General features: G+C 41.1%; 8 non-coding genes across 8 annotated transcripts; all 8 read left to right on the forward strand.

Annotated features, from left to right (window-relative positions):
- Nucleotides 1-11,443: 11,443 nt before the first annotated feature.
- Nucleotides 11,444-11,516, forward strand: TRNAV-CAC (transfer RNA valine (anticodon CAC)). Its single transcript has one exon. It is a non-coding gene; the product is annotated as a tRNA-Val (tRNA).
- Nucleotides 11,517-30,666: 19,150 nt separating this feature from the next.
- On the forward strand, nucleotides 30,667-30,739 carry TRNAV-AAC (transfer RNA valine (anticodon AAC)). The gene has a single exon. It is a non-coding gene; the product is annotated as a tRNA-Val (tRNA).
- A 1,655-nt stretch (nucleotides 30,740-32,394) lies between these two features.
- On the forward strand, nucleotides 32,395-32,467 carry TRNAV-AAC (transfer RNA valine (anticodon AAC)). Its single transcript has one exon. It is a non-coding gene; the product is annotated as a tRNA-Val (tRNA).
- Nucleotides 32,468-36,990: 4,523 nt separating this feature from the next.
- On the forward strand, nucleotides 36,991-37,063 carry TRNAV-UAC (transfer RNA valine (anticodon UAC)). Its single transcript has one exon. It is a non-coding gene; the product is annotated as a tRNA-Val (tRNA).
- A 2,395-nt stretch (nucleotides 37,064-39,458) lies between these two features.
- TRNAV-UAC (transfer RNA valine (anticodon UAC)) lies at nucleotides 39,459-39,531 on the forward strand. Its single transcript has one exon. It is a non-coding gene; the product is annotated as a tRNA-Val (tRNA).
- Nucleotides 39,532-41,922: 2,391 nt separating this feature from the next.
- On the forward strand, nucleotides 41,923-41,995 carry TRNAV-UAC (transfer RNA valine (anticodon UAC)). The gene has a single exon. It is a non-coding gene; the product is annotated as a tRNA-Val (tRNA).
- Nucleotides 41,996-65,726: 23,731 nt separating this feature from the next.
- Nucleotides 65,727-65,799, forward strand: TRNAA-AGC (transfer RNA alanine (anticodon AGC)). Its single transcript has one exon. It is a non-coding gene; the product is annotated as a tRNA-Ala (tRNA).
- A 1,168-nt stretch (nucleotides 65,800-66,967) lies between these two features.
- Nucleotides 66,968-67,040, forward strand: TRNAV-CAC (transfer RNA valine (anticodon CAC)). Its single transcript has one exon. It is a non-coding gene; the product is annotated as a tRNA-Val (tRNA).
- The last annotated feature ends 5,049 nt before the right edge of the window (nucleotides 67,041-72,089 follow it).

Here is a 72,089-nt window from a genome sequence, read left to right on the forward strand (position 1 = left end):
CAGTTCGAGTACGGTTCGTCGAACGTTCGACGAACCGAACTCGAACGGGACCTCCGTTCGGCGAACCGAACTCGAGCCGAACCGGGACCGGTTCGCTCATCTCTAGTGGTGACCCGGCTGTACCGGACCGGTATACAAAGAGAAGACAGCACCATTGGCAGGGGCCTTTCGGATCCCGGCAAGGCTTGGTGTCGCCGTGAATTTGCCAAATCCGTTAGTGAAGGGGACCTCAGGGTTTCCAAACAGCCAAGTCATGATAGAAGGCAACCGTCCAACCGTGAAGGGGAGACACCGCCACCGCCAAGGGCAACCGTCTCCCAGGGCCAGCGCCTGTGGGCAAAAGGGACTCCTCCGGCCCATATCCAGGTCGGGGAACGGGTTACCGGTGGGAAACCATCACTACCAACACTGAACTTAGGGAGAGACAGTCATCACTAACCTGCAGGGAGGAACAACCGCAGCCGTCAGAGGGACCCGTCCATCCAGCCACTTGTTTTACCGTGAACTGTGTCATCATCATTGGGCTGAGTGAGTACCTCCGTGCCGTGCGGCACAGCGCTGCCCCTGCGACCCTGCACCTCATCAGGCCCCGCTACCCGCCTGTCATCCATCTCTACCCCATCACCGGGCCCCGGGACAACCAACCCCCCTACCCACGAAGGGGAGAAATAACAACAAAGCTGCTCCCTGTCACAGGCTCCCGGGATCCCTGTCCAGAGCAGCGGTGGTGTCCACACAATCACCACAACCGTGGGTGGCGTCACGGACAATATCCCCAAAACCCAAACCACCCCTTTTCACTCACAGGCGAGGAGCGCCGCTCGAGCCTCCAGGATCCGGCCATCGCTCGAGCCACCGAGCAGCAGCAGCCGTAGAGCAGCGGCAGCCGGACCCGAGCAGTGGGAGAGCGCAGCGTCCCCTCCTCCGCCCGCGACAATTCCAGCTTGGGACTGGTGTGGAGGGTAAAGTGGATGAGGATGCGCAGGAGGAGGAGGAGGCTGAGGAGCATGACATTCCGGAGCTGTAGAGTGTGGGTGAAACCCTGACTGAGGTAGGGCCTGCAAAACTTGGTGTGTGAAGGACGTGTTCCGTCCCTCGCTCAGACTGGGTCCCAGCTTCCACAATATTAACCCAGTGTGACGTCAACGAGATGTAGCGGCCTTGCCCATATGCACTTGTCCACGTGCCTGTGGTTAGGTGGACTTTGGGTGAAACAGCGTTGTTCAGGGCACGTGTGATGTTTTGTGACACGTGGTTATGCAATGCGGGGACGGCACACCGGGAGAAATAGTGGCGGCTGGGGACCGAGTAACGTGGGACAGCTGCCACCATCAGGTCGCGGAATGCTTCTGTCTCAACCAGCCTAAAAGGCAACATTTCCAGCGCAAGCAGTCGCGAAATGTTAGCATTTAGAAGTGTGGCATGTGGGGCGTTGGCAGTGTATTTGCGCCTGCGTTCAAAGGTTTGCTGAATGGATAACTGAACGCTGCGCTGGGACAAGGACGTGCTTGATGATGGTGTTATTTCTGCGTGGGCAACTGCAGGTGCAGGGCCGGAGGAGGCTTGTTCGCAGGCAGCATGGACAGGGGATTGGCTCGCATGCACAACAAGCGAAGATGTAGCAGTGACATCAGCAAGCACTGCTCCTCGACTCTGTTGTACATCCCACAAAGTCGAGTGCTTGGCTGACATGTGCCTGATCATTCTGGTGGTGGTCAGGCTGCTAGTTTTGGTACCCCTGCTGATGCTGGCACGGCAGGTGTTGCAAATGGCCTTTTTAGAATCATCTGGAGCCAACTTAAAAAACTGCCAGACTCGGGAAGACCTAACATTTGTACAGGCACCTTGTGTCGTGTTGTTCCGGGGAACAGTTGCCTGATGTCTGCCTGGGGCCACCACCCTGCTTCTTACTGCCTGTTGGGATGCTACGCCTCCCTCCCCCTGTGCACTGCTGTCCTCGCTCTGCATATCCTCCTGCCAGGTTGGGTCAGTTACTGGATCATCCACCACGTCGTCTTCCTCTTCCGCACCCTGCTCCTCCTGATTTCCTGACAATTGTGTCTCATCATCGTCCACCCCTCGTTGAGACACGTTGCCAACTTCGTGAGAACGTGGCTGCTCAAATATTTGGGCATCTGTACATACAATCTCGTCATGGCCCACTTCAACAGGAGCTGGCGAGAGGCCAGAATGTGTGAATGGAAACGTGAACGAACAGCTCTTCCGAGTGTCCAAGTGTGGGATCAGTAATGTCCGTGGACGTGTACTCGGCCTGGTGGTAGGAAGGAGGATCAGGTTCTAAAATGTGCGGTGCAGTATCACGGCTACTGACACTTGACCGTGTGGAAGACAGAGTGTTTGTGGTGGTGCCAATCTGACTGGAAGCATTATCCGCTATCCAACTAACAACCTGTTGACACTGGTCTTAGTTCAAGAGCGGTGTACTGCTGCGGTCCCCAAGAATTTGGGACAGGACGTGCGAGCGAGTAGATGTGGCCCTTTGTTGTGGCGAAATTAGAGCTTGCACGCGACCTCGGTCTCTGCCTGCACCACCATCACGTCCACTTCCTTGTTCGTTGCCAACGCCCTTGCGAATTTTGCAATGCTGTGCTGATGTGTATTCACTAGACTTGTGCGTTATATCCAAGTTTTTGCAAAACGCACACAAGTGCAGCGGAAAGCTGCCACCAACAGGCACACACGTGCGGTTTTTAAATGCAAGCACGGAGGCACTAAGAACCTAACAGGTCTCTATCCAGGGACAACGTGGAGCCTCCCAATTTTTGGCTGCCCTGCCAAAGGGCTATACTACAATAGACCCACTTCCTTACAATGGGCACTTCATGTTTACAGGCCCTCATGCACGTCTCTATCCAGGGACAACGTGGAGCCTCCCAATTTTTGGCTGCCCTGCCAAAGGGCTATACTACAATAGACCCACTTCCTTACAATGGGCACTTCAGGTTTACAGGCCCTCATGCACGTCTCTATGCAGGGGCATTGGTGAACCTCACAATTTTGGACTGCCCTGGCAAAGGAAAATACTACAAAGACTCACTTCCTCAAAATGGGCACATTAGACTCAAGAGGCCTTCATGTACGTCTCTTCTCAGGGACATCGGAGTGCCACACAATGTTTTACGTAAAATCTTTCATGTATTAATCTCAAAAAGTAACATACACCAGCTCTATCTCACTATTGGGTATGTGCCCCTAACATTTCTGCCATGAAAAATCATTTTGGGGTCATTTTGGAAGGTTTTCTGATGAGTCTGTAAAAATGGCGTAAAACGCGGACAAAATTGTTCATAGCTGTGACTTTTGAGTGATAAATGCTTCAAGGGGTCTTCCCCATGCTGTTGCCATGTCATTTGAGCACTCTTCTGAGACTTTTGTGACATTTTTAGGGTTTCTCCATGCTGCCGGGGGTCATTTCACAAAAATACTCGGGTCTCCCATAGGATAACATTGGGCTCGGTGCTCGGGCCGAGTACAAGAGTATCTTGGGATGCTCGGCCCGAGCCTCGAGCACCCGAGCTTTTTAGTACTCGCTCATCACTAGTAAACTTCCATTTAATATATAACCAAAACTACCATATATTGATAGGAGTAATTGTAGCACAAACCAAAGAGAAAAAACTCCTAAAAACAATTTTTTATTCTAATCAATATTAAAATTATAGATATAAAATCACTGCTCATTTAAAATAACTACAGTGATATATTATAGTGAGTGTAATAGGGTGATAGACTCGATTGGTGGGGACAGTGTAAATAGTTTCCTGTTCTCAGGGTAGGGGCAACCGTAATAGTTGCGCTAGTTTATTCAGATACAGCAATACGTGGTTCAGGGGATGACCTATCTCTCCCTCCCTTTCTCCTACCTACCAACGGAGGTGTACCATGAATTATTGGGTACCCCCCGCTCCACGTCGTCTCTCCCTAGTATCTCCCTTCAAGCTAGTTGCTCAGATCCGGGAGACCCACCACCAAAGAGAATATGTGCAAATAGTTACAGTACTTAGAGATAATTTAGATATTTTTTATAAACAACTTTTTCTAGATATTAGATGGATCTCAGATCAAAAAAGAGTTCTTATATATACATGGATATCAAGTCCCAGCAGGGAATGGCTTATCTGCTGAGACCATCCAGTATTTAGTCCCAAACTAAGTTTATATATACATATGGATATAGAGTCCCAGCAGGGAATGACTTATCTGCCGAGACCATCCAGTATTCTATCCCGACGCGTTTCCCCCCTATATTTTTTCTAGGGGTTCATCAGGGGACTGATCCGGATTAGATCTCTTATATCTTAATGACTGATGGTCGCACCGACAGTGTGGCATCAACCGCCCATCGTAGGGGCATTCACTCCGTAGTGAGACACTGCTCTCAATATTCTGCAGGTCCCATCACATCAACTTATATCTAAGAGAGTATCAGTCACAGACACAGCGTGGCATCCCTCGCCCATAATAGGGCACTCAGTCTATAGGGAAAAGACGCCGCTTCTACTGTCCCGCAGGTCCATTGGTATCCTGGTATTGATACCAATGGACCTGCGGGACAGTAGAAGCGGCGTCTTTTCCCTATAGACTGAGTGCCCTATTATGGGCGAGGGATGCCACGCTGTGTCTGTGACTGATACTCTCTTAGATATAAGTTGATGTGATGGGACCTGCAGAATATTGAGAGCAGTGTCTCGCTACGGAGTGAATGCCCCTACGATGGGCGGTTGATGCCACACTGTCGGTGCGACCATCAGTCATTAAGATATAAGAGATCTAATCCGGATCAGTCCCCTGATGAACCCCTAGAAAAAATATAGGGGGGAAACGCGTCGGGATAGAATACTGGATGGTCTCGGCAGATAAGTCATTCCCTGCTGGGACTCTATATCCATATGTATATATAAACTTAGTTTGGGACTAAATACTGGATGGTCTCGGCAGATAAGCCATTCCCTGCTGGGACTTGATATCCATGTATATATAAGAACTCTTTTTTGATCTGAGATCCATCTAATATCTAGAAAAAGTTGTTTATAAAAAATATCTAAATTATCTCTAAGTACTGTAACTATTTGCACATATTCTCTTTGGTGGTGGGTCTCCCGGATCTGAGCAACTAGCTTGAAGGGAGATACTAGGGAGAGACGACGTGGAGCGGGGGGTACCCAATAATTCATGGTACACCTCCATTGGTAGGTAGGAGAAAGGGAGGGAGAGATAGGTCATCCCCTGAACCACGTATTGCTGTATCTGAATAAACTAGCGCAACTATTACGGTTGCCCCTACCCTGAGAACAGGAAACTATTTACACTGTCCCCACCAATCGAGTCTATCACCCTATTACACTCACTATAATATATCACTGTAGTTATTTTAAATGAGCAGTGATTTTATATCTATAATTTTAATATTGATTAGAATAAAAAATTGTTTTTAGGAGTTTTTTCTCTTTGGTTTAAACTTCCATTTAAGCAAAATCCCTTAGTAGGAATAAAACTGGTAAAATATGTAATAACAATTGTAAATGTTTCATTAACCAAAAATACTTTCCTTCAGCAATAAAATGGCCCCGTCAGTCACAATTCTGCTCTGCTAGCCAATACACAGTAACTTTCCATCAGGTTTCATAGAGTAGTGGTCATCATGTCTGCTTAACATGCAGAAGGTCCTGCATTCAATCCCCAGTAAAACCAATCTGTTCTTGGTGTTGAAATAATACCCAATTAAACTACAATATATGAAGTTCTTGGCTTTGTTGCCGAATGATGGGATGTTTTGGCTTCCATCACCAACAGAGCTATGAATTTCTTTTTTTTTCCCTGGCGGTCAAAACTCGTCTCTAATTGCCATTACTTTGCAGGCTTTCAAAGGTTTCATAGTGTAGTGGAAATCACATCTGCTTTACGTGCAGAAGGCCTAGGTTCAATCCCCAGTGAAACCCATGTGTTCTTGGTGTTGAAATAATGTCCTATCAACCTGCAATCTATAAAGTTCTTGGCTTTGTTGACGAATAACAGGATGTTTTTGCTTTAATCAACAACAGAGCTACAAATTTGTTTTGTTTCCCATGGCGGTCAAAACTCGTCTCTAATTGCAATTACTTTGCAGGATTTCAAAGGTTTCATAGTGTAGTGGTCATCGCGTCTGCTTCACACGCAGAAAGTCCTGGGTTCAATCCCCAGTGAAACCAATCTGCTTTTGGTGCTGAAGTAATTTCCTATCGACTTGTAATATGTGAAATTCTTGGTTTCGCTGCCAAATGACAATACATTTTGGCTTCCATCACAAAGAGAACTACGATTTTGGGTTTCTTTTTTATTGACCATTTTAGCAGAAAACATAATCCCATATTATAAAAATCCTATTTGTTTTAAAATATATAGTTCCCATAAATACAAAAGCAAACGACTAAACTATGTAGAAAAAAGTAACACATTCAATGTAAACTTCAATTTAAGCAAAATCCCTTTGTAGGAATAAAACTGGTAAAATATATAATAAAAATTATAAATGTTTCATTAACCAAAAATACTTTCCTTCAGCAATAAAAAGGGCCCATCAGTCACAATTCTGCTCTGCTAGCCAATACACAGTAACTTTTCATCAGGTTTCATAGTGTAGTGCTATCAACCTGCCATATATGAAGTTCTTGGCTTTGTTGCCGAATGACGGGATGTTTTGGCTTCCATCACCAACAGAGCTACGAATTTGTTTTTTTTCCCCTGGCGGTGAAAACTCGTCTCTAATTGACATTACTTTGCAGGATTTTAAAGGTTTCATAGTGTAGAGGTCATCACGTCTGCTTCATACGCAGAAGGTCCTGGGTTCAACCCCAGTGAAACCAATCTATTTTTGGTGTTGAAGTATTTTCCTATCGACTTGTAATATATGAAATTCTTGGTTTCGTTGCCAAATGACAATACATTTTGGCTTCCATCACCAAGAGAACTACGATTTTGGGTTTCTTTTTTATTGACCATTTTAGCAGAAAACATAATCCCATATTATAAAAATCCTATTAAACATACATTCCCCTTCTCAGATTTGCTATACCGGATCTTGCAGGGGGCTTTGGATGAAGGAATTATAACAAAGAAGGTTTTTGATGGCCTCTTCGTTGCATCTCCCAAAATCCCCACCTTTTATCTCCTGCCCAAGATCCACAAGAATCCCGGACACCCTCCGGGGCGCCCTATCGTATCCGGCATAGATGGCTTATGCGACCCTGTCTGTCGCTTTATCGACTATTATTTAAAACCTCTTGTGGAAACATTGCCATCTTATGTTAAGGATATGACGGACGTCCTGAATAGGGTCGACGGGATTTTTGTGGATTCTGATACCCTTCTTGTCACGTCGGACATAGAGTCACTTTATACCAATATTAACCATGATGATGGTCTGGAGGCAGTCCGCTTCTTTCTGAGCAATACCAACCGTGATGGCCATTTATGTGAGCTGATCCTGGAGCTGCTCCACTTTATCCTGACACACAATTTCTTCATTTTCAAAGACCGGTTGTAATTTACTGACCAGAGGCACTGCGATGGGCGCGGCCTGTGCGCCTTCGTACGCTAATATGTTCCTCGGCCATTGGGAGAGGGGCATTTTTGGCGACAAGGGCGTGCCGGCCGCTACCCATGCGCAGTGCTGGTTAAGATATATTGATGATGTTTTTGTTTTGTGGCAGGGTACCGTGGAGCAGCTCTCGGACTTTATGGGTGTTTTAAACCATAATTCATTGAACCTTAAGCTCACTTTTAGATATGATTTACAGTCTATTGATTTTTTGGATATTATGATTGGAGTTGACCGTGGTCGGCAACTACAGACGGATGTCTTTAGGAAGCCTACCTCGGTCAACTCCCATTTACATGCCTCATCTTCTCATCCTGATAGTACCATCCAAGCCATCCCGGTTGGGCAATTTCTCAGAATGAGGCGGATATGCTCTACATCTGATAATTTTCAGTCCCAGGCCAATGATCTAACATCGAGATTGGTTAATAGGGGATATAGCCATCGTGTCATAAAGAAGGGGTACAATAGGGCAAAGAATACCAATCAACAGGAGCTCCTGCAGCCATCTAGTCAGGCGAATACGGGGGCAGGAGAGGCTCGATTCATATCTGCGTGCAACCATGAATGGCATAACATGCGTGCCATATTAAACAAACACTGGCCGATACTAAAATCTGATCTTACCCTAAGGGATTTGGTCCCTGATTATCCTCTAATGACGGCACGCCGTTCCAAAAATCTACGAGATTTTCTCGTACATAGTCATTACGTTCCTGTGATTTCCCATCCTTTTGGTTCTACTAATCCTATTCGCGAGTGTTTTCCCTGCGGTCGCTGTCTTGCGTGCACCAATGTCTCTCGCAAGTAAGACCTTTTCCACCGCAGATGGTAGTCGGACATTTGATATTAGGTGTTACATCTCATGCGCAACTTCCTATGTTATCTATTATGCTAAATGTAGTTGCCCTAAGATATACATAGGTTTAACTTCTAGGGAATTGCGGGTGAGAGTGCGTGAACATGTGAGAGACATTGGTGCTGCCAAGACGGTGACCGATATTTCTACTCTTAAGACCCTTCCTAGGCATTTTTGGAACCATCACGGATGTAATGCGAGATCATTGCGTGTCATAGGGATAGATGTCGTACATGGCGGCAATAGGGGCGGGAACCTTAAAAAGATCCTCGCCCAAAAAGAAACCAAATGGATCACCCTACTGGGTACTATGGCTCCGTCTGGTCTGAATGAGTCCCTTAGCTTTGCCCCCTTCCTTTAGACCCCTGTCCTCCTTCCCCCCCCACTTTTTTTGTTAGATGTGTTTTTTTACCACCTATGCAATTTTTTACCTCTGTTTTTATATTCTAATTTTATTGCTGCAAGTGTTTTATGCCATTTTGTGCCCTTTTCTTTGCAGCTTCCATCTTCTGCTCCCTATGGATCACTGCCTCTGTTAATATGACTACCTGAATACATCGTGCATCTGGACTATGATTACAAGGTGGCTTCCCCCATGACAGCCGGGATTAGATACTGCTTGGTCGAGGGCTAACTACTGTTATTCTTGTGATTCCTGCCATTTCATTATTTCTTTGCCCTCTTTCCTTGGCGTTCCTATACTGCTGTTTGTGTGGGAGCCCGTATATCTGTATCTTTGAATGTTCCAGTATGTGTGGTGTGCACATGCCTGGTCTTTCTTCTCTCCCTGGCATGCTTAGCGATGTCTCAAGGGCGGAGTTTTGCTCGTGGGGGGCGTTGCCTTCGCCCTCTCCCCTGCACTCCTCGGCTTGACGTCACTCGCATCTGCTAGTGGGATTAGCAATGACCGCGCATGTGCCAGCTTAAACCTGCACTGACTGGCCGGTCCGATCCATGTGATAAACCATATGGTCTATTAAAGCTTCTGGGAACAGATGAGTCACCACCCCTCCCTGGTCTGATGAAGGGTTATACTAACAAGACCTGAAACGTGTGTTATCTTGCTTCTGAGGGGGATCTTTTGTTTTCTGGCTCCTGCACTTATCTGGCACTTTATATCATTGCTGGTGAGCGGTGTTTACATTCTTTTAGCCACTGGTATATATCATTGTTTGCATATACTGACAAACCCAGTGTGCTGTATAACTTTATCTTATCTTGCACACCAGCTATTGTTCTCTGGTATCACCTGGCATGCTGGTGAGCAGTGTTGCATATATTGAGCTACTGATATGTATCATTGCTTGCATATACTGACAAACCCAGTGTGCTGTATAACTTTATCTTATCTTGCACACCAGCTATTGTTCTCTGGTATCACCTGGCATGCTGGTGAGCAGTGTTTGCATATATTTAGCCACTGATATGTATCATTGCTTGCATATACTGACAAACCCAGTGTGCTGTATAATTTTATCTTATCTTGCACACCAGCTATTGTTCTCTGGTATCACCTGGCATGTAACTTTGTATTTTTTGCCATCTGTGCTGTATACTTGTTGTCTTATGTATTCTACTTGCCTTGTTAATTCTGATTAACTCTTTATGTGCCAAGGTGCCCTCTGTTGTTGCACCTATATGTATTTTTCTGTGCTACATCTAAAAACTGTTTTTTATGATGTAATAAAATTTGTCATTCTCTTTTGTATTTCAACCACATCTGCTCTCCTGTTTCTTTTGCATTATAAAAATCCTGTTTGTTTCAAAATATATAGTTCCCATAAATACAAAAGCAAAAGACCACACTATGGAGAAAAAAGTAACACATTCAATATAAACTTCCATTTAAGCAAAATCCCTTTGTAGGAATAAAACTGGTAAAATATGTAATACAAATTGTAAATGTTTCATTAACCAAAAATACTTTCCTTCAGCAATAAAAAGGCCGCGTCAGTCACAATTCTGCTCTGCTAGCCAATACACAGTAACTTTCCATCAGGTTTCATAGAGTAGTGGTCATCACGTCTGCTGCACACGCAGAAGGTCCTGGGTTCAATCCCCAGTAAAAACAAGCCGTTTGTGCTGTTGAAGTAATTTGCTATCAACCTGTAACATATGAAATTCTTTGTTTTGTTGCCAACTGATAATATATTTTGGTTTTTATCACCAAGAGAACTACGATTTTGGGTTTCTTTTTTATTGACCATTTTAGCAGAAAACATAATCCCATATTATAAAAATCCTGTTTGTTTCAAAATATATAGTTCCTTTAAATACAAAAGCAAACAACTAAACTATGTGGAAAAAAGTAACACATTCAATGTAAACTTCCTTTTAAGCAAAATCCCTTTGTAGGAATAAAACTGGTAAAATATGTAATAAAAATTGTAAATGTTTCATTAACCAAAAATACTTTCCTTCAGCAATAAAAAGGCCCCGTCAGTCACAATTCTGCTCTGCTAGCCAATACACAGTAACTTTCCATCAGGTTTCATAGAGTACTGGTCATCACGTCGGCATAACACGCAGAAGGTCCTGCGTTCAATCCCCAGTAAAACCAATCTGTTTTTGGTGTTGAAATAATACTCAATTAAACTACAATATATGAAGTTCTTGGCTTTGTTGCCGAATGATGGGATGTTTTGGCTTCCATACCCAACAGAGCTACGAATTTGTTTTTTTTTTCCCCTGGCGGTTAAAACTCGTCTCTAATTGCCATTACTTTGCAGGCTTTCAAAGGTTTCATAGTGTAGTGGAAATCACGTCTGCTTTACACGCAGAAGGTCCTGGGTTCAATCCCAAGTGAAACCCATGTGTTCTTGGTGTTGAAATAATCCCCTATCAACCTGCAGTATATAAAGTTCTTGGCTTTGTTGCAGAATAACGGGATGTTTTAGCTTCCATCATCAACAGAGCTACGAATTTGGTTTTTTTTCCCTGGCGGTCAAAACTCGTCTCTAATTGCCATTACTTTGCAGGATCTCAAAGGTTTCATAGTGTAGTGGTCATCACGTCTGCTTCACACGCAGAAGGTCCTGGGTTCAATCCCCAGTGAAACCAATCTGTTTTTGGTGTTGAAGTAATTTCCTATCGACTTGTAATATGTGAAATTCTTGGTTTCGTTGCCAAATGACAATACATTTTGGCTTCCATCACAAAGAGAACTACGATTTTGGGTTTCTTTTTTATTGACCATTTTAGCAGAAAACATAATTCCATATTATAAAAATCCTATTTGTTTCAAAATATATAGTTTCCATAAATACAAAAGCAAAAGACCAAACTATGGAGAAAAAAGTAACACATTCAATATAAACTTCAATTTAAGCATAATCCCTTTCTAGGAATAAAACTGGTAAAATATGTAATAATAATTGTAAATGTTTCATTAACCAAAAATACTTTCCTTCAGCAATAAAAAGGCCCCGTCAGTCACAATTCTGCTCTGCTAGCCAATACACAGTAACTTTTCGTCAGGTTTCATAGTGTAGTGGTCATCACGTCTGCTTAACATGCAGAAGGTCCTGGCTTCAATCCCCAGTGAAACCAATCTGTTCTTAGTGTTGAAATAATACGCTATCCAACTACAATATATGAAGTTCTCGGCATTGTTGCCGAATGACGGTATGTTTTTGCTTCCATCACAAACAGAACTACAAATTATTATTTTTTTTTCCCCTGGCAGTCAAAACTCGTCTCTAATTGCCATTACTTTGCAGGATTTCACAGGTTTCATAGTGGAGTGGTCATCACATCTACTTCACATGCAGAAGGTTCTGGGTTCAATCCGCAGTAAAAACAAGCCGTTTTCGCTGTTGAAGTAATTTGCTATCAACCTGTAATATATGAAAATCTTGGTTTTGTTGCCAACTGATAATATATTTTGGCTTCCCTCACCAAGAGAACTACGATTTTGGGTTTCTTTTTTATTGACCATTTTAGCAGAAAACATAATCCCATATTATAAAAATCCTGTTTGTTTCAAAATATATAGTTCCTTTAAATACAAAAGCAAACAACTAAACTATGTGGAAAAAAGTAACACATTCAATGTAAACTTCCTTTTAAGCAAAATCCCTTTGTAGGAATAAAACTGGTAAAATATGTAATAAAAATTGTAAATGTTTCATTAACCAAAAATACTTTCCTTCAGCAATAAAAAGGCCCCGTCAGCCACAATTCTGCTCTGCTAGCCAATACACAGTAACTTTCCATCAGGTTTCATAGAGTAGTGGTCATCACGTCTGCTTAACACGCAGAAGGTCCTGCGTTCAATCCCCAGTAAAACCAATCTGTTCTTGGTGTTGAAATAATACTCAATTAAACTACTATATATGAAGTTCTTGGCTTTGTTGCCGAATGATGGGATGTTTTGGCTTCCATCCCCAACAGAGCTACGAATTTGTTTTTTTTTCCCCTGGCGGTCAAAACTCGTCTCTAGTTGCCATTACTTTGCAGGATTTCAAAGGTTTCATAGTGTAGTGGTCATCACGTCTGCTTCACACGCAGAAGTTCCTGGGTTCAATCCCCAGTGAAACCAATCTGTTTTTGGTGTTGAAGTAATTTCCTATCGACTTGTAATATGTGAAATTCTTGGTTTTGTTGCCAAATGACAATACATTTTGGCTTCCATCACAAAGAGAACTACGATTTTGGGTTTCTTTTTTATTGACCATTTTAGCAGAAAACATAATCCCATATTATAAAAATACTATTTGTTTCAAAATATATAGTTCCCATAAATACAAAAGCAAAAGACCAAACTATGGAGAAAAAAGTAACACATTCAATATAAACTTCAATTTAAGCAAAATCCCTTTGTAGGAATAAAACTGGTAAAATATGTAATAATAATTGTAAATGTTTCATTAACCAAAAATACTTTCCTTCAGCAATAAAAAGGCCCCGTCAGTCACAATTCTGCTCTGCTAGCCAATACACAGTAACTTTTCGTCAGGTTTCATAGACTACTGGTCATCACGTCTGCTTAACACGCAGAAGGTCCTGCGTTCAATCCCCAGTAAAACTAATCTGTTCTTGGTGTTGAAATAATACTCAATTAAACTACAATATATGAAGTTCTTGGCTTTGTTGCCGAATAACGGGATGTTTTAGCTTCCATCACCAACAGAGCTACGAATTTGTTTTTTTTTGTCCCCTGGCGGTCAAAACTCGACTCTAATTGCCGTTACTTTGCAGGTTTTCAAAGGTTTCATAGTGTAGTGGTTATCACGTCTGCTTCACATGTAGAAGGTCCTGGGTTCAATCCCCAGTGAAACCAATCTGTTTTTGGTGTTGAAGTAATTTCCTATCGACTTGTAATATGTGAAATTCTTGGTTTCGTTGCCAAATGACAATACATTTTGGCTTCCATCACAAAAAGAACTACGATTTTGGGTTTCTTTTTTATTGACCGTTTTAGCAGAAAACATAATCCCATATTATAAAAATCCTATTTGTTTCAAAATATATAGTTCCCATAAATACAAAAGCAAAAGACCAAACTATGGAGAAAAAAGTAACACATTCAATATAAACTTCAATTTAAGCAAAATCCCTTAGTAGGAATAAAACTGGTAAAATATGTAATAACAATTTTAAATGTTTCATTAACCAAAAATACTTTCCTTCAGCAATAAAAAGGCCCCGTCAGTCACAATTCTGCTCTGCTAGCCAATACACAGTAACGTTTTGTCAGGTTTCATAGTGTAGTGGTCATCATTTCTGCTTAACATGCAGAAGGTCCTGGGTAGAGTTGAGCGCGGTTTGAGGTTCGAGGTTCTCCAGTTATAGGCTCGAGTGATTTTGGGGGCTGTTCGAGATCGAACTAGAACTCGAGCTTTTTGCAAAAGCTCAATAGTTCTAGATACGTTCGAGAACGGTTCTAGCAGCAAAAAGCAGGGCTTTTTACAGCTATAGTGTGCAGGAGCCATTGCTGGCAGCCTGCCACAAGCTGGTAACCAAGATAAACATCGGGTATCCAACCAAAGCGCTTTGGTTAGTAACCCGATGTTTATCCTAGTTACGTGCAGGAAGCCCACACTTCCCCGCTCAGCTCGCTCCGCCCCCTCCTGCCCGCGGCATGTACACACGTACACACGTATACACACACACACACACACACAGACACACACACACACGGTCCCTCTCGGCTTACCTGCGGTCGGCCCGGGGGCAGCAGTCCTTGGCACTGGAAACTGTGGCTGCCGGCCCTTTAAGGCCCGCAGACCACAGTGTTCACTGTGTTCTCCTGCATTGAGCATCATCTGTGGGCGGAGCTACCGCCCGGCGTCCTGCTCGGTCGCACAGATGAAGGAGTCACAGTGCCAGTCAGCGACCCCCAGCACATCGCTTCCCTCCGGCGCTGTGTGGGCCCCATCTGCACCGTGACCTGATCAGTATGTGGGACATCACTCCCTCCCCACCCCTCCCTGTCCCCCTGTGCGTGAATGGGGCCCGCAGAGCCGTGTGTGTGGCCCCCGGAGCCGCGTGTGTTTGCCCCGCAGAGCAAGGTGTGTGTTTGTATGTATGCATGCAGCAGAGCAGTATGCGTGTCTATATGTATGTATATATTAAACACTAGCAGGAGCCTACTATATAGAAACACGGAATACCACCTTTCCAAGCTATCAATTAAACGACACAGTGGCTTTTCTTCCAAAACATGAAAAAAAATTTTATTTTTATTTTATTACCACAAACAACACACTTGTTAAAAATAAGCAAGGTCTGCACAACCAGAGGTGGATACTATAAGGACACAATGATGCAATCAATAATAATGATTATAGCTCAGCCATATTAACATAGTATGCTAGTTTAATTATTTATCATGCCCCTAGATTTAGGAAAGCACCCCTTAACAGTTGGTTATTAGCCTAAGCAACCCAGCGGCAATATCACTTCCAAGCCCTTCTTTGTGCAACTAGTGAAACACACGGCAATACACTTGCCGCAGCGTTACTTATCCAGCAGTCAGGTAGTAAATAGCCAATTCTAGCAGGGTCATTTAAACCACAAAGCAGTATTAGTGCCACAATATTATTATCCGGTCCTCAGAGAGGCATTTAGTATATGATATAATTATAGTATGACATATAAGGCTGAACCGCCCCTTACCATATCTCTGAAAACCGGAAAGCAATGAATTGCCGGCCACCCAATTCAAGGTCTCCTAGTACCTGACCACAGTCAACATGTTTGCATTGGTCGACACTGCTATGCGGTTATATAGTCATATGGGCATATAGCATTACTAACCAGTATATAGTGTCCGTGGTAGCGCCACCCCTCCCGTTCCGACGCGCGTTTCACCTTCTTCCTCAGGGAACGTGTGATGCACAGGATCGATTACGGGGTTTAAATGCCGCGGGAGATGTGTGACGTAACCGGAAGTGGGGGCGGGATTTACACTAGATCCGGCATTGAATCGTGTGTCATTTCCGGTCTGTGGAACGCACTTGCGGGTCAACTTAACCCGGAAGGTCCGGGATACAAAGTAGGTCCGACATTTTAATATAGAATTTTCTGTCCATGAAAAACAAGGATGGATCAGCTCCAGCCCAGACAGAAAAATAGTTCACATTTTGATGTAGTACCCAGACCGGAAATTCGGACGGAATTTAAGTAGACTCACAACTCAGTTAGTACATAGTTTCCCATCTTTGGCACGCATATTGCGGCTCAAAACGGATCAGACGTTACTAATATCTGCTCCGATCAATATAGTCAATTTAAGACATCTTTTTACTCTTGGCAGGCATAATAAGGCATAATAATTTATAGATCACTACCAACTAGTGCCCAGCACTGACCGGGCAGTTTTAGCCAATTCTAAATTGTCCCCACAGTTATAACTAGGGAGTATAAAGCCACCTAAAATATTCTCAGTATTACTGGGATGTCACACTTGCTCCCATTTTCCCCTTAGTCACTGATCAAAAAACCCCTCACTATTACCCAGTTAAGGTTTTAAATACTCAATCACTGGGCCCACATTTCGCCGTCTTAAAATAGCAAGAACCTACAGTCAGTCTATACAAAAACCTCAATACATCCCCCTTAATGCCACTAATTGGCGCATGCTCAACCAAGCCCCCCGGTCAATTGTCATCTTCCGATCACGGTACACCCCTCTCCCCCGGCAGCCCACCCCCTCGGCACGGCCGTGCCGGTGGGACGGGGGGCCGGCGGCGAGATGCCAAGACCACGGTCTGGAAGCAGACACCAAGAGCCACGGATGAGCATGCGCACCATGGCCTTCATTCCCACTATTACTACAACTTCAATCATGATAATAAAAAAAAAAAAAAAAAAAAGTATTAATAATCTTATTTCATCCATATCACATCTTCTTTCGATTTTTCGAGGCCGTTCAATGTTCCTTTATTCATTGCTTGTAGTATTCTGGATACATTTCCAACCAATAGACTTCAATGCATAGAGGATGCTACCATACGATGCCAACCGCCTTATTAATGTATTACACGTGCCATCTTATAATAAAAAACAGAAGAGTATTAATATTACATTTAAACATTCATAATATCATGCATTGCTGCAGGTGAAGAGCCAGAGTGAAGGGAAGGCCTAAGTAAATACATTTCAGAGGTCTACACTAGACTGCAAATGTATGGTTAAGCCCCATACGATCCGTGCAATTTGCTTATAAAGAGATTAAAACCTAAAACCAATGATAAAAATTAAAATGAAAATGGCCCGCCTAAACAACACCCTTAATCTCTATTTATAAGAAAGAACTGAACCCGAAATGTTCATTTAAACCCACTGGTGAGACAGTGTTAAGCATATAAATCCATTTACTTTCCAGTCTTCCTAGTAATGCCCCCACGTCTCCGCCCCTAGAGTCAATCTGAATTTGGTCGATTGCCTTAATTTGAAGTGATGTTGGATTAGAGTTATGAAACTGCTTGTAATGTCTTGGTAACGTTTTAAGATGTTCTCCTTCACGAGCCTCTTTAGATTTCTCAATATCTCGCACGTGCTCTCGTACCCTAATTTTTAGTTCCCTAGTGGTGAGTCCTATATACTATTTGTTACACCCACATTTGGCTTGATATATCACATTTTTGGACGTGCAAGATAGATGTTTTCGAATATCAAATTCCTTTGAATTCCGGTTGCCGCTAAAGGTCTTTGCTCGAATCATATTTAGGCAACCCTTGCACATCCCACAAGGAAAAAAGCCAGGAGTAAGCTTTGTCTTTGTTTCCTTGTTAGAGCCCGTGTAATGACTCCTCACTAGAAGATCTTTAAGATTTTTGGCACGTTTCGCTGTCACCAATGGTCGGTCTGGCAAACAGTTCCTTAATGATGGGTCAACCAATAATACGTTCCAATGCTTTTTCAGAATAGACACAAAGTCATTCCATTTGTTGTTATACGATGTTATTAACCTCACTGGTTGTTCTTTACTGACCCTATCATTGGTGGAATACAACAGTTGATTTCTGGAGGTGTTATTCGCCCTCCTAAAGCCCTTCCGTATACACCTCCGACTGTATCCTCTGGCTAGAAAACGATCGGAAAGCTCATTAGCCTGGGCCTTAAAGTTTTCTTGTGTTGAACAGATTCTTTTTGCTCGTAAAAATTGTGAAATCGGAATACTTTTAATAGTAGATGGAAGATGGCAAGAGGACGCGTGTAGTAGCGTATTAGTGGAAGTTTTCTTCCGAAACACGTTAGTACTTAAATCACCACTCAAAGATGCTTGTATGATGACATCTAGGAATTCAACTGTACGGCCAAACTTGTACGTCAAATAGATGTTTTTATTATTGTTGTTAAGATGATCCATGAAGCTCTCCAAATCATTAGTATCCCCCTCCCAGACAAACCAGATGTCGTCTATGTACCTGATCCAATTCTGGACCAGGCACACCGACTCATCCGGCTCCATCTGAATGATGGATCGCTCCCATGCCCCCAAAAACAAATTTGCGTAAGAGGGGGCACAGGAAGCCCCCATAGCCGTACCCTGTACTTGCAAAAAGATTTCATTCTTAAACATAAAACAGTTATGGGAAAGAATATAATCCAACAGGGTTAGAATAAGCTGAATTAATTGGACATCAAGATTACTGGATTCCAAAAAGAACTTAGTTGCCTCAATACCGTCTTGGTGTCTAATTGAGGAGTAAAGTGCCTCGACATCCGTTGTTACCATTAAGGCACTATCACCAATATTCAAATTATCCATCCTCTGCAGAGCAGAGGTGGTGTCCTTAATGTGAGATGGAAGAGTTAGGACCAGAGGTTGTAAATAAAACTCTATGAGGTCACATACCCTTTCACAGAGCCCCCCATTGCCCGATACAATGGGGCGGCCTGGGGGATCAATGTTGTTTTTGTGCAATTTGGGTATGAGATAGAATGTAGGCATTCTAGGATTGGATATTAATAATGCCTCCATAACCTTTTTGGGAATAATCCCCTTATACACGGCTTGATCCAATATCTCAAATAGCTCCGCTTGATGTTTCTGAAGGGGATTATAGAACAATTTTGTATAATTTTTGGAATTTTTTAGCAGCTTATAAGCTTGGGTCTCGTATTGTTGATTAGGCCAAATGACCAAGTTCCCGCCTTTGTCGGCGGGCTTTATGGTCACATCAGATAAAGTTTGTAGTTCCTTCAAGGCCTTCCTTTCAGAGTAAGAGAGATTAGAAGGTGGATGTTTATTGTAATCAAGTTCCTCAATTTCCTTTGAAACCAATTTAACAAAAATGTCCACTGCAGGACAAGATGAAAACGGTGGAAATCTTTTAGATTTCGGACAAAGGTACGGTGGAAAGATTATCTGTCCACCCCCTGCTCCCAAATCACTATCGTCATTCATTTCCACACAATCCAGTTGGCTTACCGTATCGGATGTGCCACCCTCTATAGCCAGGGAATTCAAGGTTAGTAGTGCTTCTTGTTCCTCTTTTGATACGCTGTATTCTCCTATTTTGGATTGATAAAAAAATTTTTTTAAAAGAATCTTACGCGCAAAGAGGTGCACATCCTTGACTAAGGTGAATTTGTCAATATTGGTAGATGGAGAAAAGGATAAACCTTTTTCCAACACCCTAATTTGGTGAGTAGTTAGAATATGAGAAGACAAATTAATCACCTTAAGTCGATCATCCCTGGTAAAGCCATCATGCTGGTATATCTTGGATTGGTTTTGATTTTTACCACTTTCTCCACCTCTACTTCTCAATATTCTCTTATCCCAAGCTTCAGCTTCGCTGGAAATAGATTCCCCTTCACTAGCCGAAGCTGCTGATGATATTGACATGTTTCTGGAGGAACTTTTGATATTGGGTTTTGGATTTTGCCATTTAAAGATCTTTCCACACTCAAAATCGGCCAAATCTCTGTGATATTTTTTACCTTTTAGTAAACTTATTTCCGTTTCCCATTTTTCTATGTCTTTATCCAATTCAGTGAGAAAATTCTTAAAACTTCCTTCACCAATCTCTTGTACCATAGTCTTTTGTATTTCCTCTAATTCCCCATCCAGGGATTGTAAAGTAGTTGTATTTTTTTCCACAATAATTTGCATAAAGCTGTTGGAGCAGGCAAGAGCCGCTTCTGACCACCTCTTAGTTAGCTCCTCATCCTCTAATGGGAACGTGGGATACGTCTGGATCCTCAAGCCTCTAGGTACAATCTTGGAGGTAATATAATGCTCTAAAGAAATTTTAGTCCACAAAATTTTCATTTTCTTGTGGGTCAGGTTCTTATATTTCAGACATTGTTCTTTACTAGTAGGGCGGGGGTTATTAAAATCTGTTGTGCATCCTTGCTTAAAAATGTTAGACGCTTTATCACGCCAGGATAACTCTCTGGCTTTAAAGTCCATAATGGCCCCCAAAGACCAACCTCTGTAATGAAACAGATATTTAAACATGAATATTAAACACTAGCAGGAGCCTACTATATAGAAACACGGAATACCACCTTTCCAAGCTATCAATTAAACGACACAGTGGCTTTTGTTCCAAAACATGAAAAAAAAATTTATTTTTATTTTATTACCACAAACAACACACTTGTTAAAAATAAGCAAGGTCTGCACAACCAGAGGTGGATACTATAAGGACACAATGATGCAATCAATAATAATGATTATAGCTCAGCCATATTAACATAGTATGCTAGTTTAATTATTTATCATGCCCCTAGATTTAGGAAAGCACCCCTTAACAGTTGGTTATTAGCCTAAGCAACCCAGCGGCAATATCACTTCCAAGCCCTTCTTTGTGCAACTAGTGAAACACACGGCAATACACTTGCCGCAGCGTTACTTATCCAGCAGTCAGGTAGTAAATAGCCAATTCTAGCAGGGTCATTTAAACCACAAAGCAGTATTAGTGCCGCAATATTATTATCCGGTCCTCAGAGAGGCATTTAGTATATGATATAATTATAGTATGACATATAAGGCTGAACCGCCCCTTACCATATCTCTGAAAACCGGAAAGCAATGAATTGCCGGCCACCCAATTCAAGGTCTCCTAGTACCTGACCACAGTCAACATGTTTGCATTGGTCGACACTGCTATGCGGTTATATAGTCATATGGGCATATAGCATTACTAACCAGTATATAGTGTCCGTGGTAGCGCCACCCCTCCTGTTCCGACGCGCGTTTCACCTTCTTCCTCAAGGAACGTGTGATGCACAAGATCGATTACGGGGTTTAAATGCCGCGGGAGATGTGTGACGTAACCGGAAGTGGGGGCGGGATTTACACTAGATCCGGCATTGAATCGTGTGTCATTTCCGGTCTGTGGAACGCACTTGCGGGTCAACTTAACCCGGAAGGTCCGGGATACAAAGTAGGTCCGACATTTTAATATAGCATTTTCTGTCCATGAAAAACAAGGACGGATCAGCTCCAGCCCAGACAGAAAAATAGTTCACATTTTGATGTAGTACCCAGACCGGAAATTCGGACGGAATTTAAGTAGACTCACAACTCAGTTAGTACATAGTTTCCCATCTTTGGCACGCATATTGCGGCTCAAAACGGATCAGACGTTACTAATATCTGCTCCGATCAATATAGTCAATTTAAGACATCTTTTTACTCTTGGCAGGCATAATAAGGCATAATAATTTATAGATCACTACCAACTAGTGCCCAGCACTGACCGGGCAGTTTTAGCCAATTCTAAATTGTCCCCACAGTTATAACTAGGGAGTATAAAGCCACCTAAAATATTCTCAGTATTACTGGGATGTCACACTTGCTCCCATTTTCCCCTTAGTCACTGATCAAAAAACCCCTCACTATTACCCAGTTAAGGTTTTAAATACTCAATCACTGGGCCCACATTTCGCCGTATTAAAATAGCAAGAACCTACAGTCAGTCTATACAAAAACCTGTATGTATATATGCAGCAGAGCAGTATGCGTGTCTGTATGTATGTATATATGCAGCAGAGCAGTATGCGTGTCTGTATGTATGCATGTATATATGCAGCAGAGCAGTATACGTGTCTGTATGTATGTATATATATATGCAGCAGAGCAGTATACGTGTCTGTATGTATGTATATATGCAGCAGAGCAGTATGCGTGTCTGTATGTATGTATATATGCAGCAGAGCAGTATGCGTGTCTGTATGTATGTATGTATATATCTAGCAGAGTAGTATGCGTGTCTGTATGTATGTATATATATATGCAGCAGAGCAATATGCGTGTCTGTCTGTATGTATGCATGTATGTATGTATGCAGCAGAGCAGTATACGTGTCTGTATGTATGTATATATGTAGCAGAGTAGTATGCGTGTCTGTATGTATATATATATGCAGCAGAGCAATATGCGTGTCTGTCTGTATGTATGCATGTATGTATGCAGCAGAGCAGTATGTGTGTCTGTATGTATGTATGTATATATGCAGCAGAGCAGTATGCGTGTCTGTATGTATGTATATATGCAGCAGAGCAGTATGCGTGTCTGTATGTATGTATGTATGTATATATGTAGCAGAGTAGTATGCGTGTCTGTATGTATGTATATATATATGCAGCAGAGCAATATGCGTGTCTGTCTGTATATATGCATGTATGTATGCAGCAGAGCAGTATACGTGTCTGTATGTATGTATATATGTAGCAGAGTAGTATGCGTGTCTCTATGTATATATATATGCAGCAGAGCAATATGCGTGTCTGTATGTATGCATGTATGTATGCAGCAGAGCAGTATACGTGTCTGTATGTATGTATGTATGTATATATGCAGCAGAGCAGTATGCGTGTCCGTATGTATGTATGTATATATGCAGCAGAGCAGTATGAGTGTCTGTATGTATGTATGTATATATGCAGCAGAGCAGTATGCGTGTATGTATGTATATATGCAGCAGAGCAGTATGCGTGTCTGTATGTATGTATGTATGTATGCAGCAGAGCAGTATATGTGTCTGTATGTATGTATGTATGTATGCAGCAGAGCAGTATGCGTGTCTGTATGTATGTATATATTCAGCAGAGCAGTATGCGTGTATGTATGTATGTATGTATATATGCAGCAGAGCAGTATGTGTGTATGTATGTATATATGCAGCAGAGCAGTATGCGTGTCTGTATGTATGTATGTATATATGTAGCAGAGTAGTATGCGTGTCTGTCTGTATGTATGCATGTATGTATGCAGCAGAGCAGTATACGTGTCTGTATGTATGTATATATGTAGCAGAGCAGTATGCATGTCTGTATGTATGTATGTATGTATATATGCAGCAGAGCAGTATGCGTGTATGTATGTATATATGCAGCAGAGCTGTATGCGTGTCTGTATGTATGTATGTATATATGTAGCAGAGTAGTATGCGTGTCTGTATGTATATATATATGCAGCAGAGCAATATGCGTGTCTGTCTGTATGTATGCATGTATGTATGCAGCAGAGCAGTATACGTGTCTGTATGTATGTATATATGTAGCAGAGCAGTATGCGTGTATGTATATATATATGCAGCAGAGCAGTATGCGTGTCTGTATGTATGTATGTATATATGTAGCAGAGTAGTATGCGTGTCTGTATGTATGTATATATATATGCAGCAGAGCAATATGCGTGTCTGTCTGTATGTATGCATGTATGTATGCAGCAGAGCAGTATTCGTGTCTGTATGTATGCATGTATGTATGCAGCAGAGCAGTATGCGTGTCTGTATGTATGCATGTATGTATGCAGCAGAGCAGTATACGTGTCTGTATGTATGTATGTATATATGCAGCAGAGCAGTATGCGTGTCTATATGTATGTATGTATATATGCAGCAGAGCAGTATGCGTGTCTATGTATGTATGTATATATGTAGCAGAGTAGTATGCGTGTCTGTATGTATGTATGTATATATGCAGCAGAGCAGTATGCGTGTCTATGTATGTATGTATATATGTAGCAGAGTAGTATGCGTGTCTGTATGTATGTATATATGCCGCAGAGCAGTATGCGTGTCTATGTATGTATGTATATATGTAGCAGAGTAGTATGCGTGTCTGTATGTATGTATATATGTATGCAGCAGGGCAATATGCGTGTCTGTCTGTATCTATGCATGTATGTATGCAGCAGAGCAGTATGCGTGTCTGTATGTATGCATGCAGAGCAGTATGCGTGTCTGTCTGTATGTATGTATGTATGTATGTATGTATGCAGAAGAGCAGTATGCGTGTCTGTTTGTATGTATGTATGCATGTATGTATGCAGCAGAGCAGTATGCGTGTCTGTTTGTATGTATGTATGCAGCAGAGCAGTGTGTGTGTGTGTGTCTGTATTTATGTATGCAGCAGAGCAGTATGTGTGTGTCTGTCTATATGTATGTATGTAGCAGAGCAGTGTGTGTGTGTCTGTCTATATGTATGTATGCATGCAGAGCAGTATGTGTGTGTCTGTATGTATGTATGTATGCAGCATAGCAGTGTGTGTCTCTGTATGTATGCATGTATGATGTGTATCTATGTATGTCAGTGTATATGACTGTATAGATTTGTCTGTTTATATGTATTTTTGTGAGCTTGCCTTTAAATATGTATATGTACGTGTATGTATCTGTGTATGTGTGTGTGTCTGCGTGTTTATGGGGCCCACTGGGACTCTTCCGCCCGGGGCCCACAAAAACCTGGAGCCGGCCCTGCCTGCGGTGATGAAGTCCCGCCATCCCGACCTCAGCGCTGTCACTGTCCTTCACGGCCGCCGCTTGTCACATCACCTTCTCTCGCTTCCAACCCGAGACTGACTAGCGGTGACGTCACGGGCCTCTCGCGATTCTTGGCTGTGAAGGCGGCGGTCATTGAACTCAGTGACAGGGGCTGTCAGTGTGCTGGAGATCAGCGCAGGTAATGTACCTCGCTGACAGCAGCACTTGTCATCCCCTGCAGTGACCTGGGCTGACCCATTGATGTTAGCTCAGGTCACTGCACTGCTCTCCCAGCCAATGGGGAACATCCTGATCTTCATTGACTGGGACAGTGTGGATCGTCATGGCAACCCCTTGGATTACACCAGACCTGGATTTGTTTTTCATTCTAATAAATTGGTTAAAGAGTTAATGTTTTGGGGAGTGTTTTTTCAAATAAAAATGTGTTTGTCGTCTATTTTTTTTTATTACTGACTGGGTTGGTGATGTCGGGTATCTGATAGACGCCTGACCTCACCAACCCCAGGGCTTAATGCCAGGTGACATTACACATCTGGTATTAACCCCATATATTACCCCGTTTGCCACCGCACCAGGGCGCGGGATGAGCTGGGGCGAAGCACCAGGATTGGCGCATCTAATGGATGCGCCACTTCTGGGGCGGCTGCGGCCTGCTATTTTTAGGCTGGGGAGAGTCCAATAACCATGGACCTCCCTAGTCTGAGAATATCAGGCCTCAGCTGTCTGCTTTACCTTGGCTGGTGATCCAATTTTGGGGACCCCTACGTGTTTTTTTTTTTAATTATTTATTTAATTTAAAATAACAGCGTGGGGTGCCCTCAGTTTTGGATTACCAGCCAAGGTGAGGTTGCCAGCTGTGGCCTGCAGGCTGCAGCCGTCTGCTTTACCCTAGCTGGCTACAAAACTAGGGGGAACCCTACGTCATTTTGTTTTCATTTTTTGGCTAAATACAAAGCTAAGCACCCCTTAGTGCCACATGAAAGGCACCAAAGGGTGCTCCACTTTTTCTCCACTTTTTCTCCACTTCTTCTCCACTTCTCCACTTTTTCTCCACTTTTTCTCCACTTTTTATCCATTTTTTTCTCCACTTTTTATCCACTTTTTATCCATTTTTTCTCCACTTTTTCTCCACTTTTTCTCCACTTTTTCTCCACTTTTTCTTCACTTTTTCTCCACTTTTTATCCATTTTTTCTCCACTTTTTCTCCACTTTTTCTCCGTTCTTTTTCTATGGTCGGTCTACTCATTAGCTCTGCCATGCATACTGTAGCTCTACACCTACTGCACATGTTACTTTATGATTGACATCTTTTTCGTACCAGAGCTGTCTAAGCCTACTCTGACCCCATATTTGTCATTACTATATTGTCCTTGTACTGTATTATGACATTTGTATCATGTGTTTCATTTCTTGCTGTGTTGCAATTTTTTTGCTGCATCCCAATTGTACCTCTACATTGTTCAAGTTTATGTTATTGTTCTCTCACTCTTATGTGATACTGATTATTGTCATTTTTCATGATTACATGCAGATAAGTCCAATCTGACGAAGGCTCAGGCCGAAACGTCATTTGTAACTTGTTTTGGACAAAAACATATATGCTTATGAAAAATTTTTTTTTCTTAATACGGACCAATAAAGAGTGATTTTGCATTACTATCCGTTGTGACTTACTGACTTAGTCTGGGAGATTTAGAGTGCCGAGGCTACTCACTAATTTTATCTATTATTACCTCTGAGCACCTATATACCAGTGAGCAGAGCTTCCTCTACAGTAGTTCTCCTGATTAGGCATGCCCTTACCTCATGAGCAGGGCATTGCAGCTTTGGTAGCAACCATTACGACATGGACTCTGCTGCTGTGGACCTGGGGAGAGTGAGTGCAGATTCATTGCACCCACACTCCTCACATGAAGGGTCCGCACTCCTAGAAAATGGGGGATACGTTCCCTGAGTGTCTCCCCCCCATATTCTAGACAGTCCAGAGTCGTCGTGGGACCCCTTTATTTTTTTTCTTACAATAAATTGGTGAAAGAGGAAATGTTTTGGGGACTGTTTTTTCAAATAAATTTCTTTTGTCGATTTTTTTTTTTTGTTAGTACTGACAGTTTATGATGTTGGGTATCTAATAGACGCCATAACATCACAAACTGCTGGGCTTGATCTCAGGTGACTTTACAGCTAGTATCAACCCGATTTATTACCCCGTTTGCCACTGCACCAGGGCACGGGATGAGCTGGGGTGAAGCGCCAGGATTGGCGCATCTAGTGGATGCGCCACGTCTGGGGTGCCTGCGGCCTGCTATTTTTAGGCTGTGAAGGCCCAATAACTATGTACCTTCCCACCCTGAGAATACCAGACCACAGCTGTCCGCTTTACCTTGGCTGGTGATCCAATTTGGGGGGGACCCTACTTTTATTGTGTAATTATTAATATTTATAAAATAATTATAAAAAAGAGCCTGAGGGGACCTCCACATTGGATCCCCAACCACGGTAAAGCTGCCAGCTGTGGTTTTCAGGCTACAACCGTCTGCTTTACCTTAGCTGGCTATCAAAAATGGGGGGACCCAACGTCATTTTTTTTTAACTATTTTTTAAATAGAAAAAATTAATGGGCTTCCCTGTATTTTGATTGCCAACCAAGGTAACGGCAGGCAGACTGGGGTGGCAACCCATAGCTGTCTGCTTTATCTGCACTGAGAATCAAAAATACCGCGGAGCGCTACGTCATTTTTTTAAAGATTTATTTTTACAGCACTGTGATGTCCAGCAATCAAAATACAGGGAAGCCCATTTTGTTTTTAGTTATTTAAATAAATAATTAAAAAAAATATATATGGGCTCCCGCTGCATTTTTTGTATTGCTAGGTAAGGGTAATCCAAGCAGCTACTGGCTGCTAACCCCCACTGCTTGGTGTTACCTTCACTGGCAATGGAAAATCCAGGGAAGCATTTTTTATTTTTTTTGCCAAAAAACTACAAAAAAAGGACGTGAGCTTCGCCATATTTTTGTATGCTAGCCAGGTATAGCAGGCAGGTGCTGGAAGAGTTGGATACAGCGCCAGAAGATGGCGCTTCTTTGAAAATGCCATTTTCTGAGGCGGCTGCAGACTGCAATTCGCAGCAGTGGGGCCCAGAAAGCTCAGGCCAACCTGTGCTGCGGATTCCAATCCCCAGCTGCCTAGTTGTACCTGGCTGGACGCAAAAATGGTTGGCGAAGCCTACGTCATTTGTTTTCTAATTATTTAATGAAATTCATGAAATAATAAAAAAAGGGCTTCCCTTTATTTTTGGTTCCCAGCCGGGTACAAATAGGCAACTGGGGGTTGGGGGCAGCCGTACCTGCCTGCTGTACCTGGCTAACATACAAAAATATGGCGAAGCCCACATAATTTTTTCAGGGGGCAAAAAACTTCTGCATACAGTCCTGGATGGAGTATGCTGAGCCTTGTAGTTCTGCAGCTGCTGTGTGTCTGTATGGAGAAGAGCAGACAGCAGCTGCAGAACTACAAGGCTCAGCATACTCCATCCAGGACTGTATGCAGAATTTTTTTGCCCACCAAAAAAATGACGTGGGCTTTGCCATATTTTTGTATGCTAGCGAGGTACAGCAGGCAGCCACGGGCTGCCTCCAACCCCCAGTTGCCTATTTGTACCCGGCTGGGAACCAAAAATATAGGGAAGCCCGTTTTTTTTAATTATTTCACTTATTTCATGAAATAATTAAAAAACTAATGACGTGGGCTTCGTCCCATTTTTTGTGTCCAGCCGGGTACAACTAGGCAGCTGGGGATTGGAATCCGCAGCACAGGTTAGCCCGAGGTTTCTGGGCGCCTCTGCTGCGAATTTCAGTCCGCAGCCGTCCCAGAAAATGGCGCTCTCATAGAAGCGCCATCATCTGGCGCTGTATCCAACTCTTCCAACAGCCCTGAAGCCGGGTGGCTTGTTGGGTAATCATGAGTTAATACTGGCTTTGATTTACTAGCCAGTATTAAGCCAGAGATTCTTAATGTCAGGCACGTTTGACCCGGCCATTAAGAATCTCCAATAAAGGGTTAAAAAAAAACACCACACAGAGAAAAAAATACTTTAATAGAAATAAATACACAGACACATTAGAGACTCCATCTTTATTACCCCCTGTCAGCCCTCCACGATCCTGCTCTTCTGTCTTCTTTCTTTCTAGTGTAGTAGTAGTGACGATTGTAGTGAGGATGAGGTTCACCAGCTCATCACTTGGGGCTGAGGAACCTCATCCTCACTACAATCCTCACTAGTGTAGTAGTAGTGATGATTGTAGTGAGGATGAGTTTACCCAGCTCATCACTTGGGGCTGAGGAACCTCATCCTCACTACAATCCTCACTAGTGTAGTAGTAGTGACGATTGTAGTGAGGATAAGTTTACCCAGCTCATCACTTGGGGCTGAGGAACCTCATCCTCACTACAATCATCACTAGTGTAGTAGTAGTGACGATTGTAGTGAGGAAGAGTTTACCCAGCTCATCACTTGGGGCTGAGGAACCTCATCCTCACTACAATCCTCACTAGTGTAGTAGTAGTGACGATTGTAGTGAGGATGAGATTACCCAGCTCATCACTTGGGGCTGAGGAACCTCATCCTCACTACAATCCTCACTACAATTGGGAAACAGCGTGCAGCCTTCACTCCGTGAGTGATCAGTGCTGGCTGTCAGCGGTAACAGCGGTAATGCTGACAGACGCGTTACCATAGCAACGGTGCTCTCGGAGCCGCGGTTAGCGGTGACGTCACCGCTAACTGCGTTGCTATGGCAACAGTGATCTCTATTAATGACCGGCTGTGTCAGCCGGTTCCTAACGGAACGGGGAGTCGACCGTGTGCTAGAGCATGTCGCCGGTACACGGCGATACACATATGTGCACCGTGTACCGGAGAGATGCACTCGCAGGTCCTACATGACGCGTCATAGTCATGTGACCAGTCTGTAGCCAATGAGATAATAGACACGTGACTGGTCACATGGCTATTTTGACGTCATGATAGGTCCTGCATCTCAGCTGGCAGTGCTGGTCACGGGGAGGATTCAGCGATCATTGGATGGAATAGCGGCAGGACACAGAGTACAGGAGGGATCGCGGGGACCGGTAAGTGTTATGGCAATGTTTATTAACTGTTTGTGTACATTTATAATGCATTTTTATGTGTTTGTGATTGCCTCTTATTATAGCCTATTGGTTCGAGTTCGATTCGTCGAACGTTCGACGAACCGAACTCGAACGGGACCCCCGTTCGGCGAACCGACTCGAGCCGAACTGCGACCGGTTCGCTCATCTCTAGTCCTGGGTTCAATCCCCAGTGAAACCAATCTGTTCTTAGTGTTGAAATAATACGCTATCCAACTCCAATATATGAAGTTCTCGGCTTTGTTGCCGAATGACGGGATGTTTTGGCTTCCATCACAAACAGAACTACAAATTATTTTTTTTTTTTCCCCTGGCGGTCAAAACTCGTCTCTAAATGCCATTACTTTGCAGGATTTCACAGGTTTCATAGTGGAGTCGTCATCACGTCTACTTCACACGCAGAAGGTCCTGGGTTCAATCCCCAGTAAAAACAAGCCGTTTTCGCTGTTGAAGTAATTTGCTATCAACCTGTAATATATGAAATTCTTGGTGTTGTTGCCAACTGATAATATATTTTGGCTTCCATCACCAAGAGAACTACGATTTTGGGTTTCTTTTTTATTGACCATTTTAGCAGAAAACATAATCCAATATTATAAAAATCCTATTTGTTTCAAAATATATAGTTCCCATAAATACAAAAGCAAAAGACCAAACTATGGAGAAAAAAGTAACACATTCAATATAAACTTCAATTTAAGCAAAATCCTTTTGTAGGAATAAAACTGGTAAAATATGTAATAATAATTGTAAATGTTTCATTAACCAAAAATACTTTCCTTCAGCAATAAAAAGGCCCCGTCAGTCACAATTCTGCTCTGCTAGCGAATACACAGTAACTTTTTGTCAGGTTTCATAGTGTAGTGGTCATCACGTCTGCTTAACACGCAGAAGGTCCTGGGTTCAATCCCCAGTGAAACCAATTTGTTCTTAGTGTTGAAATAATACGCTATCTAACTACAATATATGAAGTTCTCGGCATTGTTGCCGAATGACGGTATGTTTTGGCTTCCATCACAAACAGAACTACAAATTATTTTTTTTTTTTCCCCTGGCGGTCAAAACTCGTCTCTAAATGCCATTACTTTGCAGGATTTCACAGGTTTCATAGTGGAGTGGTCATCACGTCTACTTCACACGCAGAAGGACCTTGGTTCAATCCCCAGTAAAAACAAGCCGTTTTCGCTGTTGAAGTAATTTGCTATGAACCTGTAATATATGAAATTATTGGTTTTGTTGCCAACTGATAATATATTTTGGCTTAACTCACAAAGAGAACTACGATTTTGGGTTTCTTTTTTATTGACCATTTTAGCAGAAAACATAATCCCATATTATAAAAATCCTGTTTGTTTCCAAATATATAGTTCCTTTAAATACAAAAGCAAACAACTAAACTATGTGGAAAAAAGTAACTCATTCAATGTAAACTTCCTTTTAAGCAAAATCCCTTTGTAGGAATAAAACTGGTAAAATATGTAATAAAAATTGTAAATGTTTCATTAACCAAAAATACTTTCCTTCAGCAATAAAATGGCCCCGTCAGTCACAATTCTGCTCTGCTAGCCAATACACAGTAACTTTCCATCAGGTTTCATAGAGTAGTGGTCATCACGTCTGCTTAACACGCAGAAGGTCCTGCGTTCAATCCCCAGTAAAACCTATCTTTTCTTGGTGTCGAAATAATACTCAATTAAACTACAATATATGAAGTTCTTGGCTTTGTTTCCGAATGATGGGATGTTTTGGCTTCCATCCCCAACAGAGCTACGAATTTGGTTTTTTTTTCCCTGGCGGTCAAAACTCGTCTCTAATTGCCATTACTTTGCAGGCTTTCAAAGGTTTCATAGTGTAGTGGAAATCACGTCTGATTTACACGCAGAAGGTCCTGGGTTCAATCCCCAGTGAAACCCATGTGTTCTTGGTGTTGAAATAGTCCCCTATCGACCTGCAGTATATAAAGTTCTTGGCTTTGTTGCCGAATAACGGGATGTTTTAGCTTCCATCACCAACAGAGCTACGAATTTGTTTTTTTCCCCTGGCGGTCATAACTCATCTCTAATTGCCATTATTTTGCAGGATTTCAAAGGTTTCATAGTGTAGTGGTCATCACGTCTGCTTAACACGCAGTAAGTCCAGGGTTTAATCCCCAGTGAAACCAATCTGTTTTTGGTGTTGAAGTAATTTCCTATCGACTTGTAATATGTGAAATTCTTGGTTTCGTTGCCAAATGACAATACATTTTGGCTTCCATCACAAAGAGAACTACGATTTTGGGTTTCTTTTTTATTGACCATTTTAGCAGAAAACATAATCCCATATTATAAAAATCCTATTTGTTTCAAAATATATAGTTCCCATAAATACAAAAGCAAAAGACCAAACTATGGAGAAAAAAGTAACACATTCAATATAAACTTCAATTTAAGCAAAATCCTTTTGTAGGAATAAAACTGGTAAAATATGTAATAATAATTGTAAATGTTTCATTAACCAAAAATACTTTCCTTCAGCAATAAAAAGGCCCCGTCAGTCACAATTCTGCTCTGCTAGCGAATACACAGTAACTTTTTGTCAGGTTTCATAGTGTAGTGGTCATCACGTCTGCTTAACATGCAGAAGGTCCTGGGTTCAATCCCCAGTGAAACCAATCTGTTCTTAGTGTTGAAATAATACGCTATCTAACTACAATATATGAAGTTCTCGGCATTGTTGCCGAATGACGGTATGTTTTGGCTTCCATCACAAACAGAACTACAAATTATTTTTTTTTTTTTCCCCTGGCGGTCAAAACTCGTCTCTAAATGCCATTACTTTGCAGGATTTCACAGGTTTCATAGTGGAGTGGTCATCACGTCTACTTCACACGCAGAAGGACCTGGGTTCAATCCCCAGTAAAAACAAGCAGTTTTCGCTGTTGAAGTAATTTGCTATGAACCTGTAATATATGAAATTCTTGGTTTTGTTGCCAACTGATAATATATGTTGGCTTTTATCACCAAGAGAACTACGATTTTGGGTTTCTTTTTTATTGACCATTTTAGCAGAAAACATAATCCCATATTATAAAAATCCTGTTTGTTTCCAAATATATAGTTCCTTTAAATACAAAAGCAAACAACTAAACTATGTGGAAAAAAGTAACACATTCAATGTAAACTTCCTTTTAAGCAAAATCCCTTTGTAGGAATAAAACTGGTAAAATATGTTATAAAAATTGTAAATGTTTCATTAACCAAAAATACTTTCCTTCAGCAATAAAAAGGCCCCGTCAGTCACAATTCTGCTCTGCTAGCCAATACACAGTAACTTTCCATCAGGTTTCATAGAGTAGTGGTCATCACGTCTGCTTAACACGCAGAAGGTCCTACGTTTAATCCCCAGTAAAACCTATCTGTTCTTGGTGTTGAAATAATACTCAACTAAACTACAATATATGAAGTTCTTGGCTTTGTTTCCGAATGATGGGATGTTTTGGCTTCCATCCCCAACAGAGCTACGAATTTGTTTTTTTTTTCCCTGGCGGTTAAAACTCGTCTCTAATTGCCATTACTTTGCAGGCTTTCAAAGGTTTCATAGTGTAGTGGAAATCACGTCTGATTTACACGCAGAAGGTCCTGGGTTCAATCCCCAGTGAAACCCATGTGTTCTTGGTGTTGAAATAATCCCCTATCAACCTGCCGTATATAAAGTTCTTGGCTTTGTTGCCGAATAACGGGATGTTTTAGCTTCCATCACCAACAGAGTTACGAATTAGTTTTTTTCCCCTGGCGGTCAAAACTCATCTCTAATTGCCATTATTTTGCAGGATTTCAAAGGTTTCATAGTGTAGTGGTCATCACGTCTGCTTAACACGCAGTAAGTCCAGGGTTTAATCCCCAGTGAAACCAATCTGTTTTTGGTGTTGAAGTAATTTCCTATCGACTTGTAATATGTGAAATTCTTGGTTTCATTGCCAAATGACAATACATTTTGGCTTCCATCACAAAGAGAACTACGATTTTGGGTTTCTTTTTTATTGACCATTTTAGCAGAAAACATAATCCCATATTATAAAAATCCTATTTGTTTCAAAATATATAGTTCCCATAAATACAAAAGCAAAAGACCAAACTATGGAGAAAAAAGTAACACATTCAATATAAACTTCAATTTAAGCAAAATCCTTTTGTAGGAATAAAACTGGTAAAATATGTAATAATAATTGTAAATGTTTCATTAACCAAAAAATCTTTCCTTCAGCAATAAAAAGGCCCCGTCAGTCACAATTCTGCTCTGCTAGCGAATACACAGTAACTTTTCGTCAGGTTTTATAGTGTAGTTGTCATCACGTCTGCTTAACACGCAGAAGGTCCTGGGTTCAATCCCCAGTGAAACCAATCTGTTCTTAGTGTTGAAATAATACGCTATCTAACTACAATATATGAAGTTCTCGGCATTGTTGCCGAATGACGGTATGTTTTGGCTTCCATCACAAACAGAACTACAAATTATTTTTTTTTTTTTCCCCTGGCGGTCAAAACTCGTCTCTAAATGCCATTACTTTGCAGGATTTCACAGGTTCCATAGTGGAGTGGTCATCACGTCTACTTCACACGCAGAAGGACCTGGGTTCAATCCCCAGTAAAAACAAGCCATTTTCGCTGTTGAAGTAATTTGCTATGAACCTGTAATATATGAAATTCTTGGTTTTGTTGCCAACTGATAATATATTTTGGCTTTTATCACCAAGAGAACTACGATTTTGGGTTTCTTTTTTATTGACCATTTTAGCAGAAAACATAATACCATATTATAAAAATCCTGTTTGTTTCAAAATATATAGTTCCTTTAAATACAAAAGAAAACAACTAAACTATGTGGAAAAAGTAACACATTCAATGTAAACTTCCTTTTAAGCAAAATCCCTTTGTAGGAATAAAAATGGTAAAATATGTAATAAAAATTGTAAATGTTTCATTAACAAAAAATACTTTCCTTCAGCAATAAAAAGGCCCCGTCAGTGACAATTCTGCTCTGCTAGCCAATACACAGTAACTTTCCATCAGGTTTCATAGAGTAGTGGTCATCACGTCTGCTTAACACGCAGAAGGTCCTGCGCTCAATCCCCAGTAAAACCAATCTGTTCTTGGTGTTGAAATAATACTCAATTAAACTACAATATATGAAGTTCTTGGCTTTGTTGCCGAATGATGGGAAGTAATTTGCTATCAACCTGTAACATATGAAATTCTTTCTTTTGTTGCCAACTGATAATATATTTTGGCTTCCATCACCAAGATAACTACGATTTTGGGTTTCTTTTTTATTGACCATTTTAGCAGAAAACATAATCCCATATTATAAAAATCCTGTTTGCTTCAAAATATATAGTTCCTTTAAATACAAAATCAAACAACTAAACTATGTGGAAAAAAGTAACACATTCAATGTAAACTTCCTTTTAAGCAAAATCCCTTTGTAGGAATAAAACTGGTAAAATATGTAATAAAAATTGTAAATGTTTCATTAACCAAAAATACTTTCCTTCAGCAATAAAAAGGCCCCGTCAGTCACAATTCTGCTCTGCTAGCCAATACACAGTAACTTTCCTTAAGGTTTCATAGAGTAGTGGTCATCACGTCTGCTTAACACGCAGAAGGTCCTGCGTTCAATCACCAGTAAAACCAATCTGTTCTTGGTGGTGAAATAATACTCAATTAAACTACAATATATGAAGTTCTTGGCTTTGTTGCCGAATGATGGGATGTTTTGGCTTCCATCCCCAACAGAGCTACGAATTTGGTCTTTTTTTCCCCTGGCGGTCAAAACTCGTCTCTAATTGCCATTACTTTGCAGGCTTTCAAAGGTTTCATAGTGTAGTGGAAATCACGTCTGCTTCACACGCAGAAGGTCCTTGGTTCAATCCCCAGTGAAACCAATCTGTTTTTGGTGTTGAAGTAATTTCTTATCGACTTGTAATATGTAAAATTCTTGGTTTCGTTGCCAAATGACAATACATTTTGGCTTCCATCACAAAGAGAACTACGATTTTGGGTTTCTTTTTTATTGACCATTTTACCAGAAAACATAATCCCATATTATAAAAATCCTATTTGTTTCAAAATATATAGTTCCCATAAATACAAAAGCAAAAGACCAAACTATGGAGAAAAAAGTAACACATTCAATATAAACTTCAATTTAAGCAAAATCCCTTTGTAGGAATAAAACTGGTAAAATATGTAATAATAATTGTAAATGTTTCATTAACCAAAAATACTTTCCTTCAGCAATAAAAAGGCCCCGTCAGTCACAATTCTGCTCTGTAGCCAATACACAGTAACTTTTCATCAGGTTTCATAATGTAGTGGTCATCACGTCTGCTTAACACGCAGAAGGTCCTGGGTTCAATCCCCAGTGAAACCAATCTGTTCTTAGTGTTGAAATCATACGCTATCCAACTACAATATATGAAGTTCTCGGCTTTGTTGCCGAATGACGGGAAGTTTTGGCTTCCATCACAAACAGAACTACAAACTATTTTTTTTTTCCCCTGGCGGTCAAAACTCGTCTCTAAATGCCATTATTTTGCAGGATTTCACAGGTTTCATAGTGGAGTCGTCATCACGTCTACTTCACACGCTGAAGGTCCTGGGTTCAATCCCCAGTAAAAACAAGCCGTTTTCGCTGTTCAAGTAATTTGCTATCAACCTGTAACATATGAAATCATTTTTTTTGTTGCCAACTGATAATATATTTTGGCTTCCATCACCAAGAGAACTACGATTTTGGGTTTCTTTTTTATTGACCATTTTAGCAGAAAACATAATCCCATATTATAAAAATCCTATTTGTTTCAAAATATATAGTTCCCATAAATACAAAAGCAAAAGACCAAACTATGGAGAAAAAAGTAACACATTCAATATAAACTTCAATTTAAGCAAAATCCCTTTGTAGGAATAAAACTGGTAAAATATGTAATAATAATTGTAAATGTTTCATGAACCAAAAATATGTTCTTGGTGTTCAAATAATAATCAATTAAACTACAATATAGGAAGTTCTTGGATTTGTTGCTGAATGATGGGATGTTTTGGCTTCCATCCCCAACAGAGCTATGAATTTGTTTTTTTTTTCCCTGGCGGTCAAAACTCGTCTCTAATTGCCATTACTTTGCAAGCTTTCAAAGGTTTCATAGTGTAGTGGAAATCACGTCTGCTTTACACGCAGAAGGTTCTGGGTTCAATCCCCAGTGAAACCAATGTGTTCTTGGTGTTGAAATAATCCCGTATCAACCTGCATTATATAAAGTTCCTGGCTTTGTTGCCGAATAATGGGATGTTTTAGCTTCCATCACCAACAGAGCTACGAATTTGTTTTTTTTCCCCTGGCAGGCAAAACTCGTCTCTAACTGCCATTACTTTGCAGAATTTCAAAGGTTTCATAGTGTAGTGGTCATCACGTCTGCTTCACACGCAGAAGGTCCTGGTTTCAATCCCCAGTGAAACCAATCTGTTTTTGGTGTTGAAGTAATTTCCTATCGACTTGTAATATGTGAAACTCTTGGTTTCGTTGCCAAATGACAATACATTTTGGTTTCCATCACAAAGAGAACTACGATTTTGGGTTTCTTTTTTATTGACCATTTTAGCAGAAAACATAATCCCATATTATAAAAATCCTATTTGTTTCAAAATATATAGTTCCCATAGATACAAAAGCAAAAGACCAAACTATGGAGAAAAAAGTAACACATTCAATATAAGCTTCAATTTAAGCAAAATCCCTTTGTAGGAATAAAACTGGTAAAATATGTAATAATAATTGTAAATGTTTCATTAACCAAAAATTCTTTCCTTCAGCAATAAAAAAAGGCCCCGTCAGTCACAATTCTGCTCTGCTAGCCAATACACAGTAACTTTTCGTCAGGTTTCATAGTGTAGTGGTCATCACGTCTGCTTAACACGCAGAAGGTCCTGGGTTCAATCACCAGTGAAACCAATCTGTTCTTAGTGTTGAAATCATACGCTATCCAACTACAATATATGAAGTTCTCGGCTTTGTTGCCGAATGACGGGACGTTTTGGCTTCCATCACAAACAGAACTACAAATTATTTTTTTTTTTCCCTGGCGGTCAAAACTCGTCTCTAAATTCCATTACTTTGCAGGATTTCACAGGTTTCATAGTGGAGTCGTCATCACATCTACTTCACACGCAGAAGTTCCTGGGTTCAATCCCCAGTAAAAACAAGCCGTTTTCGCTGTTCAAGTAATTTGATATCAACCTGTAACATATGAACTCCTTTGTTTTGTTGCCAACTGATAATATATTTTGGCTTCCATCACCAAGAGAACTACGATTTTGGGTTTCTTTTTTATTGACCATTTTAGCAGAAAACATAATCCCATATTATAAAAATCCTGTTTGTTTCAAAATATATAGTTCCTTTAAATACAAAAGCAAACAACTAAACTATGTGGAAAAAAGTAACACATTCAATGTAAACTTCCTTTTAAGCAAAATCCCTTTGTAGGAATAAAACTGGTAAAATATGTAATAAAAATTGTAAATGTTTCATTAACCAAAAATACTTTCCTTCAGCAATAAAAAGGCCCCGTCAGTCACAATTCTGCTCTGCTAGCCAATACACAGTAACTTTTCGTCAGGTTTCATAGTGTAGTGGTCATCACGTCTGCTTAACATGCAGAAGGTCCTGGGTTCAATCCTTAGTAAAACCAATCTGTTCTTAGTGTTGAAATAATACGCTATCCAACTACAATATTTGAAGTTCTCGGCTTTGTCGCTGAATGATGGGATGTTTTGGCTTCCATCACAAACAGAACTACAAACTATTTTTTTTTTCCCCTGGCGGTCAAAACTCGTCTCTAAATGCCATTACTTTGCAGGATTTCACAGGTTTTATAGTGGAGTCGTCATCACATCTACTTCACACGCAGAAGGTCCTGGGTTCAATCCCCAGTAAAAACAAGCCGTTTTCGCTGTTGAAGTAATTTGCTATCAACCTGTAACATATGAAATTCTTTGTTTTGTTGCCAACTGATAATATATTTTGGCTTCCATCACCAAGAGAACTACGATTTTGGGTTTCTTTTTTATTGACCATTTTAGCAGAAAACATAATCCCATGTTATAAAAATCCTGTTTGTTTCAAAATATATAGTTCCCATAAATACAAAAGCAAAAGACCAAACTATGGAGAAAAAAGTAACACATTCAATATAAACTTCAATTTAAGCAAATTCCCTTTGTAGGAATAAAACTGGTAAAATATGTAATAACAATTGTAAATGTTTCATTAACCAAAAATACTTTCCTTCAGCAATAAAAAGGCCCCATCAGTCACAATTCTGCTCTGCTAGCCAATACACAGTAACTTTCTATCAGGTTTCATAGAGTAGTGGTCATCACGTCTGCTTAACACGCAGAAGGTCCTGCGTTCAATCTCCAGTAAAACCAATCTGTTCTTGGTGTTGAAATAATACCCAATTAATCTACAATATATGAAGTTCTTGGCTTTGTTGCCGAATGATGGGATGTTTTGGCTTCCATCACCAACAGAGCTACGAATTTGGTTTTTTTTTCCCTGGCGGTCAAAACTCGTCTCTAATTGCCATTACTTTGCAGCCTTTCAATGGTTTCATAGTGTAGTGGAAATCACGTCTGCTTTACACGCAGAAGGTCCTGGGTTCAATCCCCAGTGAAACCCATGTGTTCTTGGTGTTGAAGTAATATCCTATCAGCCTGCAATATTTAAAGTTCTTGGATTTGTTGCCGAATAACGAGATGTTTTAGCTTCCATCACCAACAGAGCTACGAATTTGTTTTTTTTCCCCTGGCGGTCAAAACTCGTCTCTAATTGCCATTACTTTGCAGGATTTCAAAGGTTTCATAGTGTAGTGGTCATCACGTCTACTTCACACGCAGAAGGTCCTGGGTTCATTTCCTAGTGAAACCAATCTGTTTTTGGTGTTGAAGTAATTTCCTATCGACTTGTAATATGTGAAATTCTTGGTTTCGTTGCCAAATGACAATACATTTTGGCTTCCATCACAAAGAGAACTAAGATTTTGGGTTTCTTTTTTATTGACCATTTTAGCAGAAAACATAATCCCATATTATAAAAATCCTATTTGTTTTAAAATATATAGTTCCCATAAATACAAAAGCAAATGACTAAACTATGTAGAAAAAAGTAATACATTCAATAAAAACTTCAATTTAAGCAAAATCCCTTTGTAGGAATAAAACTAGTAAAATATATAATAAAAATTGTAAATGTTTCATTAACCAAAAATACTTTCCTTCAGCAATAAAAAGGCCCCGTCAGTCACAATTCTGCTCTGCTAGCCAATACACAGTAAGTTTTCGTCAGGTTTCACAGTGTAGTGGTCATCACGTCTGCCTAACATGCAGAAGGTCCTGGGTTCAATCCCCAGAGAAACCAGTCTGTTCTCAGTGTTGAAATAATACGCTATCCAACTACAATATATGAAGTTCTCGGCTTTGTTGCCGAATAATGGGATGTTTTGGCTTCCATGACAAACAGAACTACAAATTTTTTTTTTTTTCCCCTGGCGGTCACAACTCGTCTCTAAATGCCAATGCTTTGCAGGGTTTCACAGCTTTCATAATGGAGTGGTAATCACGTCTACTTCACACGCAGAAGGTCCTGGGTTCAATCCCCAGTAAAAACAAGCCGTTTTTATTGTTGAAGTAACTTGCTATCAACCTGTAATATATGAAATTCTTGGTTTTGTTGCCAACTGATAATATATTTTGGCTTCCATCACCAAGAGAACTACGATTTTGGGTTTCTTTTTTATTGACCATTTTAGCAGAAAACATAATCCCATATTATAAAAATCCTGTTTGTTTCAAAATATATAGTTCCTTTAAATACAAAAGCAAACGACTAAACTATGTAGAAAAAAGTAATACATTCAATAAAAACTTCAATTTAAGCAAAATCCCTTTGTAGGAATAAAACTAGTAAAATATATAATAAAAATTGTAAATGTTTCATTAACCAAAAATACTTTCCTTCAGCAAGAAAAATGCCCCGTCAGTCACAATTCTGCTCTGCTAGCCAATACACAGTAACTTTTCGTCAGGTTTCACAGTGTAGTGGTCATCACGTCTGCTTTACACGCAGAAGGTCCTGGCTTCAATCACCAGTGAAACCAATCTGTTCTTAGTGTTGAAATAATACGCTATCCAACTACAATATATGAAGTTCTCGGCTTTGTTGCCGAATGATGGGATGTTTTGGCTTCCATCACAAACAGAACTACAAATTATTTTTTTTCCCCTGGCGGTCAAAACTCGTCTCTAAATGCCATTACTTTGCAGGATTTCACTTCTTTCATAGTGGAGTGGTCATCACGTCTACTTCACACGCAGTAGGTCCTGGGTTCAATCACCAGTAAAAACAATCTGTTTTCGCTGTTGAAGTAATTTGCTATCAACCTGTAATATATGAAACTCTTGGTTTTGTTGCCAACTGATAATATATTTTGGCTTCCATCACCAAGAGAACTACGATTTTGGGTTTCTTTTTTATTGACCATTTTAGCAGAAAACATAATCCCATGTTATAAAAATCCTGTTTGTTTCAAAATATATAGTTCCCATAAATACAAAAGCAAAAGACCAAACTATGGAGAAAAAAGTAACACTTTCAATATAAACTTCAATTTAAGCAAATTCCCTTTGTAGGAATAAAACTGGTAAAATATGTAATAACAATTGTAAATGTTTCATTAACCAAAAATACTTTCCTTCAGCAATAAAAAGGCCCCGTCAGTCACAATTCTGCTCTGCTAGCCAATACACAGTAACTTTCCATCAGGTTTCAAAGAGTAGTGGTCATCACGTCTGCTTAACACGCAGAAGGTCCTGCGTTCAATCTCCAGTAAAACCAATCTGTTCTTGGTGTTGAAATAATACCCAATTAATCTACAATATATGAAGTTCTTGGCTTTGTTGCCGAATGATGGGATGTTTTGGCTTCCATCACCAACAGAGCTACGAATTTGGTTTTTTTTTCCCTGGCGGTCAAAACTCGTCTCTAATTGCCATTACTTTGCAGCCTTTCAATGGTTTCATAGTGTAGTGGAAATCACGTCTGCTTTACACGCAGAAGGTCCTGGGTTCAATCCCCAGTGAAACCCATGTGTTCTTGGTGTTGAAGTAATATCCTATCAGCCTGCAATATTTAAAGTTCTTGGATTTGTTGCCGAATAACGAGATGTTTTAGCTTCCATCACCAACAGAGCTACGAATTTGTTTTTTTTCCCCTGGCGGTCAAAACTCGTCTCTAATTGCCATTACTTTGCAGGATTTCAAAGGTTTCATAGTGTAGTGGTCATCACGTCTACTTCACACGCAGAAGGTCCTGGGTTCATTTCCTAGTGAAACCAATCTGTTTTTGGTGTTGAAGTAATTTCCTATCGACTTGTAATATGTGAAATTCTTGGTTTCGTTGCCAAATGACAATACATTTTGGCTTCCATCACAAAGAGAACTAAGATTTTGGGTTTCTTTTTTATTGACCATTTTAGCAGAAAACATAATCCCATATTATAAAAATCCTATTTGTTTTAAAATATATAGTTCCCATAAATACAAAAGCAAATGACTAAACTATGTAGAAAAAAGTAATACATTCAATAAAAACTTCAATTTAAGCAAAATCCCTTTGTAGGAATAAAACTAGTAAAATATATAATAAAAATTGTAAATGTTTCATTAACCAAAAATACTTTCCTTCAGCAATAAAAAGGCCCCGTCAGTCACAATTCTGCTCTACTAGCCAATACACAGTAAGTTTTCGTCAGGTTTCACAGTGTAGTGGTCATCACGTCTGCCTAACATGCAGAAGGTCCTGGGTTCAATCCCCAGAGAAACCAGTCTGTTCTCAGTGTTGAAATAATACGCTATCCAACTACAATATATGAAGTTCTCGGCTTTGTTGCCGAATAATGGGATGTTTTGGCTTCCATGACAAACAGAACTACAAATTTTTTTTTTTTTCCCCTGGCGGTCACAACTCGTCTCTAAATGCCAATACTTTGCAGGGTTTCACAGCTTTCATAATGGAGTGGTCATCACGTCTACTTCACACGCAGAAGGTCCTGGGTTCAATCCCCAGTAAAAACAAGCCGTTTTTATTGTTGAAGTAACTTGCTATCAACCTGTAATATATGAAATTCTTGGTTTTGTTGCCAACTGATAATATATTTTGGCTTCCATCACCAAGAGAACTACGATTTTGGGTTTCTTTTTTATTGACCATTTTAGCAGAAAACATAATCCCATATTATAAAAATCCTGTTTGTTTCAAAATATATAGTTCCTTTAAATACAAAAGCAAACGACTAAACTATGTAGAAAAAAGTAATACATTCAATAAAAACTTCAATTTAAGCAAAATCCCTTTGTAGGAATAAAACTAGTAAAATATATAATAAAAATTGTAAATGTTTCATTAACCAAAAATACTTTCCTTCAGCAAGAAAAATGCCCCGTCAGTCACAATTCTGCTCTGCTAGCCAATACACAGTAACTTTTCGTCAGGTTTCACAGTGTAGTGGTCATCACGTCTGCTTTACACGCAGAAGGTCCTGGCTTCAATCACCAGTGAAACCAATCTGTTCTTAGTGTTGAAATAATACGCTATCCAACTACAATATATGAAGTTCTCGGCTTTGTTGCCGAATGATGGGATGTTTTGGCTTCCATCACAAACAGAACTACAAATTATTTTTTTTCCCCTGGCGGTCAAAACTCGTCTCTAAATGCCATTACTTTGCAGGATTTCACTTCTTTCATAGTGGAGTGGTCATCACGTCTACTTCACACGCAGTAGGTCCTGGGTTCAATCACCAGTAAAAACAATCTGTTTTCGCTGTTGAAGTAATTTGCTATCAACCTGTAATATATGAAATTCTTGGTTTTGTTGCCAACTGATAATATATTTTGGCTTCCATCACCAAGAGAACTACGATTTTGGGTTTCTTTTTCATTGACCATTTTAGCAGAAAACATAATCCCATGTTATAAAAATCCTGTTTGTTTCAAAATATATAGTTCCCATAAATACAAAAGCAAAAGACCAAACTATGGAGAAAAAAGTAACACTTTCAATATAAACTTCAATTTAAGCAAATTCCCTTTGTAGGAATAAAACTGGTAAAATATGTAATAACAATTGTAAATGTTTCATTAACCAAAAATACTTTCCTTCAGCAATAAAAAGGCCCCGTCAGTCACAATTCTGCTCTGCTAGCCAATACACAGTAACTTTCCATCAGGTTTCAAAGAGTAGTGGTCATCACGTCTGCTTAACACGCAGAAGGTCCTGCGTTCAATCTCCAGTAAAACCAATCTGTTCTTGGTGTTGAAATAATACCCAATTAAACTATAATATGTGAAGTTCCTGCCTTTGTTGCCGAATGACGGGATGTTTTGGCTTCCATCACCAACAGAGCTACGAATTTGTTTTTTTTCCCCTGGCGGTGAAAACTCGTCTCTAATTGCCATTACTTTGCAGGATTTCACACCTTTCATAGTGGAGTGGTCATCACGTCTACTTCACACGCAGAAGATCCTGGGTTCAAACCCCAGTAAAAACAAGCCGTTTTCGCTGTTGAAGTACTTTGCTATCAACCTGTAATATATGAAATTCTTGGTTTTGTTGCCAACTGATAATATATTTTGGCTTCCATCACCAAAAGAACTACGATTTTGGGTTTCTTTTTTATTGACCATTTTAGCAGAAAACATAATCCCATATTATAAAAATCCTGTTTGTTTCAAAATATATAGTTCCTTTAAATACAAAAGCAAACGACTAAACTATGTAGAAAAAAGTAACACATTCAATGTAAACTTCCATTTAAGCAAAATCCCTTTGTAGGAATAAAACTGGTAAAATATGTAATAAAAATTGTAAATGTTTCATTAACCAAAAATACTTTCCTTCAGCAATAAAAAGGCCCGTCAGTCACAATTCTGCTCTGCTAACCAATACACAGCAAGGTTCCATCAGGTTTCATAGAGTAGTGGTCATCACGTCTGCTTAACACGCAGAAGGTCCTGTGTTCAATCCCCAGTAAAACCAATCTGTTCTTTGTGTTGAAATAATACCCAATTAAACTACAATATATGAAGTTCTTGGCTTTGTTGCCGAATGATGGGATGTTTTGGCTTCCATCACCAACAGAGCTACGAATTTCTTTCTTTTTTCCCCTGGCGGTCAAAACTCGTCTCTAATTGCCTTTACTTTGCAGGATTTCAAAGGTTTCATAGTGTAGTTTTTATCACGTCTGCTTCACAAGCAGAAGGTCCTGGGTTCAATCCCCAGTGAAACCAATCTGTTTTGGTGTTGAAGTAATTTCCTATCGACTTGTAATATGTGAAATTCTTGGTTTCGTTGCCAAATGACAATACATTTTGGCTTCCATCACCAAGAGAACTACGATTTTGGGTTTCTTTTTTATTGACCATTTTAGCAGAAAACATAATCCCATATTATAAAAATCCTGTTTGTTTCAAAATATATAGTTTCTTTAAATACAAAAGCAAACGACTAAACTATGTAGAAAAAAGTAACACATTCAATGTTAACTTCAATTTAAGCAAAATCCCTTTGTAGGAATAAAACTGGTAAAATATATAATAAAAATTATAAATGTTTCATTAACCAAAAATACTTTCCTTCAGCAATAAAAAGGCCCCGTCAGTCACAATTCTGCTCTGCTAGCCAATACACAGTAACTTTCCATCAAGTTTCATAGTGGAGTGCTATCAACCTGCCATATATGAAGTTCTTGGCTTTGTTGCCGAATGACGGGATGTTTTGGCTTCCATCACCAACAGAGCTACGAATTTTTTTTTTTTCCCCTGGCGGTGAAAACTCGTCTCTAATTGACATTACTTTGCAGGATTTCAAAGGTTTCATAGTGTAGAGGTCATCACGTCTGCTTCATACGCCGAAGGTCCTGGGTTCAACCCCAGTGAAACCAATCCATTTTTGGTGTTGAAGTATTTTCCTATCGACTTGTAATATATGAAATTCTTGGTTTCGTTGCCAAATGACAATACATTTTGGCTTCCATCACCAAGAGAACTACGATTTTGTGTTTCTTTTTATTGACCATTTTAGCAGAAAACATAATCCCATATTATAAAAATCCTGTTTGTTTCAAAATATATAGTTCCCATAAATACAAAAGCAAAAGACCAAACTATGGAGAAAAAAGTAACACATTCAATATAAACTTCAATTTAAGCAAATTCCCTTTGTAGGAATAAAACTGGTAAAATATGTAATAACAATTGTAAATGTTTCATTAACCAAAAATACTTTCCTTCAGCAATAAAAAGGCCCCGTCAGTCACAATTCTGCTCTGCTAGCCAATACACAGTAACTTTCCATCAGGTTTCAATGAGTAGTGGTCATCACGTCTGCTTAACACGCAGAAGGTCCTGCGTTCAATCTCCAGTAAAACCAATCTGTTCTTGGTGTTGAAATAATACCCAATTAAACTATAATATGTGAAGTTCCTGCCTTTGTTGCCGAATGACGGGATGTTTTGGCTTCCATCACCAACAGAGCTACGAATTTGTTTTTTTTCCCCTGGCGGTGAAAACTCGTCTCTAATTGCCATTACTTTGCAGGATTTCACACCTTTCATAGTGGAGTGGTCATCACGTCTACTTCACACGCAGAAAATCCTGGGTTCAAACCCCAGTAAAAACAAGCCGTTTTCGCTGTTGAAGTACTTTGCTATCAACCTGTAATATATGAAATTCTTGGTTTTGTTGCCAACTGATAATATATTTTGGCTTCCATCACCAAAAGAACTACGATTTTGGGTTTCTTTTTTATTGACCATTTTAGCAGAAAACATAATCCCATATTATAAAAATCCTGTTTGTTTCAAAATATATAGTTCCTTTAAATACAAAAGCAAACGACTAAACTATGTAGAAAGAAGTAACACATTCAATGTAAACTTCCATTTAAGCAAAATCCCTTTGTAGGAATAAAACTGGTAAAATATGTAATAAAAATTGTAAATGTTTCATTAACCAAAAATACTTTCCTTCAGCAATAAAAAGGCCCGTCAGTCACAATTCTGCTCTGCTAGCCAATACACAGCAAGGTTCCATCAGGTTTCATAGAGTAGTGGTCATCACGTCTGCTTAACACGCAGAAGGTCCTGTGTTCAATCCCCAGTAAAACCAATCTGTTCTTTGTGTTGAAATATTACCCAATTAAACTACAATATATGAAGTTCTTGGCTTTGTTGCCGAATGATGGGATGTTTTGGCTTCCATCACCAACAGAGCTACGAATTTCTTTCTTTTTTCCCCTGGCGGTCAAATCTCGTCTCTAATTGCCATTACTTTGCAGGATTTCAAAGGTTTCATAGTGTAGTTTTTATCACGTCTGCTTCACAAGCAGAAGGTCCTGGGTTCAATCCCCAGTGAAACCAATCTGTTTTGGTGTTGAAGTAATTTCCTATCGACTTGTAATATGTGAAATTCTTGGTTTCGTTGCCAAATGACAATACATTTTGGCTTCCATCACCAAGAGAACTACGATTTTGGGTTTCTTTTTTATTGACCATTTTAGCAGAAAACATAATCCCATATTATAAAAATCCTGTTTGTTTCAAAATATATAGTTTCTTTAAATACAAAAGCAAACGACTAAACTATGTAGAAAAAAGTAACACATTCAATGTTAACTTCAATTTAAGCAAAATCCCTTTGTAGGAATAGAACTGGTAAAATATATAATAAAAATTATAAATGTTTCATTAACCAAAAATACTTTCCTTCAGCAATAAAAAGGCCCCATCAGTCACAATTCTGCTCTGCTAGCCAATACACAGTAACTTTCCATCAAGTTTCATAGTGGAGTGCTATCAACCTGCCATATATGAAGTTCTTGGCTTTGTTGCCGAATGACGGGATGTTTTGGCTTCCATCACCAACAGAGCTACGAATTTTTTTTTTTTCCCCTGGCGGTGAAAACTCGTCTCTAATTGACATTACTTTGCAGGATTTCAAAGGTTTCATAGTGTAGAGGTCATCACGTCTGCTTCATACGCCGAAGGTCCTGGGTTCAACCCCAGTGAAACCAATCCATTTTTGGTGTTGAAGTATTTTCCTATCGACTTGTAATATATGAAATTCTTGGTTTCGTTGCCAAATGACAATACATTTTGGCTTCCATCACCAAGAGAACTACGATTTTGTGTTTCTTTTTATTGACCATTTTAGCAGAAAACATAATCCCATATTAGAAAAATCCTGTTTGTTTCAAAATATATAGTTCCCATAAATACAAAAGCAAAAGACCAAACTATGGAGAAAAAAGTAACACATTCAATATAAACTTCCTTTTAAGCAAAATCCCTTTGTAGGAATATAACTGGTAAAATATGTAATAAAAATTGTAAATGTTTCATTAACCAAAAATGCTTTCCTTCAACAATAAAAAGGCCCCGTCAGTCACAATTCTGCTCTGCTAGCCAATACACAGTAAATTTTTCGTCAGGTTTTATAGTGTAGTGGTCATCACTAGAGATGAGCAAACCGGTCCCAGTTCAGCTCGAGGTCGGTTCGCTGAACGGAGGTCCCGTTTGAGTTCGGTTCGTCGAACGCTCGACGAACCGAACTCGAACTGCATAGGAAACAATGGCAGGCATTCACAAACACATAAAAACACCTAGAAAACACCCTCAAAGGTGTCCAAAAGGTGACAAACAACTCAAACACATGGGAAAGTGACAAGGACATATACTCATGCGAAAACAAAAGAGCTGGACAAGGAAAAAGAGGAGGACACACAGATATATGAGTATATGCAAGGAAACATCGATTCCATTATTGTGCAACTTGAGCCCTGCTCATTTTAGGCTTCCAATCTGGATAAATTGCCTTAGCTCGCCACGTATGCCTTGGGGATCTTGTCATGTCCTGCAGCCAGCGTTCTCTCGGAACTTGTCTTCAGTGCTGCTGGGGGTCTGCTGTCAGATAAGAACACGTGTCTGTCCACTGACAATGTGGACATGGCTCTCAGAGGACTTTTCTTCCCCTGGGTCAGCCAGGGGACGGGAAAGGCACGCGTATTTTTGAGAGTGCTCCATGCAAAGCATCTTTTTCTTTTTCAAAAGGGGGGTCAAGTGATGCCAGTCAAGTGGGGTGTGTGTGGCCCAATTAGTGGCAACGAAGGAGACTGTGGTTGGAGTCCCCTCGCTGTGTTTCTAAAAGAACCAAGATGAACAAGTCATGGCTCTCAGAGGACTTTTCTTCCCCTGGGTCAGCCAGGGGACGGGAAAGGCACGCGTATTTTTGAGAGTGCTTCATGCAAAGCATCTTTTTCTTTTTCAAAAGGGGGCTCAACCGATGCCAGTCAAGTGGGGTGTGTGTGGCCCAGTTAGTGGAAACGAGGGAGACTGTGGTTGGAGTCCCCTCGCTGTGTTTCTAAAAGAACCAAGATGAACAAGTCATGGCTCTCAGCGGACTTTTCTTCCCCTGGGTCAGCCAGGGGACGGGAAAGGCACGCGTATTTTTGAGAGTGCTTCATGCAAAGCATCTTTTTCTTTTTCAAAAGGGGGCTCAACCGATGCCAGTCAAGTGGGGTGTGTGTGGCCCAGTTAGTGGCAACGAGGGAGACTGTGGTTGGAGTCCCCTCGCTGTGTTTCTAAAAGAACCAAGATGAACAAGTCATGGCTCTCAGAGGACTTTTCTTCCACTGGGTCAGCCAGGGGACGGGAAAGGCACGCGTATTTTTGAGAGTGCTTCATGCAAAGCATCTTTTTCATCTTGAAAATGGGGGTCAACCGATGCCAGTCAAGTGGGGTGTGTGTGGCCCACTTAGTGGCAACGAGGGAGACTGTGGTTGGAGTCCCCTCGCTGTGTTTCTAAAAGAACCAAGATGAACAAGTCATGGCTCTCAGAGGACTTTTCTTCCCCTGGGTCAGCCAGGGGACGGGAAAGGCACGCGTATTTTTGAGAGTGCTTCATGCAAAGCATCTTTTTCTTTTTCAAAAGGGGGCTCAACCGATGCCAGTCAAGTGGGGTGTGTGTGGCCCAGTTAGTGGCAACGAGGGAGACTGTGGTTGGAGTCCCCTCGCTGTGTTTCTAAAAGAACCAAGATGAACAAGTCATGGCTCTCAGACTACTTTTCTTCCCCTGGGTCAGCCAGGGGACGGGAAAGGCACGCATATTTTTGAGAGTGCTTCATGCAAAGCATCTTTTTCTTTTTCAAAAGGGGGCTCAACCGATGCCAGTCAAGTGGGGTGTGTGTGGCACAGTTAGTGGCAACGAGGGAGACTGTGGTTGGAGTCCCCTCGCTGTGTTTTACATGCTTTTAGAAGGGCATGACATGGCTTAGAGGTTGACTTTCAGCATCTGGAAACTGTTGGCTACCAAAATGCTGCCTTTCCAACCTTTTTAACCGATGATTTTTGAGACCTTATGCCCATCGCAGTGCCCCAAGAGCCGATGCCCAGGCGCCACTCCTTCTCCAACAAAGGCGTGCACGAGCTACACCAGCATGTCGCACTAAACAGCAATGATTCCTTGAGAAACTCTGTGTGACAGGGTGCATTTCACCACAGATAATTGGCCCAGTAAGCATGGACAGGGGCGTTACATGTCGCTGACTGGGCAATGGGTTACTGTGGGGAGAGATGGAGAAGGGTCTGCTGTACAAGTCTTGCCGTCCCCACAAGTTGTTTCAATCCTTCTTCTGTATGTAGAAGTTAATACACTGCTTCTGCCTCTTCAACCTCGTGTGGGTCCTCCACCTTGGCACAAACCCTGTGTGGTCAGGCCACCCTTCCTTGTAACTGCGCACAAGGAATACCACACACCTGCTTACTATGCTGGCAGCAGAGCTCAATGCCATCAGGCGGTCAAAGGTTTACTTTGAAATGTATGGGAAATGTGAGTCACACCGCTGAGAAGTTGTGGACGGTTAGCTCTGGAGACCGAGTTTCATCAATGGTTGTCTCCACTCAACCAGCAGCCAGGGAAGGCCGGGTGCGACAATGATGCAAACATGGGTGCGGCCCTTCGCTGTGACAATGTGACACACATGCCTTGTGTGGTTCACGTGTTGAACCTGGTTGTCCAGCAATTTTTAAAGCACTATCCTGGCCCACATGGCCTTCTGCAGAGAGCACGGTGTAATGCCTTCCTTGATCCACACACTCAGATGGGCTGTAAATGATAGGCTAGAGGGAAGCCACTCACCAAGCAGGACCCCTAGAACCCTGAAACCCTTTAACCCCTATACAGGGATTAGGAATTACACAGGGCCCAAGGTGATTAATACCTGTGGAAGGCTGCAGTTCCAGAGAATAGTAGACAGGCAGGGTCAAAACATTAATTGAGGAACAGGAACAGAATGGGACGGCCAGGACTTAATCAGAAAACAAGCAGAGGTGAAATGCGGATCGGCCAACAAGGTACATAAACAGCAAGCAGGAAAAGTAGTCAGGTAACAAGCACACAAAATCATAAAACTGAACTGGGGGTAAAATTAACCAGAGGTTCATAGCTATGTCTGGCAGTGGTCTGCAGACAGGATGGGCATAAAAAAAAAGGTGTGGTGTCTTCCCATTGGTTGTAGCTGAATGATGGTATTTCATCTGTGAGATACCCACCAGCTACATTCAGCCAGAGATTCTGCATCTGTCAAGGTAATGCAGCCCAGTGGGTGAGCATAACCTGCGTCCACCTGCGCCGCTGGCATCGACTCCTCTCCCATCATCAGCACTATGCATGAAAGGAACACGTTGTCACCTGGCGACCGGAGTACAAATTGACGGAGCGTACTCCGTTGGTGACTTAACAGCCGTGTGCGGCAATGATGCAAACCTGGCTGCGGGCCATCGTCAGGGCAATGTGACACACGTGCCTTGTATGGCTCACGTGTTGAACCTAATTCTCCAGCAATTTTTAAAACACCATCCCGGCCTACATGGCCTTGTGCAGCGGGCACGCTCGCTATGTGCTCACTTCCATCGTGCGCACACAGCAGCTCAACAACTATCGTCGCTACAGAAGTCTTTAGGTCTGGTGGTTAAACGCCTGAAATGCGATGTGCCCACACGCAGGAATTTGAATCTGCACATGTTGCAGCGTTTGTGGCAGCACCGCCGAACCCTGCTGCAATACGTTATGACATATAGCCTGGGATAACTTGATCCAGAGGTGGTGCAGATCACGCTGCTGGAGTGGTGTCAGATCAAGGACCTATGCACCCTGCTACACAGTTTACAAATGTCGACGAAGATGTTTAGCACTGGCAATGTCATTCTCAGCGTGAAAATTCTGGTCATCTACATGATGGAGCACACTGTAATTATTATTCGGAGTCAGGTGTTGGGACAAGAGGAAGGGGAGGAAGTACAGGAGGAGTCATATGCGGAAGGGATAACAAGATCTACGAGGTCCAGATGGTCAGCGGCACCTATGCGGCAGTCATGGTGAGGGAGAGGGATTAACAAGGGCGTATAGTATCAGCAAAAAGTGTTGAGGAAGGTGCAGGAGCCCATGAAGAAATGGAGGACGAACTGGCGATGGGCATGGAAGACTCAGCAGATGAGTGAGAGCTTGCTCACATTTCGGTTGTGCGAGGTTGTGGGGAGAGGGCAGAGGAAGGAGGCACGATTATCAACTCTCTGCCACCAACACACCAAGGACTTGGTCCTCCTGGATGCACAAGACACATGAGCGCCTTCTTGCTGCACTACCTACAACATGACCCTCGGATTGTACGAATTCAAAGTAATCCAGAATACTGGGTTGCCACACTGTTAGATCCCCGGTACAAGACAAAATTTGGCGAAATAATTCCTGCCATCGAAATGGACGCACGTATACAGGAGTATCTGCAGAATGTGGTACGCAATCTTAGATCTGCTTTTCCATTAAACACCAGTGCTGCACAGAGTGAATCTCAACGCTTTGTCATGGATAGGAGGAAATGGTCTTTTACTTGTCCACATCTGAGGGACCGAGGGCTGGCTGCTGTGCTGAGATGGCGTTGAGTACGGTGTCCCAGCAGAGTTGCACTTTTGGTCATATACCAAAATGAGTTGAAAAAGGACCGATGCTGGTGGAAAGGGGAACAGGTGTGTTGGAAAGGGGAAAAAAGTTTTGGTCCGTGGATTTGGTGGTTAAGCAACAGTAACATTTGCTGAAGAAACACCATCTGTTACAGTGGGACTGGCAGATTTGGATAAAGTGGTATATACTATGTTACCGCTATATAACGAAAATTAATAAGAAAAGAAAGAGAAAGAGAAAGGTATATATCCCCATCAGCAGTCAGTGTCCACTGTGCTCCCAGTTGGAAAAGGAGAGGTTGGCAACTGGAAGGTTTGGTGGAGGATACAGAGCTGTGTGGCTATGAAACTAATAGTAGCCTGAACCGAGTTAGACGCCATTCGGATCTGGAGACTGGGAGCCCTGTTAGCGTCACAGGGTCCACATGCCCACCCAGCCCAGGAACTCCCTGTTAACAACACAGTGGCCATTGAGTACGCTGACCGTGTGCGTAGGGGCACACCTGTGGACAGCAGGCGCATCAGCAGCAGCAGGCCTGTTAAAGCCACTGGGCTGCACAAGCAGGACTGGTAGGACAGGAGCTGGTCTTAACCGTTCTGCGTTACCAACTGTGGTGGTGGCCTGCATCGACACCCTATCCCTGCCTACCTGTGGCCTAAAGCCGCAATGGGTTCAACACATGGAGGTGTGCTCTTTCGGAGCATAATAGAAGACTGTGCACCTCCTTGTTGGCTCCAGCCCCTTTTATAACCTGGGTCCGCCCCAAACCAGGGTGAACCACAATGCACCTCCTGGAGACAAAAGTAGAGTGACACGTCATGAGTGGCATAACTAGCGTCCTATTTGGAACCGCAACTTCAATGATGACCTCATGGCTGCCATGACCCAAACACCTCACCAGTCATCGTCTGACCATCAATAATGCGGTGACAAGTCATAGGGGCGGGCCTCTGCAAGTCATTTGGGAGTGGCCTGGCCACATCGTCAGGACACCTGATGCCCTGTGGTCTAAATGGGCCCCCCACATCAGGGGCAGGGCCAAAGAGTTCATTACCGGACCTAGTTTCTGATGCAGTAAGTGCCTGACCATGGTCAGTTGCATGAAATACAGTCTCTGATAAAAGACTATCAGCTTTAGCATGGTGTCTAGGCACAACACAGGACTTAGACCCGGCACGGAGTGCAAGTACCTGTGCAAAGAGGCTTTTCGCACTAAGCGTGGGAGCATGCGCTGTAGCCCGAAATGAAGACTTAGCCTCAGGAATGGCACAGTCAGGCTGAGCATACTCACTAGGCGAAACACTGGAGTTAGGCTGCGGCTGTGGTAAATCGGCACACGCATGCGCACTAGCTGCCTCTCCACACTTAGACGTGGAGGAGAAAGCAGCCAGCTGGACAACCCGAGGCACAGGCCTACATGGCAGCTGATGCCTGGGCGAAACTGAAACCGCAGAAGGCTGCTTGCGTTTAAGGCGTCACCGTTTTGTAACAACAAATAACATCAAAAAGAACAGGTGTACTTCTTCCCATGGATAATCTGATATGATCCCTTTTTTCATGGACACGACCATCGCTAACAAATGTAGATGAGGCAAAATCAGCAGCTGCTTCAATGGATCTGAATTGCTCCATAAAGTGGCCTCTCCTCCACCCCAATTTAAAGATCCCAAATACTCTATTCCTCGGTGGTGTCAATCCAATCGCACTTGCTTCCTAACAGCTCTCAAGTTTCCACCAGCCCTGCTGAGTTTGCATAGCTGTTCAGTCGCACTATAGCCTGGGAATCAGAGGTCTGCTCCAAAGCTGCAATGAGTACAGACAAGGAAGTTATTATTATTTTTATTATTATTGATTTATAGAGCACCATTGATTCCATGGTGCTGTACATGAGAAGGGGGTTACATACAGAATACATATACAAGTAACTATAGACAGACTGGTACAGAGGGAAGAGGGCCCTGCCCTTGCGGGATTACATTCTAAAGGATTTTTGGGAGGAGACAGTAGCAGTTGTTTAGGTTGAGCGTCAAGTACGTATGGTGGTGGTGTCATTGAAGGTTATAGTCATTTCTGAACAGATGAGTTTTCAGATTCTGTTTGAAGCTTGCGTGTGTAGCATATAATCTAACGTGTTGAGGTAGCGAGTTCCATGAGACAGGGGAAATGATCTGCGCAGATAGCCTGAAGCTTTGTGACTGGGATCCAGGCCCCGATGAAGAAGGTGCTGTGCCTAATCTACACCCTCATTTCCAAAAATTAAATCCTCCTGGTGGAGACAATGGGGAACATGATGAGGAGCACAGATACCTGATTGGAAGGACAACTTTACTATTCGGTCAGGGCAGGAAGAGGTTGTCTCGGAGGACTCAGGACGAGGGGAATGAAAACACACAGGGTTATTGATGAGGTTGGAGACAACACTTACTGTCAAACCAAAGTCAGCCAGTCGATGAGGTCAGCAAAGGAGGTGGAGGAGGATGCTACTGACGACGAGGTTACGTTGCGTCTTCCTGGCCAGAGACAAAGTACTGGAAGCACTTCAACAACTGAATCCTGGACCACAACTTTGACTGTGAGCAGATGTCGTGTTGGCTATGTAGGTCGCATGAGCTGTAAGCCTTTCCTAGCCTGTGAATTTTTGGACATCGCAAAGGATCACCAAAGTCATGTAATCTGTAAGATTTGTCAACAATCTGTAAGTAGAAGGCAAAAACTCACACTTTTGAGTACTTCCTCCATGAAGTATCACATGGATATGAATTGACAGCGTGAAGGTGTATTGCTCAGCTTTAGCAACTGTCAACGCAATATGCTTATTTGCCGTTCATTGCATGCATTGTTGCAGACTACACACAAGGGGCTGCTGTGTTTTTGGATCTGCCTTTGGTCACTATAGCAATATAAAATTGCTCTTCGGGTGTGGACTTGGAGATGCTGTCTATGAACAAAAGGAAAAGCTAAAGGTGTGTGTTACAGCAAGGAGCCACCGCGGAAACACTTCTTTCAATTGTGAGGGGAGTTGTGTTGTACTTTGATGATGAGCACTGTAACGTCAGTGAGCAGCATCCTGTGCCACAGACCAACATTCTTACGGTGCTGTCTATACTGTTTACCGTGAGATGAGCGTAAAGTCTGTATTTCTGGCAACTGGACATCACAATACCCGGGTACGGTAGGCTGTGCCCAGACAATAATGCGGGCACGCAACACTTTGTTTTATTAGCAAAACACATATCTTTTCTGGGTAGGCCGACTATATAGACAATAAGACTTGCTGCCTCTGCACTGTCAAATTGTCACGTACAGTTTAAATCATAGAGGGACAGCAACACATGTTTGCATTGACTGTTGCTTTTCAAGATTTCCATGATTGTGTTGCAGAGCTGTGTGGTTTGCATTCACACTGTTATCATCTGCAATATCTGTGAGGCTTCAGCTAACAAGGGTATTCAGGGGGGGGTCATGTGTTTTGTGTATGTTTAGGTAGATAACTTGTAAGCTCTTGTGATGCGCCACTGGTAAGTCGTGTTCGCACACACACACACACACACACACACACGCACAAACACACAATTACTGCTACACAGAGGGATTAGCAGGTAGTAGGCAACAGAATAGATTGTTCAATTATTTTAATTGTATGCATGGTTCTTATTGTTTGTTTTGGTAAAGTTAAACAATCATTTATCAACCCAACTGCCTAGAGTCCTTTTCCTTTTGCCTGGTTTTGCTGCATACTGGGGTGCCCACCCTATACACAACTTAAAATGAAGCATAAGTCGCAATATGAATTTCACTGTGCTACAATGCGGCCTAGCGTGCCTGTGCAACCACCGCCTGCTCCATCAAGTGCATCTGCGTGCTCTTCATCCTCTGTGACTGTGGGGACAGCAGTCACACATGGTTTTTCACACAGAACTTCCACTCCTTACCCCCAACAGGGAGTGTGATTGGCAGGTCATCACTTGTGTTGGAAGTGGAAACAGAACGTATTGTTGAGCTGTCAGACATCGAGAGAACCATCATTGGATGCAGGCTACATTATATCCACGCCTGCACCTTCGTCACAGATTGCCTGGACTACCTGCAGTTAATAATTGCATTCCAGAAATGGAAAGGAGTGTACAATGCACATGTGTTGTACCTTGCTTGGCAGCAAAGGAACACTAACTTAGTATTCCAGACAATTTTAGGAAGGCAGAAAAAGAGTCAGCTCTTTGTGCAAATTAAATAGCGTGGCAAAAGTGGACAGATGGGTACAGTGGCCGTGTTCTGTGGGTACCAGGACAGTAAAAGAAGCCTCACTTTCTATCCCTCCTAATGATCAAATGCAGCAAGGAATTCCCAGAGTTTGCTATAAAATTAGCATAGCAAAATGTGCATGAGGGTAGAATGCAGAGGTGCTTGAGATTGCTTGGCACCAGTGGCACAATAAAGGAGTCCTACAGGCATTTTTTGTATACCACTAAGTTGCAGTATTTTTTTTGCTATCATTATAGCTTATTAAAAACAGAGCAGGAGGGTGTCATGCAGAGGTGCTAGAAATAGCTTTGCACCAGTGGGGCACTAATGGAATACAACAGCCAGTTCTATGATGCCACTAAATGGCAGTGTTTTTTGCTATCATTATAGCTTATTAAAAACAGAGCAGGAGGGTGTCATGCAGAGGTGCTGCACATAGATTTGCACCAGTGGGGCACTAATGGAGTACAACAGCCACTTCTTGTATGCCACTAGGTACACTGAGTGTTTGCTAGTATAATGGCTTAGTAACAATGAGTTTGAGTGTGCAATGCAGGCAGACGTGCTGCAAATATCTTTCCACTAGTTTGACTAGACAAAAGTCCAATAGCCACGTTTAGGATGCCACTAGGTACACTGACTGTTTGCTAGTATAATGGCTTAGTTAAAAAAAGTTGGAGTGTGCAATGCAGGCAGACGTGCTGCAAATATCTTTGCACTAGTGTGACTACACAAAAGTCCAATAGCCACGTTTAGGATGCCACTAGGTACACTGACTGTTTGCTAGTATAATGGCTTAGTTAAAAAGAGTTGGAGTGTGCAATGCAGGCAGACATGCTGCAAATATCTTTCCACTAGTTTGACTACACAAAAGTACAATAGCCACGTTTAGGATGCCACTAGGTACACTGACTGTTTGCTAGTATAATGGCTTGGTTAAAAAAAGTTTGAGTGTGCAATGCAGGCAGACGTGCTGCAAATATCTTTGCACTAATGTGACTACACAAAAGTCCAATAGCCACGTTTAGGATGCCACTAGGTACACTGACTGTTTGCTAGTATAATGACTTAGTTAAAAAGAGTTGGAGTGTGCAATGCAGGCAGACGTGCTGCAAATATCTTTGCACTAGTGTGACTACACAAAAGTCCAATAGCCACGTTTAGGATGCCACTAGGTACACTGACTGTTTGCTAGTATAATGGCTTAGTTAAAAAGAGTTGGAGTGTGCAATGCAGGCAGACGTGCTGCAAATATCTTTGCACTAGTGTGACTAGACAAAGTACAATAGCCACGTTTAGGATGCCACTAGGTACACTGACTGTTTGCTAGTATAATGGCTTAGTTAAAAAAAGTTTGAGTGTGCAATGCAGGCAGACGTGCTGCAAATATCTTTGCACTAGTGTGACTAGACAAAAGTCCAATAGCCACGTTTAGGATGCCACTAGGTACACTGACTGTTTGCTAGTATAATGGCTTAGTTAAAAAAAGTTTGAGTGTGCAATGCAGGCAGACGTGCTGCAAATATCTTTGCACTAGTGTGACTAGACAAAAGTCCAATAGCCACGTTTAGGATGCCACTAGGTACACTGAGTGTTTGCTAGTATAATGGCTTAGTAACAATGAGTTTGAGTGTGCAATGCAGGCAGACGTGCTGCAAATATCTTTCCACTAGTTTGACTAGACAAAAGTCCAATAGCCACGTTTAGGATGCCACTAGGTACACTGACTGTTTGCTAGTATAATGGCTTAGTTAAAAAAAGTTGGAGTGTGCAATGCAGGCAGACGTGCTGCAAATATCTTTGCACTAGTGTGACTACACAAAAGTCCAATAGCCACGTTTAGGATGCCACTAGGTACACTGACTGTTTGCTAGTATAATGGCTTAGTTAAAAAGAGTTGGAGTGTGCAATGCAGGCAGACGTGCTGCAAATATCTTTGCACTAGTGTGACTAGACAAAGTACAATAGCCACGTTTAGGATGCCACTAGGTACACTGACTGTTTGCTAGTATAATTGCTTAGTTAAAAAAAGTTTGAGTGTGCAATGCAGGCAGACGTGCTGCAAATATCTTTGCACTAGTGTGACTAGACAAAAGTCCAATAGCCACGTTAAGGATGCCACTAGGTACACTGACTGTTTGCTAGTATAATGGCTTAGTTAAAAAAAGTTTGAGTGTGCAATGCAGGCAGACGTGCTGCAAATGTCTTTGCACTAGTGTGACTAGACAAAAGTCCAATAGCCACGTTTAGGATGCCACTAGGTACACTGAGTGTTTGCTAGTATAATGGCTTAGTAACAATGAGTTTGAGTGTGCAATGCAGGCAGACGTGCTGCAAATATCTTTGCACTAGTATGACTACACAAAAGTCCAATAGCCACGTTTAGGATGCCACTAGGTACACTGACTGTTTGCTAGTATAATGGCTTAGTTAAAAAGAGTTGGAGTGTGCAATGCAGGCAGACATGCTGCAAATATCTTTCCACTAGTTTGACTACACAAAAGTACAATAGCCACGTTTAGGATGCCACTAGGTACACTGACTGTTTGCTAGTATAATGGCTTAGTTAAAAAAAGTTTGAGTGTGCAATGCAGGCAGACGTGCTGCAAATATCTTTGCACTAGTGTGACTACACAAAAGTCCAATAGCCACGATTAGGATGCCACTAGGTACACTGACTGTTTGCTAGTATAATGGCTTAGTTAAAAAGAGTTGGAGTGTGCAATGCAGGCAGACGTGCTGCAAATATCTTTGCACTAGTGTGACTACACAAAAGTCCAATAGCCACGTTTAGGATGCCACGAGGTACACTGACTGTTTGCTAGTATAATGGCTTAGTTAAAAAAAGTTGGAGTGTGCAATGCAGGCAGACGTGCTGCAAATATCTTTGCACTAGTGTGACTAGACAAAAGTCCAATAGCCACGTTTAGGATGCCACTAGGTACACTGACTGTTTGCTAGTATAATGGCTTAGTTAAAAAAAGTTGGAGTGTGCAATGCAGGCAGACGTGCTGCAAATATCTTTGCACTAGTGTGACTACACAAAAGTCCAATAGCCACGTTTAGGATGCCACTAGGTACACTGACTGTTTGCTAGTATAATGGCTTAGTTAAAAAGAGTTGGAGTGTGCAATGCAGGCAGACATGCTGCAAATATCTTTCCACTAGTTTGACTACACAAAAGTACAATAGTCACGTTTAGGATGCCACTAGGTACACTGACTGTTTGCTAGTATAATGGCTTAGTTAAAAAAAGTTTGAGTGTGCAATGCAGGCAGACGTGCTGCAAATATCTTTGCACTAGTGTGACTAGACAAAAGTCCAAGAGCCACGTTTAGGATGCCACTAGGTACACTGACTGTTTGCTAGTATAATGGCTTAGTTAAAAAAAGTTGGAGTGTGCAATGCAGGCAGACGTGCTGCAAATATCTTTGCACTAGTGTGACTACACAAAAGTCCAATAGCCACGTTTAGGATGCCACTAGGTACACTGAGTGTTTGCTAGTATAATGGCTTAGTTATCATGAGTTGGAGTGTGCAATGCAGGTAGAGGTGCTGCAAATGTCTTTGCACTAGTGTGACTAGACAAAAGTCCAATAGCCACGTTTAGGATGCCACTAGGTACACTGAGTGTTTGCTAGTATAAGGGCTTAGTTATAATGAGTTGGAGTGTGCAATGCAGGTAGAGGTGCTGCAAATGTCTTTGCACTAGTGTGACTAGACAACAGTCCAATAGCCACGTTTAGGATGCCACTAGGTACACTGAGTGTTTGCTAGTATAATGGCTTAGTTATAATGAGATGGAGTGTGCAATGCAGGTAGAGGTGCTGCAAATGTCTTTGCACTAGTGTGACTAGACAACAGTCCAATAGCCACGTTTAGGATGCCACTAGGTACACTGAGTGTTTGCTAGTATAATGGCTTAGTTATAATGAGTTGGAGTGTGCAATGCAGGTAGAGGTGCTGCAAATATCTTTGCACTAGTGGGACTATAGCAAAGTCCAATAGCCACGTTTAGGATGCCACTAGGTACACTGAGTGTTTGCTAGTATTATGGCTTAGTTATAATGAGTTGGAGTGTGCAGAGGACAGGAGGGTACAGTGCCAGGATTGTGGGGCTCTGGGTAGAGGAATGGAAGCCTGCCTTTCTATTCCCTCCTAATAGGGAAATGCAGGGAGGAAATCCCTGACCTTGGCTACACAGACGCTGTCGCTGTTTGCAGGACCTGTCACCTTTACTCTGACCCTGCCCGTACGAGCCCTTAAAAGGACTGATGGAAAGTGCTATCCCTATGCTGTCCAGCACTGTGTATGGAGCGCATACAGCAGTATCGGCGATATGACTCAGAACGGAGCTGCGCCAGTGATGTCTGACACAAAGGACGCAGAAGAGATAATGGCGTCCTGGAGGAAAATGTCCGTTTTTATAATGCAGGGACATGTGACATGGACATCCTATCACACATGCCGTTGCTTCTCTGGCTAAAAGTCCACTTAGCTGTGTGTGTGTCTGGGATTGGCTGACATGCTGGACCGCCCCACAAGACGCGCGCGCTTAGGGAAGGAAGACAAGAAAAAAAAAAAAATGGCGATCGCCATTATACAAACAGCAGTGATCTGAAGGCGCTGTTCACGCACACTATACACTGAAATGTCATAATAGTGTGAGTCACAGAGTGACTTACACTATTACAGCGGAATACCAGCTAGGAATTAGCTGTTTTTTTGCTGCTAGAACCGTTCTCGAACGTTTCTAGAACTATCGAGCTTTTGCAAAAAGCTCGAGTTCTAGTTCGATCTAGAACAGGCCCCAAAATCACTCGAGCCTAGAACTGGAGAACCACGAACCTCGAACCGCGCTCAACTTTAGTCATCACGTCTGCTTACCACGCAGAAGGTCCTGGGTTTAATCCCCATTGAAACCAATCTGTTCTTAGTGTTGAAATAATACGCTATCCAACTACAATATATGAAGTTCTCGGCTTTGTTACCGAATGACGGGATGTTTTGGCTTCCATCACAAACAGAACTACAAATTATTATTTTTTTTTCCCTTGGCGGTCAAAACTCGTCTCTAAATGCCATTACTTTGCAGGATTTCACAGCTTTCATAGTGGAGTGGTCATCACGTCTACTTCACACGCAGAAGGTCCTGGGTTCAATCCCCAGTAAAAACAAGCTGTTTTTGCTGTTGAAGTATTTTGCTATCAACCTGTAATATTTGAAATTCTTGGTTTTGTTGCCAACTGATAATATATTTTGGCTTCCATCACCAAAAGAACTACGATTTTGGGTTTCTTTTTTATTGACCATTTTAGCAGAAAACATAATCCCATATTATAAAAATCCTGTTTGTTTCAAAATATATAATTCCTTTAAATACAAAAGCAAACGACTAAAAAATGTAGAAAAAAGTAACACATTCAATGTAAACTTCCATTTAAGCAAAATCCCTTTGTAGGAATAAAACTGGTAAAATATGTAATAACAATTGTAAATGTTTCATTAACCAAAAATACTTTCCTTCAGCAATAAAAAGGCCCCGTCAGTCACAATTCTGCTCTGCTAGCCAATACACAGTAACTTTCCATAAGGCTTCATAGAGTAGTGGTCATCACGTCTGCTTAACACGCAGAAGGTCCTGCGTTCAATCCTTAGTAAATCCAATCTGTTCTTGGTGTTGAAATAATACCCAATTAAACTACAATATATGAAGTTCTTAGTTTTGTTGCCGAATGATGGGACGTTTTGGCTTCCATCACCAACAGAGCTACGAATTTGGTTTTTTTTCCCTGGTGGTCAAAACTCGTCTCTAATTGCCATTACTTTGCAGGATTTCAAAGGTTTCATAGTGTAGTGGTCATCACGTCTGCTTCACACGCAGAAGGTCCTGGGTTCATTCCCCAGTGAAACCCATGTGTTCATGGTGTTGTAATAATTCCATATCAACCTGCAATATATAAAGTTCTTGGCTTTGTTGCCGAATAATGGGATGTTTTAGCTTCCATCACCAACAGAGGTACGAATTTGTTTTTTTTTCCCCTGGCGGTCAAAACTCGTCTGTAATTGCCATTACTTTGCAGGATTTCAAAGGTTTCATAGTGTAGTGGTTATCACGTCTGCTTCACACACAGAATGTCCTAGGTTGAATCCCCAGGAAAACCTATTAGTTCATGGTGTTGAAATAAAACCCTATCAACCCGCAATATATGAAGTTCTCGGCTTTGTCGCCGAATGATGGGATGTTTTGGCTTCCATCACCAACAGAGCTACGAATTTGTTTTTTTTTCACCTGGCGGTGAAAACTCATCTCTAATTGCCATTACTTTGCAGGATTTCAAAGGTTTTATAGTGTAGAGGTCATCACGTCTGCTTCATACGCAGAAGGTCCTGGGTTCAACCCCAGTGAAACCAGTCCATTTTTGGTGTTGAAGTATTTTCCTATCGACTTGTAATATATGAAATTCTTGGTTTCGTTGCCAAATGACAATACATTTTGGCTTCCATCACCAAGAGAACTACGATTTTGGGTTTCTTTTTTATTGACCATTTTAGCAGAAAACATAATCCCATATTATAAAAATCCTGTTTGTTTCAAAATATATAGTTCCCATAAATACAAAAGCAAAAGACAAAACTATTTAGAAAAAAGTAACACATTGAATATAAACTTCAATTTAAGCAAAATCCCTTTGTAGGAATAAAACTGGTAATATATGTAATAAAAATTGTAAATGTTTCTTTAACCAAAAATACTTTCCTTCAGCAATAAAAAGGCCCCGTCAGTCACAATTCTGCTCTGCTAGCCAATACACAGTAAAGTTTCGTCAGGTTTCATAGTGTAGTGGTCATCACGTCTGCTTAACACGCAGAAGGTCCTGGGTTCAATCCCCATTGAAACCAATATGTTCTTAGTGTTGAAATAATACGCTATCCAACTACAATATATGAAGTTCTCGGCTTTGTTGCCGAATGACGGGATGTTTTGGTTTCCATCACAAACAGAACTACAAATTATTTTTTTTTTTTCCCCTGGCGGTCAAAACTCGTCTCTAAATGCCATTACTTTGCAGGATTTCACAGCTTTCATAGTGGAGTGGTCATCACGTCTACTTCACACGCAGAAGGTCCTGGGTTCAATCCCCAGTAAAAACAAGCCGTTTTCGCTGTTGAAGTAATTTGCTATCAACCTGTAATATTTGAAATTCTTGGTTTTGTTGCCAACTGATAATATATGTTGGCTTCCATCACCAAGAGAACTACGATTTGGGGTTTCTTTTTTATTGACCATTTTAGCAGAAAACATAATCCCATATTATAAAAATCCTGTTTGTTTCAAAATATATAGTTCCTTTAAATACAAAAGCAAACGACTAAACTATGTAGAAAAAAGTAACACATTCAATGTAAACTTCCATTTAAGCAAAATCCCTTAGTAGGAATAAAACTGGTAAAATATGTAATAACAATTTTAAATGTTTCATTAACCAAAAATACTTTCCTTCAGCAATAAAAAGGCCCCGTCAGTCACAATTCTGCTCTGCTAGCCAATACACAGTAACTTTCCTTCAGGTTTCATAGAGTAGTGGTCATCACGTCTGTTTAACACGCAGAAAGTCCTGCGTTCAATCCCCAGTAAAACCAATCTGTTATTGGTGTTGAAATAATACCAAATTAAACTACAATATATGAAGTTCTTGGCTTTGTTGCCGAATGATGGGATGTTTTGGCTTCCATCACCAACAGAGCTACGAATTTGTTTTGTTTTTTTTCCCTGGCGGTCAAAACTCGTCTCTAATTGCCATTACTTTGCAGGCTTTCAAAGAATTCATAGTGTAGTGGAAATCACGTCTGCTTTACGCGCAGAAGGCCTAGGTTCAATCCCCAGTGAAACCCATGTGTTCTTGGTGTTGAAAAAATATCCTATCAACCTGCAATCTATAAAGTTCTTGGCTTTGTTGGCGAATAACAGGATGTTTTAGCTTCCATCACCAACAGAGCTACGAATTTGTTGTTTTTTCCCCTGGCGGTCAAAACTCGTCTCTAATTGCCATTACTTTGCAGGATTTCACAGCTTTCATAGAGGAGTGGTCATCACGTCTACTTCACACGCAGAAGGTCCTGGGTTCAATCCCCAGTAAAAACAAGCTGTTTTCGCTGTTGAATTAATATGCTATACACCTGTAATATATGAAATTCTTGGTTTTGTTGCCAACTGATAATATATTTTGGCTTCCATCACCAAAAGAACTACGATTTTGGGTTTCTTTTTTATTGACCATTTTAGCAGAAAACATAATCCCATATTATAAAAATCCTGTTTGTTTCAAAATATATAGTTCCCATAAATACAAAAGCAAAAGACAAAACTATTTAGAAAAAAGTAACACATTGAATATAAACTTCAATTTAAGCAAAATCCCTTTGTAGGAATAAAACTGGTAATATATGTAATAAAAATTGTAAATGTTTCTTTAACCAAAAATACTTTCCTTCAGCAATAAAAAGGCCCCGTCAGTCACAATTCTGCTCTGTTAGCCAATACACAGTAAATTTTCGTCAGCTTTCATAGTGTAGTGGTCATCACGTCTGCTTAGCACGCAGAAGTTCCTGGGTTCAATCCCCATTGAAACCAATATGTTCTTGGTGTTGAAATAATACGCTATCCAACTACAATATATGAAGTTCTCGCTTTGTTGCCGAATGACGGGATGTTTTGGCTTCCATCACAAACAGAACTACAAATTATTTTTTTTTTTTTCCCCTGGCGGTCAAAACTCGTCTCTAAATGCCATTACTTTGCAGGATTTCACAGCTTTCATAGAGGAGTGGTCATCACGTCTACTTCACACGCAGAAGGTCCTGGGTTCAATCCCCAGTAAAAACAAGCCGTTTTCGCTGTTGAAGTAATTTTCTATCAACCTGTAATATTTGAAATTCTTGGTTTTGTTGCCAACTGATAATATATTTTGCCTTCCATCACCAAGAGAACTACGATTTGGGGTTTCTTTTTTATTGACCATTTTAGCAGAAAACATAATCCCATATTATAAAAATCCTGTTTGTTTCAAAATATATAGTTCCTTTAAATACAAAAGCAAACGACTAAACTATGTAGAAAAAAGTAACACATTCAATGTAAACTTCCATTTAAGCAAAATCCATTAGTAGGAATAAAACTGGTAAAATATGTAATAACAATTGTAAATGTTTCATTAACCAAAAATACTTTCCTTCAGCAATAAAAAGGCCCCGTCAGTCACAATTCTGCTCTGCTAGCCAATACACAGTAACTTTCCATCAGGTTTCATAGAGTAGTGGTCATCACGTGTGCTTAACATGCAGAGGGTCCTGCGTTCAATCCCCGGTAAAACCTATCTGTTCTTGGTGTTGAAATAATACCCAATTAAACTACAATATATGAAGTTCTAGGCTGTGTTGCCGAATGATGGCATGTTTTGGCTTCCATCACCAACAGAGCTACGAATTTGTTTTTTTTTTCCCTGGCGGTCAAAACTCGTCTCTAATTGCCATTACTTTGCAGGATTTCAAAGGTTTCATAGTGTAGTGGTCATCACGTCTGCTTCACACGCAGAAGGTCCTGGGTTCAATCCCCCGTGAAACCCTTGTGTTCATGGTGTTGTAATAATTCCATATCAACCTGCAATATATAAAGTTCTTGGCTTTGTTGCCGAATAATGGGATGTTTTAGCTTCCATCACCAACAGAGCTACGAGTTTGTTTTTTTTCCACCTGGCGGTCAAAACTCGTCTCTAATTGCCATTACTTTGCAGGATTTCAAAGGTTTCATAGTGTAGTGGTCATCACGTCTGCTTCACACGCAGAAGGTCCTGGGTTCAATCCCCAGTGAAACCAAGCTGTTTTTGGTGTTGATGTAATTTCCTATTGACTTGTAATATGTGAAATTCTTGGTTTCATTGCCAAATGACAATACATTTTGGCTTCCATCACCAAGAGAACTTCGATTTTGGGTTTCTTTTTTATTGACCATTTTAGCAGAAAACATAATCCCATATTATAAAAATCCTATTTGTTTTAAAATATATAGTTCCCATAAATACAAAAGCAAACGACTAAACTATGTAGAAAAAAGTAACACATTCAATGTAAACTTCAATTTAAGCAAAATCCCTTTGTAGGAATAAAACTGGTAAAATATATAATAAAAATTGTAAATGTTTCATTAACCAAAAATACTTTCCTTCAGCAATAAAAAGGCCCCAATCAGTCACAATTCTGCTCTGCTAGCCAATACACAGTAACTTTCCATCAGGTTTCATAGTGTAGTGCTCATCACGTCTGCTTAACACGCAGAAGGTTCTAGGTTGAATCTCCAGGAAAACCAATCTGTTCATGGTGTTGAAATAAAACCTTATCAACCCGCAATATATGAAGTTCTTGGCTTTGTCGCCAAATGACGGGATGTTTTGGCTTCCATCACCAACAGAGCTACGAATTTGTTTTTTTTTCCCCTGGCGGTGAAAACTCGTCTCTAATTGCCATTACTTTGCAGGATTTCACAGCTTTCATAGTGGAGTGGTCATCACGTCTACTTCACACGCAGAAGATTCTGGGTTCAATCCCCAGTAAAAACAAGCCGTTTTTCCTGTTTAAGTAATTTGCTATCAACCTGTAATATTTGAAATTCTTGGTTTTGTTGCCAACTGATAATATATTTTGGCTTCCATCACCAAGAGAACTACGATTTTGGGTTTCTTTTTTATTGACCATTTTAGCAGAAAACATAATCCCATGTTATAAAAATCCTGTTTGTTTCAAAATATATAGTTTCTTTAAATACAAAAGCAAACGACTAAACTATGTAGAAAAAAGAAACACATTCAATGTAAACTTCAATTTAAGCAAAATCCCTTTGTAGGAATAAAACTGGTAAAATATATAATAAAAATTATAAATGTTTTATTAACCAAGAATACTTTCATTCAGCAATAAAAAGGCCCCGTCAGTCACAATTCTGCTCTACAAGCCAATACACAGTAACTTTCCATCAGGTTTCATAGAGTAGTGGTCATCACGTGTGCTTAACACGCAGAGGGTCCTGCGTTCAATCCCCAGTAAAACCAATCTGTTCTTGGTGTTGAAATAATACCCAATTAAACTACAATATATGAAGTTCTAGGCTGTGTTGCCGAATGATGGGATGTTTTGGCTTCCATCACCAACAGAGCTACAAATTTGTATTTTTTTCCCTGGCGGTCAAAACTCGTCTCTAATTGCCATTACTTTGCAGGATTTCAAAGGTTTCATAGTGTAGTGGTCATCATGTCTGCTTCACACGCAGAAGGTCCTGGGTTCAATCCCCAGTGAAACCCATGTGTTAATGGTGTTGTAATAATTCCATATCAACCTGCAATATATAAAGTTCTTGGCTTTGTTGCCGAATAATGGGATGTTTTAGCTTCCATCACCAACAGAGCTACGAATTTGTTTTTTTTCCACCTGGCGGTCAAAACTCGTCTCTAATTGCCATTACTTTGCAGGATTTCAAAGGTTTCATAGTGTAGTGGTCATCACGTCTGCTTCACACGCAGAAGGTCCTGGGTTCAATCCCCAGTAAAACCAATCTGTTCTTGGTGTTGAAATAATACCCAATTAAACTACAATATATGAAGTTCTTGGCTTTTTTGCCGAATGATGGGTTGTTTTGGCTTCCATCACCAACAGAGCTACGAATTTGTTTCTTTTTTCCCCTGGCGGTCAAAACTCGTCTCTAATTTCCATTACTTTGCAGGATTTCAAAGGTTTCATAGTGTAGTTTTTATCACGTCTGCTTCACACGCAGATGGTCCTGGGTTCAATCCCCAGTAAAACTAATCTGTTCTTGGTGTTGAAATAATACCCAATTAAACTACACTATATGAAGTTCTTGGCTTTGTTGCCGAATGATGGGATGTTTTGGCTTCCATCACCAACAAAGCTACGAATTTGTTTTTTTTTTTCCCTGGCGGTCAAAACTCGTCTCTAATTGCCATTACTTTGCAGGCTTTCAAAGGTTTCATAGTGTAGTGGAAATCACGTCTGCTTTACACGCAGAAGGCCTTGGGTTCAATCCCCAGTGGAACAAATGTGTTCTTGGTGTTGAAATAATATCCTATCAATCTGCAATCTATAAAGTTCTTGGCTTTGTTGCCGAATAACGGGATGTTTTAGCTTCCATCACCAACAGAGCTACGAATTTGTTTTTTTTCCCCTGGCGGTCAAAACTCGTCTCTAATTGCCATTACTTTGCAGGATTTCAAAGGTTTCATAGTGTAGTTTTCATCACGCCTGCTTCACACGCAGAAGGTCCTGGGTTCAATCCCCAGTAAAAACAAGCCTTTTTCGCTGTTGAATTAATATGCTATACACCTGTAATATATGAAATATTTGGTTTTGTTGCCAACTGATAATATATTTTGGCTTCCATCACCAAAAGAACTACGATTTTGGGTTTCTTTTTTATTGACCATTTTAGCAGAAAACATAATCCCATATTATAAAAATCCTGTTTGTTTTAAAATATATAGTTCCCATAAATACAAAAGCAAACGACTAAACTATGTAGAAAAAAGTAACACATTCAATGTAAACTTCAATTTAAGCAAAATCCCTTTGTAGGAATAAAACTGGTAAAATATATAATAAAAATTATAAATGTTTCATTAACCAAAAATACTTTCCTTCAGCAATAAAAAGGCCCCGTCAGTCACAATTCTGCTCTGCTAGCCAATACACAGTAACTTTCCATCAGGTTTCATAGTGTAGTGCTATCAACCTGCCATATATGAAGTTCTTGGCTTTGTTGCCGAATGACGGGATGTTTTGGCTTCCATCACCAACAGAGCTACGAATTTGTTTTTTTTCCCCTGGCGGTGAAAACTCGTCTCTAATTGACATTACTTTGCAGGATTTCAAAGGTTTCATAGTGTAGAGGTCATCAAGTCTGCTTCATACGCAGAAGGTCCTGGGTTCAACCCCAGTGAAACCAATCTATTTTTGGTGTTGAAGTATTTTCCTATCGACTTGTAATATATGAAATTCTTGGTTTCGCTGCCAAATGACAATACATTTTGGCTTCCATCACCAAGAGAACTACGATTTTGGGTTTCTTTTTTATTGACCATTTTAGCAGAAAACATAATCCCATATTATAAAAATCCTATTAAACATTCATTCCCCTTCTCAGATTTGCTATACCGGATCTTGCAGGGGGCTTTGGATGAAGGAATTATAACAAAGAAGGTTTTTGATGGCCTCTTCATTGCATCTCCCAAAATCCCCACCTTTTATCTCCTGCCCAAGATCCACAAGAATCCCGAACACCCTCCGGGGCGCCCTATCGTATCCGGCATAGATGGCTTATGCGACCCTGTCTGTCGCTTTATCGACTATTATTTAAAACCTCTTGTGGAAACATTGCCATCTTATGTTAAGGATATGACGGACGTCCTGAATAGGGTCGACGGGATTTTTGTGGATTCTGATACCCTTCTTGTCACGTCGGACATAGAGTCACTTTATACCAATATTAAACATGATGATGGTCTGGAGGCAGTCCGCTTCTTTCTGAGCAATACCAACCGTGATGGCCATTTGTGTGAGCTGATCCTGGAGCTGCTCCACTTTATCCTGGCACACAATTTCTTCATTTTCAAAGACCGGTTTTAATTTACAGACCAGAGGCACTGCGATGGGCGCAGCCTGTGCGCCTTCGTACGCTAATATGTTCCTCGGCCATTGGGAGAGGGGCATTTTTGGCGACGAGGGCGTGCCGGCCGCTACCCATGCGCAGTGCTGGTTAAGATATATTGATGATGTTTTTGTTTTGTGGCAGGGTACCGTGGAGCAGCTCTCGGACTTTATGGGTGTTTTAAACCATAATTCATTGAACCTTAAGCTCACTTTTAGATATGATTTACAGTCTATTGATTTTTTGGATATTATGATTGGAGTTGACCGTGGTCGGCAATTACAGACGGATGTCTTTAGGAAGCCTACCTCGGTCAACTCCCTTTTACATGCCTCATCTTCTCATCCTGTTAGTACCATCCAAGCCATCCCGGTTGGGCAATTTCTCAGAATAAGGCGGATATGCTCTACATCTGATAATTTTCAGTCCCAGGCCAATGATCTAACATCGAGATTGGTTAATAGGGGATATAGCCGTTGTGTCATAAAGAAGGGGTACAATAGGGCAAAGAATACCAATCGACAGGAGCTTCTGCAGCCATCTAGTCAGGCGAATACGGGGGCAGGAGAGGCTCGATTCATATCTGCGTGCAACCATGAATGGCATAACATGCGTGCCATATTAAACAAACACTGGCCGATACTAAAATCTGATCCTACCCTAAGGGATTTGGTCTCTGATTATCCTCTAATGACGGCACGCCGTTCCAAAAATCTACGAGATTTTCTCGTACATAGTCATTACGTTCCTGTGATTTCCCATCCCTTTGGTTCTACTAATCCTATTCGCGGGTGTTTTCCCTGCGGTCGCTGTCTTGCGTGCACCAATGTCTCTCGCAGTAAGACCTTTTCCACCGCAGATGGTAGTTGGACATTTGATATTAGGTGTTACATCTCATGCGCAACTTCCTATGTTATCTATTATGCTAAATGTAGTTGCCCTAAGATATACATAGGTTTAACTTCTAGGGAATTGCGGGTGAGAGTGCGTGAACATGTGAGAGACATTGGTGCTGCCAAGACGGTGACCGATATTTCTACTCTTAAGACCCTTCCTAGGCATTTTCGGAACCATCACGGATGTAATGCGAGATCATTGCGTGTCATAGGGATAGATGTCGTACATGGCGGCAATAGGGGCGGGAACCTTAAAAAGATCCTCGCCCAAAAAGAAACCAAATGGATCACCCTACTGGGTACTATGGCTTCGTCTGG

Source organism: Anomaloglossus baeobatrachus, chromosome 2 (genome assembly GCF_048569485.1).
Source record: "Anomaloglossus baeobatrachus isolate aAnoBae1 chromosome 2, aAnoBae1.hap1, whole genome shotgun sequence".
NCBI classification, from domain to species: Eukaryota; Metazoa; Chordata; class Amphibia; order Anura; family Aromobatidae; genus Anomaloglossus; species Anomaloglossus baeobatrachus.